Here is a 72,089-nt window from a genome sequence, read left to right on the forward strand (position 1 = left end):
CAAGGAAATGGGATAGGGCAGGGGACCAAGGCGAATAGGAATGGAGGAAATGAGGAAGGCGGAGATGAAGCGAAGGAACAGAGACAGAAGGGAAGAGGAGAGATACACGTTTTGTTCACTTGTTAGGTACAGTCTAAGATGCCAGCAGAAAAAATACTAACTGGTGAGGATGCTTAGGGAATTAACCTAGACAGCTGTGGAGTTGGAGTCATGATAGAGTAGCTAATAACAGTTGATAATACCTGGAAAGTCTCGCTTCATACTTGACTGAGAACCTCACAGTTCTGTCACTACTCAGTTCATTTTGTGGTGTGCATTGGGATAGGCTATTAAAAAATATTCTGCTTGGATTTCATGTATTCTGTTACAAATTATGAACTCACGGTGTTACACAGTGACTGGAGGGCTCTGTAAGTTGTTTAGGGAGAATAAGGGACAGAGATATGATGCTTCCTCTTTACTAAAGGCTCCAACCCCTAACCTGTTTCTTTTCTACTGTTCCCCTTGAAAACAGAGGCCCTCCTGGTGGAATGCTTTGTTCTAAAGGTGTGATCATGTAGAGATGATCACTTTAACTTAAAATTCGTTGAATTGATGGCCATAAATGTATGTCTTGTTTTCCCCCTCACATGTTAATTGTCCTGATTCACAACCAGTATTTAAAGTTACAGAATTGCTTGCTCAATGCCTCTCCTTTTGAGTTTTCACAGGCTGTAGGACTTGCCTGGTTCCTCCTCTGCTCGAATGATTTTGAATTGACTGCTTTAGAGCACAGACCTTAGCTGGGGACGCTCCTCACTGGCTTCCAGGTATGTGCTGGGAGGTGGACAAGCTATTGTTGGTAGAGATGCGTCTTGGGGCTAGTTGTCCTGGTAGTAAAGCTGTATGTGTTGCAGGTCTTCATTCTTGGGATCAGAGAGTCAGAGAGGTGCTAGTTTTTCTGCTACTTTCTTTCTTTTTTTAAAAACTTTTATTTTAGGTTTGGGAGTACATGTGCAGGTTTGTTATATAGGTAAATTGCATGCCAATGGGGTTTGATGTACAAATTACTTTGTCACCCAGGTAGTAAGCACAGTACCCAGTAGGTAGTTTTTGATTCTCATGCTTCTCCCATTCTTCACCCTCAAGTAGGCCCAGTGTCTGTTGTTCCTTCTTTGTGTCTGTACGTACTCAATGTTTGGCTCCCAGTTATTAGTGAGAACTTGTGGCATTTGTTTTTCTGTTTCTGTATGAGTTCCCTTAAAATAATGGCCTCCAGCTCCATCCGTGTCTCTGCAAAGGACATGATCTTGTTCTTTGTAACGGCTGCATAGTATTCCATACTGTGTATGTACCACATTTTCTTTATTTAGATCGTTCTGCTACTTTCTAGCATTATAATTATGAACAACTAAAGGCCTTCTCTGAGTCCTTGTTTTCTTATTCATTGTATTGAGATAATAATGTCTCTCTGACTTATCAGAACTGTTACATATTAGGTCCTCAAAAAATGTTGATTGTATCTAAATGCAGGTCATATAGTTGGACTGTAAGCCCCTACTGCATGAGGCATCATGAATGTGGGGACAATGGCAGTCCCCTTGACTAAAGGCTCTAACCCTAACCTATAGCTTTCCCACTGATCCCCTCGAAAGGAGAGATCCTCATGGTGGAATGCTTTGTTCTAAAGGAATGATAATGTAGAGATAGTCACTTTAATTTAAAATTCACTGAGTCGATGTGTACTCAATAGTGGACACTTGATAAATATAGTAGGCCCTTGATAAATAATTGTTCAACAAATGCATGTCTGGACTGTTATTTTAGTATAATACTGAAGGGTGTTAGAGTTTTGCTTGAGTTGAAGATCTAATCAAAACATACATTTTATTTATTTATTTATTTAATTGAGACAGAGTCTTGCTCTGTTGCCCAGGCTGGAGTGCAGAGACATGATCTCGGGCTCACTGCACCCTCTGCCTCCTGGGTTCAAGTGATTCTCCTGCCTCAGCCTCATGAGGCAGGGATTACAGCCTCCTGTAATCCATAAAACCTGGCTAATTTTTGTATTTTTAGTAGAGACTAGGTTTTGCCATGTTGGCCAGACTGGTCTCAAACTCCTGACCTCAAGTGATCCTCTGGCCTTGGCCTCCCAATGTACTGGGATTACAGGTGAGAGCCACTGCACCTGGCCAAAATGTACATTTTAGATTTAAGAAATTATGTTTCTTGTCAGCATATTATACTATCTATTCTATGTCAATAGAGGTTATATATCTAAGGATATAAAAACTTCATAGGTTTTGAAAACCATTGTATTTCATCATTTAAAGCAGGGATCAGCAAACTTTTCAGTAAAGGGGCAGATAGTAAATATTTGCAGCTTTGCAAGCCGTGCAATTTATTCTCCACTACCACTATTAACTCTGTCATTGTAGAGCAAACGCAGTCAGAGAAAGTAATAAGTGAATGGAGATGCTTTGTTCCAGTAAAACTTTATTTACAAAAACAGGCAGAAGGCTGATTGGCCTGCAGGCCGCAGTTTATAAGCCATGAGTTGAAGGATGAAGCCCTGATTTACAATTTTGGAAGAAATAGATATGTTATAAAGATTTGGCTAGGAAATTTAAAAAAGTTTTGTGCAGTACTAATTCTATGTAATTATATTAACAACATAAATGTAAACACATAAGAGCTTGGAAAACCATATTATTATTTTTATTTTTTTTTATGGGTGAGAAATTTGAAGTTTTCATGACGTAGCTGCCTGAGGGTTCAGGCTAGTAAGATTTAGCCCAGGGTCTGGTTCTTCTGATTGTAAGTTTACCGCTTTGTCTGTGCGATCTCTGCTGTCTCATAGCTTTGCCCGTCTTTGATCCCTGTGTCTCTGTCATATTGGGGTGAACAGATGACATATTTTCAATCCTGAACGCTTCAGTTTTGAAGCTGAAAGAACTAAGGGCTTTTATGAGAGTGGTAATTGATATATTAAGGGTGATTACAAGTTTTGAAATGAGTTTATTGTGTTTTAGTCTTTATTATTGTTGCTATTTGTTGTTTTAATAGATTTTTTCCTCTTATACAAGACTTAAATTTGGAGGTTAAAAGGTGAACATCAGGAAAACTGTCTGCTTTAGATAAATGATGCATTTTTCATTTGGTGGAAAGTGTCTATGCTGATATTTTTCCTACAAACATGTTTTGTTTTTTCAATATTGTGTTGTAAAATTAAATGTCAAAAAGCTTCTTTGTAATATTTCAAAAATACTGCCTTTATCAATAGGGGAATATTAATCATATCATTTTGCATCATAAGCTGGCAAAAACTCTGATCGTTGAATCATTCTGGCATCCTTCAATTTTTAATTCCAGGCAAAAAGCCTAATTGCTGAAAAGTTTATTGATTGGCTCATAACTCCTACTGAGTTGTAACATATCTAGGAGGAATCCTCTAATTCTGTGCTTGATGAAGTAAGCATTATTTTTACAGGCTGTTGACATAGAACTTTTTTTTCAATGGCTTGCCTTGAATAACACTGTCAGGCTAGTCGACCTCCAAAATTCTTTCAAACCCTAGTGTCATTCTCTGGCACTTGAAGTCACCGCTACTAGAGAGGCTCACTTTCTTCACTCATTCAATGATATATTATGTGTGTAAAGCACCAAACGCAGCTTGGCATTTAGTAAGTGCTCAAGAAACACTCATCCCTTTGTTAGTGATTTATCAAGCTACCTTAATGTTTAGCTACATTCAGTGTCAGATTTCATCATCACTTACTGAGCAATCGCACCACACCAATTTTTTAGGCTTGTAGAGCACAGACATCTGTGGTTAGATGTTTGTTGAATTATTTGAAAGGATAAACAGATGCAACCCTAGATTAAAGATATTCAAACAAGTTTATAATCTTCTCAGGTACCCAGAGGCCCAGTGAAATTTGAATATCAGCCCCAATAGTAAAAGAGGTGACACCTGCATCCAGGGAGCCAGGCAAAAACCCATCCTGTTCTGAAAGTAAATGGATACCCTTTTGGAAAGGCTATGATGGGCAACATGAAGTAGTGATCAATGACATAAGATATTAAATGATTCACATGTTAAAATTTCCCAACCTCTTGCAAATCATAACCAATGACTAGACTGGTTTTTAGAATTTTGTGGAAGAATTTAGGAAAAAGAATAATTATTTTCAAATGATCGTGGAGTAAAGAAAACTAACAGCACATTTCTTTTCTATGCTTACTATTGAGAATTGAGAAAAACTCTGGATGCTTAGTCACCAATTTCCACTGGTCAATATCTTATAAAGTGTTTTTTACTTGTTTTATTTACACTCTAGCTACATAAGTAGCTTATATTTTCCATAGAGGCAATCTCTCTATTTTAAAAAGTCTTCTTCTGAATTTCTCTGTGCCTAATATATTTGTAGGGTCATGGTTCAGATAATACTGTCTGATAACAAGTTAGAAAAGGAAGACAAAGGGCTCAATAGCACAACCAGGTCAGAGAGGAGTTTTCATTTTGTCCTTAAGTTATGTTGGTTTCTGGAGTTTCACTCTTCCTAGTTCTCTCTTAGTTGTTCCAAACTTTTTGCCCTGTCCACTGACCCTCATGTTTACAGTCAGTAACATAACAGGATTGCAGAGTGCTAGAACCAAAAGTAACATCAGAACATGCTTTGGCTAAATTTAAAATGTTTTGTGTTTTAAGTTGTAAAATATGTTTGTCAATAATAAAATAATTCTCATCTCTATGACACACCTGCTGCAGGAAAACAAAGACTTTGAAATAGCTTAAAACACATTTTGCAAATCCTATGTAATATCTTAGAAAATTTTAGAATAATATGAAAATTCAAATGTAAGAGATCATCCAAGACAAGGTGTATATGAAGTAAAATACATTTCTGCTTCATGTTCTTCTAGTATAGAAATTCGAATTGAAACATGTGAGCCAAGTATTGTTTTGAGGGCTCTATAAATCAGAAAGAGCAAAGAAAATATAAGCACATTAAGATAAATATTCAATTTAGCTGAAAGCATAGCATTTGTTTTAAAAAGCATACGCCACTTTTTTTCTTTTCTCTTCCCTTTAATCTATCAATGATGATTTTACTCTGGATTCCAAAATGGCATTGGAAAAATGCCATAGAGGGAGGGGCAAAGTTGATATATTTCCATTCCTGGCAGGGTGTGGATGGAAGCTTACCTGACTAGCTGTTAGCAGCAACTCTGAAGGAAAGAAGGTAAATGCTCGAATTGCCTGATAATTTTTAACAATAAACACTGCATAAAGAATAGAAACCCAAAAAAGATGTGATTAAAATAGAAGGACATAGTTTTAAAAATATTCAGTCAAATACTTAAGAAAAAGAGAGTTAGTTTTATGATTTTGGAATTTCTGCAGATGTGGCAGTCCTCACTGGGAGATATTAACATCTGTCACCTCTCTCAGCCCCAACCACCTGGTCAGATGTCTGATGTGTATGATTGAGTTTTAAAAAATGTAGATGTTTGAATAATTTTAAACTTTTGCACACTTGACACATTTATTTTATATTTTATGAATTGTTTCTGAAATATAAAATGGTATAATATTTAGAATATCTATATTTTAAACAATGTGAATTTAATTTCTTTTTTTACACCATAAGTTGGAAAACACTTTTGATGGTATCTTTCATAAATATTTCTTTGTTTTGAGATATTGGTTATTATTTAGTTTGCTATAACTTGGTTTGAATATGTATTACAGCAGAATAGCATCTATTTGTGTAAAGTTGGAATTTCATTATTGAGGTGTTAGTAGCTTTGTGGGAATTATAGAAATCATAAAACATGAAATATTTTTGGAGTATAAATATTTTTCTTCTTACTATATATAGGAAAAACGGTTTCATTCAGAATATTTTGGGTTGTTAGAACATCTATCTTGTCTAAACTTTTACATTTTTACTATAAGGGAAAATTGTAATAAATGAACTTTTTCTTATATAGTAAATGAACTTTTTCTTATATGGTAGTAAATGAACTTTTTCTTATATAGTAAAACATTAACAAAAAGCTGATTCTCTTATGCAGAATCTGTTTTAATTACAGCTGCCTGTAGAATATACAAAGTTAACATGAAAAGCTAAATAATTTTCTAGCATTTCAAATATTAGGATTATCCGCAATGAAAAATGGGTAGATTATAGCAAATCAATGCACAAATATGATGAAGTGTTCTCAAGTGCTGCCGTTGTGTTCTCTACTGATGGAATACAAGGATGAATTACAAACATTGAACCTACCTTCAAGACAGTTATACTTTGGAAGTAAAGGCAGCAGTATAAAAAAATAATTACCTTACAATGTGATAGAGGAGGTAAGGGAAACAAATGCTGTGTGGGTATTGTATACAGTGGCGACTAATTAACTCCTTAGAGGGAGAGTTTGGAGGAAAGTGGAGGGAGGTTTTACGTGAGTAATAAAGCCAGAGGGAAAGAAAACAAACAAAACAGATCATGTGTTGATGCCCCAAAAGCCATAAAAAAGGGGAAAAAAAACTTAAAAAAAATTTAAAATGTTATACATTTCAGATAATTAATATTTAAAATTATCTTCAAAGTTAACGTAAGTTAAAATCTTACAGGAAAGATTTTCTTTCTTGTAAAAAATTTAAAGTAGATGAAGTTTTAAAATTAAGTTGAAAATACATTACTTTCAAGGTTTTGAAGTGATAAAAGAGAGCACCAGAAAATATTGACAATTTTAAATAAAGAAGAGTAAAAACAATTCTATACTAACAATAATAGAAAATAAATACTTGGAAAATGTTAGAGGCAAAAATATGATAGTGTCTGTATTGATACAAAAGCGAATTTTTCTCTTTTTCTTCTAAGAACTGCTTATCATCTCCTATATAGCTATGGTCAGTAGGAGGTGACACTGGGGACAGTAAATGGGAGATACTGTAAGTCACTCCCAATTAGGCTAATGTTGTTTGCAATCTTGAAATCTCAATCTATATTTATGATACGTTTCCACAGATTTTAATGCAATTTGAGAAGGATTTTTTGAGTAAATTTTCAGTCTAGAGAAGCAACCTCCATAGAGATTGTAGGAATCTTTGGAGAGCAAACTGGAGCTTGAGATGCACCTTTCAGAGAGGGAGTTCAGGGCTGTCCTGAGATGGACTCTCAGTGCTAGGAGGTTCGTTCTACAACCTTCAGTCTTGGTAAGAGACTCAGTCAAGACACGGACCTGCTGGTGGCATCTGCATCCCATAGAGCCACATGGTGCTCACTCAGGGCATGGCCTTTGTGATCCCTAGTGCTATCTTCTCTGGAGGGTGACCTGGTATAGGAGGAAAGAGGGTGGCTTTGAAATCCGACTGAATGAACTGATTTGCATAACACCTGTGTCACATAGTAGTTGGTTGTACAATGAAGATTATTTCTAAATTACAGAATTTTTTAAAAAATAGAGACAATATTTGTGAAATGCCAGGCATATCACAAGCTCAAATTAAACAGTTGCTTTTAGCACTATAATGTCATTGTGGGTAGAGTTAGCACTAATTACTTAAGCTGAATGAATTTTTGGGGACCTTACTATTTTGAGAGATTATTTCAAGTCTGTTGGAAAATAATGATGATTGAAGCAAATTGCATACAAGTTTTTCAAGTTGTAGCTTACTACGAGGCAGCCTGTGTCAGCAATTGCCTTTAGACTCAATCAAACAGTAACTTGTTTGTATGGTGGATATTTTCCAGAGTAAACACCACGTATGGCCTGTGACTGCTTGGAAGCATTCCCTAAGTGCATCTGGAGCCAAAATTTTACTGTGAAAAATTTCTATTCAATTTTTCCATATACAGTACGCTTAGCTATTGTGTTAAACACAAACTTGCAATGACTTAAAATTAACTGCCATGTTTAGTAATACATCTACAACACATTTCAAAATTAAACTATATACATATATACCTCTACACACATATTAATACATAAGTGAGTGAGAAATAAGTGTAAGTTTAATGTGTAAACAACACTCCAATCAAGAAGGGAACCAGTACCAGCTTCCTAGAAGTCTCCTTCATGCCTAGTTTACATGGTGTCCTGGAGCCAGCTTATACCAGCTCATAAGAGCTAATTCTGCATAATGCTATGCGTCTTTTCCTAACTCTGGGTACAATGGTATTTTGTTGGCAGTTTGATCTTAGTGGGGCATTTACACCATAGAAATCAGCAAACATTATGAATCATGGATTTTTGTGTTTTGAGAGTCAGTTCACTAGTCTGCTACTGTCTCTACCTGTGGCTAACCACAGTTCTCCTCACCCATGCTCAAGGGTAGCCACTCTCTTGACTTCTAAAACCACAGATTAGTTTAGTCAGTTTTGGAACTTTATGTAAGTGGAATTATACAGCATGAAAGTTTTCATGTATGATTTCTTTTTCTTTTATTTTTGAGATGAAATTTCACTCTCGTTACCCAGGCTGGAGTGCAATGGTGCGATTTTGGCTCATTGCAACCTCTAACTCTCAGAGTCAAGTGATTTTCCTGCCTCAGCCTCCCAAGTAGCTGGGATTACAGGCATGCACCAGAATGCCCAGATAATTTTGTATTTTTAGTAGAAACAGGGTTTCACCATGTTGGTCAGTCTGCATGCATGATTTCTTTTACTCAACATTATATTATGATGTGATGTGAGATCCATGCTATTTGTTTATTCAGCTGATGATGGACATTTGTGTTGTTCCTGGGATTTGGCTATTATGAAAGTGTTGCTATGAAAATATTTGTAAACATTAAAAAAATTTCTCAAGGTGATTTTGCTATATACCTTTTGAGAAATCTCTCTTACAATTACGTTTTAGTATTACAATGTTTAGATCTCCACTTTTTCTATTTCTTGCTAAGTTGATCCTGTTTTGAATACAATGGATTTGGAATTTGTGGTTTAGTCATTACTGTTTTCAAATTAGTATCCATGTTAAAAGTGTTGCTAAAATGCCAGGGGTTTGGTCTATGTCCTGTTGCTCACTGCATGAAGAGGCAATCACTGAGACAACAAGTGTTGCCAGGGAAGAAGACTTTCATCAGATGATGTCAGCCAAAGAGATGGGAGACAAATCTCAGATCAGTCTCCCACAACTTACTAAAATTGGTGGTTTATATAGTGGGGAAGGAATGTGTATTTCCTATATATAGGAAAAAAAGAATTAGGGAGGGGAAAGAAAGCAATCAAGATGAGTGAGGGTTCTGTCATCTCTTTGCATGCTGTAATGTGAATTTCAGTTGCTTGATACTCTTGGAGAGGTCTGCAGATGGGTTTCCTGAGGAAGGAATTGAGATAAGACAAATGGAAGTTTCAAGCTTTAAGACCAAGAGGATCAATTTCTTTTTCTTTTTCTTTTTTTTCTTGAGACTGAGTCTTGCTCTGTCACAAGGCTGGAGTGCCATGGCATGATCTTAGCTCACTGCAACCTTTGCCTCTTGGGTTCAAGCAATTCTCCTGCCTCACCTCAGCCTCCCAAATAGCTGGGACTACAGGTGCGCACCACCACACCCAGCTAATTTTTATATTTTTAGTACAGACAGGGTTTCACCGTGTTGGCCATGATGGTCTTTGTCTCTTGACGTTGTGACCTCATGATCTGCCCTCCTTGGCCTCCCAAAGTGCTGGGATTACAGGAGTGAGCCACGGCACCTGGCCAGGAGATCAATTTCTATGTTTATTCATAAAGACCATAAACTCACTTCTATGGAACAATTAGGCTGGTTTCAAAGGGATTTTTGTTAAGGACAAGACAACTAACCTTAAATTTCTTTTTCTTTTTAATTGCAATAACATAACATAACATAACAACATAACATAACATAACATAATGACTTTTACTAATAGTCTGAGCTTATTTTTAATAAATGAAAAAAATGTTAAAAAGCTTAACAGTATTTTTAAAGTGCTATATTTTTAAGTTGCCTGTTTGAATCTGTGTTATTAGAATAATTACATCTTAATAAGTGCTTCCTACAAAATACCTTTCCCTTTCCTATTTCATTTTTGTAAATAAATATCTTACTCTTCTATGCTTCTTAAACTCTACTCCTGAAGCTGCAAATCCATTATCTGCTCTGTTAGGTCATAGATTCCAAAAGGCAGACTGTGTCTTGTTCAGCCCATTCTTCTATATATAGTGACTAACCCAGTGGGAGAACTTCATAATTAGGTTGGCCTCAGATTTAGGCAGTTTCTAATTAAAAAACCGATTCCCACCCTGCAAAAAACCACACAACCCCTCAGAAGGTGATTAGCAGATAACATTTTAATCAAGTCATTAAATGTTCATTATTTGCTATGTTTTAGACTTGTGTGTAAAGCCAGGAAAGATCTTCCTATTAAAAGTGCTTACATGTAGTCATACAACTTTAACAGCAACTGTCCAGCTGTTTGTTCGTTTGGTTTTTTTTTTTGGTTGTCTTCTGTTACTGTTGTTCTCTCAACTCCCTTGGAAGATGAGGCAGCATTAAAGCTGCATGCAACTGTAATGAAAGCTTAGAACCAAGTAACACTCAGAAAAGGGAATTGTTGCTGGGGGGAGAGCATCGCAGTACTCCTGGAAAGTAGTTGACAAAGCTTATAGAAGCTTGATGAAGAAATGGGCAGAGAGAGTGCTGGAGTGTTCTGCAGCCCACAGAGTAAGTGTAGTGCCAGAATTAGAATGGAATATGAAAAGCTGTGTGATCTAGGAGGAAGCAGCCCTGGGCATGAGATCTTAGCCCTGCTTTGCTTCTGGCTGGCCAGCTGCATGAGCTGCATGATTGTTGCAAGTCACTTCATCTCATCTGGCCTCAGTATTTTTATCTTGCGAAGTAGGGAGTTGGCCTGCATGAGTAGTCATGTCCTTTCTACAGCAGGAAAGACTCCGATCATTTAGTTCTGGGAGTGCTCATGCCAGAAAGAAACACCTACTACTCTGATGCCAGAAGGCGGGAGGGGTGAAGCCAAGGGATTAGCTGGAACATTTGAAGAGCCAGGCTGGGATCATTCAGTCTTTCTATCCAATCCCTTCTTTTTCTTCAATATAGTCAGGCTCTAGTCTTCTTTTAATAGTGATGGCCAAATGGCCAGAATGCCCTTTACCTTCTCCTCCTTTGACGCTAAAGATTTTGATCAAACATCAACCTAAGTTATACAACCAAGATTTAAAAAAATACTAGACTACATTTCATACAAAAGTTTATCATTAATCAAAAACCCATGAAATCCCCCCAACTCAGACCATCTTTAATTTATTGTTTTTCTTTTCTTTCTTGGTTGACTTGCTACTAGATGGGTAATGTGAGCCATATGTAGAGAAAATATGTTGGACATGAAGATGTTTACCAACATATGTAAGGGTAGCTTTCTGAGATGTGAGGCATTATTGAATTTCTGGACACATCCAGGACATCCATTACTCAAAAAACACCCACCAATTAGGGCAGAATGCTCCTGAAAAAACTCTGATGTTCTATGATTACCCTCAAATTAGTATACAAATACAAAATATGTCTCAAACCCCATTCACAGATGCAAGATGAGAACTGTGAGTCAGGTACAAACTTGGCAGAAGGAAAATGTAAGACTAAAATGGGCTATTAGCTGAGTAAGGAAGAGACATACCCACATATAGTAGGCATGTGTTTGATCACCTATAATCAGTTGAGGGGCAACTTAGAAATAATAGATACAGTAGAAAGAGTACTTCGTTTTGGGCCAAATATATGCGCTATTTGATTCTGCAGCTTTCTTTTCTGAAAAAAAGAGGAAATGATCATATTTACCTTGCAGACTTGTAGGATTAAAGGTTACATATGGAAGACACTTGGCACACATTAGACACATTTTTTAAAAAGTTACATAATGTTTTAAAAAGTTACATAATGTCCTTCCAAACCAGGACAATATTCAACCCCAGGTAATACAGAGAACACCACAAAGATATTCCTCAAGAAGAGCAACCCCAAGGCACATAATCGTTAGATTCACCAGGGTTGAAACGAAGGAGAAATTACTAAGGGCATCCAGAGAGAAAGGTCAGGTTAATTACAAAGGGAAACCTATTAGACTTACAGCAGATGTCTCAGCAGAAACTCTACAAACCAGAAGAGAGTGGGGGCCGACATTCAACATCCTTAAAGAACAGAACTTTCAGCCCAGAATTTCATATCCTGCCAAACTAAGCTTCACAATTGAAGGAAAAATAAAATATTTTATGAACAAGCAAGTACTCAGAGATTTTATTACCACTAGGCTGGCTTTACAAGAGCTTCTGAAAGAAGCATTATACTTAGAAAGGAAAAGCCAGTATTAGCCTTTCTAAAAATATACCAAAAAGTAAAGAGCATCAATATAAAGAAGAATTTACATCAACAAATGACTAAAATAGCCAGTTAACATCAAATGGCAGTAACCCTAAATTTAAGTTGACTAAATCCCTCAATCAAAAGATACAGCCAAAACCTAACGGTATGCTATATCCAGACCCATTTCACATCTAAAGATACACAAAGACTTAAAACAAAGGGATGGAGAAAGATTTACCAACCAAAGGAAGAGCAAAAATAAATAAATAAATAAAAAGCAGAAGTTACAATTCTCGCATCTGATAAAATACATTTCAAAGCAACAAAGATATAGTGGTAAAAGGATCAATGCAACAATAAGAGCTAACGATCCTAACACCCAGATACGTAAGACTCATAAAGAGATTTAGACTCAACAAGATAGAAAATTGATGAGGACAACCAGGGCTTGAACTCAGATCTGGAACCAGTAAACTTAATAAATATTTATAGAGCCCTCCACTTTAAATACACAAAATATACATTCTCCACCTTAAATACACAAAATATTGATCGGCCATTATTAATACCCATTTTTAGGATAAAGCTACATTCCCATTCTCTCTCCCTCTTTTTCTCCCTCTTTCTTCCTCTCCTTCACTCCTTTCTTTTTCTTTTTAAAAAAAGTTACATAATGTTATCTTTTTGAATTAGATTTTATAGGCAAAAAAGCCTATATTAACTGGGAAAAGTATTAAAACAAAGTACACCATTCCATTCAGTGCAGAGATATTTCTTTATGTTTACGGTGTGCTGTATCTGATGGTAAAAACACAAATAAGAGGATTTACATTTCTATGTTGGAAATACACAATATCCATAGGCAAAGAGACAAAAGAAAAGGCATTTACTTTGAGAGGAATAGGTCAATGGTGAGATCTACATACTCTCTTGATACTCTGGAATAGTTTGGGTGGGGAAGACAAGATACCTGTTCTTAGGAAAGTCACCGTCTTACTTGGTTCTATGCTGTCAAAGAGGACACTGAACCTGGTGATATGGTTTGGCTCTGTGTCCCCACTCAATTCTCCTCCCACATTGCAATCCCGTAATCCCCACATGTTGAGGGAGGGACCTGGTGGGAGGTGACTGGATCATGGGGGCAGTTTCCCCTTTCTGTTCTCATGATAGTGAGTTCTCACGAGATCTGATAGTTTTGTGAGTGTTCGGCAGTTCCTCCTTTTCTTCCTCTCTCTCCTACTGTCTGGTGAAGAAAGTACTTCCTGCTTCATCTCCTTCTGCCACAATTATAAGTTTCCTGAGATCTCCCTGGCCATGTGGAACTGTGAGCCAATTAAAACTCTTTTCTTTATAAATTGCCCAGTCTCTGGTATTTCTTTGTATAGTATGAAAATGGACTAGTATACTTGGTGACATCAAAACCCCCAGCATCATTCAAATTTACTATCTCTTGAACAATATGAATGACTGAGCAAAGTGCTTCAAGTTCTGTCGTTTGCATGTGGGATGAGTCAAACAGGGGTGAGAATGTTAACAAGGGGCCATGACCCATGGGAATTTGCTGGGCCTAACCTCAGTCACAGAGCAACAAAGGGAGAGTACAGGTAAAAGATGTAAGCAGAACCAGTCACAATCCGTGGAGAAGAACGAGATGGGATAATGTTTGCTTGGCTGCTAACTTGAGCATAAAGAGTGTTAGCCTTTGGCTCCATTTTACCTGAATACAGGCAGTTCCACTACAAAGTGTGTAGGATTGTGTCCCCTAAAAACATGGCTTGTCCTAATCACTCTACCTGTGAATATGACCTTGTTTGGAAATAGGGTCTTTGGAGATTAATCGAATTAGGAGAGGTTGTACTGGCTTAGGATGGGCCTTAAGTCAATGACTGCTGTCTTTAAAAGAAGAGGGAAACTTGGATAACACATGGAAGATAAAGACAAGAATGTGAAGATCGAGGCAGAGACTTGAGTGATTTGTCTACAAGTCAAGGAACATCAAAGTTTGCTGGCAACCACCAGAAGCTGAGAGAGAGGCATGAAACAGATTTTCCCTGAGAGTCTTGAAATGAACCACATCTGTCAACATCTTGATTTTGGAAGTCTGTCCCCTAGCATTGTGGGAAAATAAACTCCTGCTGTTTAAAACACTCAGTCTGTGGTAAGTTCTTATGGCAGCCCCAGAAAACAAATTCACACTACTACATGAAAATTGATCTCTGTCTATCACTATTAATATCAACACCAATATTTACATACAGGGATGATAAAGACTTTAGTTTTCCAGTTCTTAATAGCATACTGAATAATTACATGACTGTATTTCAGGTATATAAAACGAGAATTATTTGTTCACTTATTTTCTTTCAATCACCATATCTTTCTTCTTTTTTTTGGTTTTAGATTGTTATAAGTTTTACAATGGACTCTCTTGTTGCAGCAAACACCAAATTTTGCTTTGATCTTTTCCAAGAGATAAGCAAAGGTGATCGTCATAAAAACGTATTTTTCTCTCCCCTGAGCCTCTCAGCTGCCCTTGGTATGGTCCGCCTGGGGGCTAGAAATGACAGTGCACATCAGATTGATGAGGTACGTATCCACTAGGGTGCTACACAGGGTCCTAAACTCTGGGTCCATACTCAAAAGTCAGACACTAATCCCACTCAGGCAAGCCAAGGGGCTTGCAGCACCCTGGGCTTGGTCAGAACCCATTCCTGTCTCTGAGTCTTTATTTGTATTTCCCCCACCTTACTTCCTCTTCGATCCTACCATTCTTAAAGGCTCAGTTGAAGTTCTACCTTCTTTGGGGTGCTGCCCAACCTCACGTCTGGCAGCTTTTCTCATTTATCTCGATCTCTACCTCTGTATGCATGTCTGTCACTCTTTTACTCTATGATTACTAATGCCAATATTGCTAGCAATTTTTAGTTTGTGTATATGTCTTCTCCCTCACTCATTTCATTAAACACCATATATATATCCAGTGGCTAGAGGGCTTGGTGTCCTCCTGGACCCTTTCTTTCACTTTACACCACCTTTGTCAGAAAATCCTGTTGGCTTTTCTTTTGAAATATATCCATAATCCAGGCACTTCTCGCAGTCTCCCTGAGGTCTGAACCACCACCATCTTTTCTCACCCAGCTAGTGCAACAACCTCCTGATGGCCTTTCCTGCTCTCACTGGCAGTCTGTTCTTAGCACAGCAGCCCAAGAGCCTTTTTTAAAACCTGAGCCAGATTCTGTTTTCCATGTGTTCAAAAACCTGGATTTCTCATTTCACTCATGATAGAAGTTCAAGTTCTTACAATGGCCCACAAGGATCTTGGGAGCTGAATCCCAGATAAGCCCCATGACTCCATCTCTCACTCTTATCCCTCCTCACTGTGCTGTCACACCAGCCTCCTGGCTTCCTTGGGTAAGCCATGCCCATCCTATCTTGGGGCCTTTGCTCTGGGTCCCTTTGCCTGGTAGCTGACCTTAGCTCACTTTCTTCTTCAAGACTTTGATCAGTGTTTATCTCCTCCATGGGGTCTACTTTGACCTCCCAATCTAATGCTGCATCCTGACCTCTAACCCATAAGGGATCCTTGATACATTTTCAAGTAGCGTTTCTCACTATCTAACATACAGCATCCAGTAATTAGTTACTATGTGTCTTGATTTTTGCATGCCTCCTCCACCAAGCATATTTGATGATAGTTGCTTATCCCTAAACTTTAGGTTCTGGATACCATCAACATCAATAACCTCACGTGATCTGTGATTCCTTTCTGAGTATGCCCTAGAGGGTTATAAGTCCTAGAACAGCACCTGGCTTACAGTAGGCATCTAATAAACATTTCTAGAAAAAAAAAATGAAGCTTATAGGACAAGTCCCCAAATAAGCTACAAGTTCCCGAGGTTGGCCTATGCTTCCTTAGATGTAGCACATGGCATAGGGATTATGTACAAATCAGGCTGTTTTCCCTGACTATGGAGCAGTGGAACTTATGGATTAAGGAAAAATGTGTTTCTGGGGTAATTCTTCTTTATTCATCTACTTAGATTTGGTGTATTCTTTTCTTTTTTCCCCCCAAGTTTTATTTATTTATTTTTTATCATACTTTAGATTCTGGAGTATATGTGCAGTGTGTTATTTTGTTATTCCATTATCAAAACTTCGTTTTAGAGTATGGTTTGCATCTTGCAGGGCAGAATTCAGATGTTCTCTCTCAGGCACTTGAGGGCACCTGCTGACCAACTGGGTCTGAGCAGTGCAGGATGTGACACCTGCCTCCTACCTTTCTACCAGGCTCTGGATAGCATGTCTCTTGCTGTCCTCTCTCCCTTGATTCATGGGAAACTCTAGATCAGCACTATCCCACACAGATGTAATGAGAACCATGTAGTCATTTAAACATTTTTAATAAGAAACAGGTGAGACTAATTTTAATAATAAATTGTACTTAACCTAGCATGTGCAAAATATCCTATCTGCATATAATCAATGTAACAATTTTAGTGAGCTCTTTTATTTTTTGTTTTTTCATACTATCTTCAAGATCTGGTGTGTATTTTGCACTTACAGTCAATTCAGATTGGTCATCGACGAAATGCTCCATAGCTACATTTAGCTTGTGGATCCCTCTATATTCTTACGGTTTGGTTGTATTTATTCATAAATGCTCTCCCAGAGTAGCAGTTGGTTCTTCATCTCCATTCCACCTCCCAACCCAAGGATAGAAGCACCCAGTTTCCTTTAAACTGTTGTTGATTGCTTTGCTTGACTATGTAATCATCGTTACTGTCTCATTATGAAAATGTTTCTGCAGTTATTCAGGCTTCCCTTCGTTCGTATTGTCTGAAAGACCCCATCCCATTGTCACGCAGGTGTTACACTTCAGTGAGTTTTCCCAGAATGAAAGCAAAGAACCTGACCCCTGTCTGAAAAGCAACAAACAAAACGTGCTGGCTGACAGCTCCCTGGAGGGGCAGAAAAAAGCGGCAGAACCTCTGGATCAGCAGGTGAGCTGCCGCTGTAAACTCTCGCCCTTCGTATTTACAGACTGCTTATTGTGGCCTTAGGATATTTGGCGATAGTTGCTTATCCCCTAACATTAGGTTCTGGATGCCATCAACAGCAATAACCCCATGTGATCTGTGATTCCTTTCTGAGTACGCATCTCGGATGTCCTTGGCTATGCTAGTTTCCTAAAGAGTAGGATTTGGTATCTTCTGCTTCTGATAAAGAAATCTAGATCATTACCCTGTCACTCATCTGCTTCTACAGGCCACAGGGCCCCAACACAGAGCATGGTAGAATATGAAAGGGTAAGGGGTAGGGTCATCTGTGGAATTCTTCCTGTCTCCAGCCACCTCTGCTTGTTCCATTTTGTGCTGAAATCTGTACTGACAGACAAAACTTTTATTGGCTGCCTCATCCCAGTAGGAGGAAAGATATTCTCCAGGTATATGACCCCCTACCTTAGAATGTTTAAGAGGAGGGTGGAGCGATGATTGTCTTTTTTTTTTCCACTGAGACAAAGTCTCACTCTGTCGCCCAGGCTGGAGGGCAATGATGCAATCTTGGCTCACTGCAACCCCTGCTTGCTAGGTTTAAGCAATTCTCCTGCTTCAGCCTCCAGAGTAGCTAAGATTACAGGCATGAGCCACTGTGCCTGGCCTCTTTTGTCTTTTTAAATACAAATAAAATCAGGAGACAGGCACAGTGGCTCATGCTTGTAACCCGAGCACTTTGGGAGGCCGATCCACAGGTGGATCACGAGGTCAAGAGATTGAGACCATCCTGGCCAACATGGCGAAACCCTGTCCTTACTAAAAATATAAAAATTAGCTGGGTGTGGTGGCACATGCCTGTGGTCCCAGTTACTCAGGAGACTGAGGCGGGAGAATCGCTTGAACCTGGGAGGCAGAGGTTGCAGTAAGCTGAGATTGTGCCACTGTACTCGAGCCTGGGCGATAGAGCAAGACTCAACAAAAAGAAAGAAAGAAAGAAAGAAAAAAAAAATCAGGGTATGTCAGTATGAAATATAGTGAGTGCTGCTGAGTTCCCCAGACATTTTTTCCTGGATAATCTTGATATAGATGCAGGAGCCATAGTCTTCCACTGGGACCACTTCTCGCCCTCCATTCCTACGTTCTTTCCAGCTCACTACCCCTGCATGGTAGCACAGACAACTGACATCTCACTGAGGAGCTCTATCTTGTTTCTGTACAAAACACCCATCCATTACTGGTGTTTAGCTCTTTCAATAGACGCAGTGAAGGTCACATTTTGTTTCTTCTTTCCTTAGGATGAGTCCTTAAACAATGAGAGCGGACTGCTTAGCTGCTACTTTGGGCAGCTTCTCTCCAAATTAGATAGGATCAAGACTGATTACACCCTGAGTATTGCCAACAGGCTTTATGGAGAGCGGGAATTCCCAATCCGTCAGGTGAGTTGCACATAAATGGTGACTAAAGCTACCCTGTAGCATACTATTTAAAAATCAGGGAGTCGCTGGGTTACTCACCTGCCATCTAGAACACAAACCTCTTTAACAGGATGATGTGCTGTGGACTGGTGAGGTGTCCAGGACCACCCTCTTTCAGTCCCACACTTTTGTTCTCTTCTTCCCAGTGTTCAACATGAGCAATTTATGAGGCCCATTGTGGGTGGAATAGAGGGAGTGGAGGAGGGCTGTGTGAGTAATGGAGCCTTTGGAGCACGTGTGGGCTTGGTAATAGCACCCTCTCTTGACTGTCTTCCCAGTCAAGGTGACTGGTTGCTGCACTTCTCTCTCCCTTATCTGTTGGGTTGCCCCCAAGATGTTTCTCTAGAATCTCCTTTTGTGCCAGGATCAGGCTACCCCCACAATGCAATTGTGTTCACTGTGCTCTTTTGAGAGTCGGGTGGCAGGAGAAGATGGCATTTGGCATTTGGAGCTGAAAGCACAGGACTCGCCTCTGTGGCTAAACAGCTTTGTACCTAGAACAAACTGTGTCTCCATCTGGGCTTCAGTTTCCTCTTGAATCACTGGAAGGAGCCATGTGCTAAACAATAAATGTGGGGAATATGACCAATGGCAAAGACGTGACATGGCTGGTTAGTGCAGGACTAGCCAGGGGTCGCACGGCTTCCTTTGGCTAAAATAAGTGTGTTCCCTTGCAATGAAAATAAGACTTTTCATACTGGGGTTTTAAAAACGAGTTTTTTAATGAGATATAAATTCACATGTTAAACAATTTACCTATTAAAAGTATATAAACCAATGAGCTTGCTATATTATGTTACCGACTTTTTCAAATTATGGTAAAATACATATAAAATTTACCATTTTAACCACGTTTATGTGTACATCTCAGTGGCATTAGTTACATTCAAAATGCTGCATAACGATCACCCTATATATTTCTGGAACTTTTTTTTTCATCACTCCAAACAGAAGCTCTGCAACTATTAAGCAGGTGGTGAATTCTTATAAACAGAAGCATTTTCCAGCCAAGTCTTTCAAGTTACCTGATATTTACCTTGTGATGGCTCCACAGATGGGTTGTTCAAATAAAAGGATATCCAGTAGGAAAGGCTTGTCTGGCTGTAAGTATAGACGGTTCATGAATAGTGTTTTATATCCTCATTTGTCACCATGGAAACCGACATGTCTCTGGCTAGTGTAAGACTGGGGATGGATAGACACTGTTAGGCCTGTCCGTGCGATGTGAAGTGACCAGGCTCATCCTTCTTGGGAGGCTTCTCAGGAGGGCCTTGCTCCTAACTACAAGCATCATTGCCTGATTTTATTGCACTGTTTCCCTTTTCTTCCAATTGAACAGGAATACTTAGATAGTGTGATTAAATTTTACCACACGACGATTGAAAGTGTTGATTTCCGAAAAAACGCTGAAAAATCCAGACAAGGGATTAACTTCTGGGTCGAAAGTCAATCCCAAGGTAAGAAAGCCCGAAAGTGTGGGAGGTGGTGCTGGTTTCTGTTTAAAAGAAAATCGGTCTGCCCAGCTTTGCAGATTGCTGGTCTGTTGCGGGCCAGAGGTTCGCATATGTGGACTATGTTCAAAGCACAGTTTGCAGAATGAGATACCGTCTCACACCAGTCAGAATGACTATTATTAAAAAGTTAAAAAACAACAGATTCTGGCAAGGCTGCAGAGAAAAGGGGAACACTTCTACACTATTGGTGGGATTGTAAATTAGCCATTGTGGAAAGCGGTTTGGAAATTTCTCAAAGAAGTGAAAACAAAGCTATCATTTGACCCAGCAATCACATTACTTGGTATATATCCAAAAAACATAGAACATTCTACCAAAAATACATATGCACTCATGTTAGTCACTACGTTATTCACAAAAGCAAAGACGTGGAGTTAACCTAAGTGCCCATCAATGGTGGACTGGGTAAAGAAAATGTGGTACATACATCCCACGGAATACTGCACAATCATAAAAAAGAATGAAATCATGTCCTTTGAGGTAATATGGATGGAAACGGAGGCCATAATCCTGTGAATTAACACAGGAACAGAAAAGCAAATAGTGCGTGTTCTCACTTATAAGTGGGAGCTAAACATTGAGGACACATGGGCATAAATATGGGAAGGAACAACGGACCCTGCAGATACTACCAGGGGCAGGGAGGGAAAGAGAGGATTGGGCTGAAAAAACTACCTGTTGGGTACTGTGCCTACTCCCTGAGTGCAATATACCCACATAAGAAGCCTGCACATGTACTCCCTGTATCTAAAATAACAGTTGAAATTTTAAAGAAACAGAACAAAAAAGCATGGTCTGAAAAGCATCCAACAGTTAAACTGCTTAGATATTGCTGTTATTTAATGTTGCTATTTTGGTCTCTGGTCTTACTGGTATTGGGTGGGAAAGAAGGGAGGAGACCAGCCTCACTGGTGCTGATTTTCTAGGTGGGGCTTAGAGAATGCTCCCTTCTGCCAGTGCCTGTGTGAATCTGAAAAACAGAATAAACTCTTTCCTGAAGGCATAAAGTTAGTGACCTGAAGGGTCAGCTCAGGCTGCTGGACACAGACTAGGCCCTTTTTTGATCACAGTTGTGGAGATGGCAGAGATGTTTGCGTGCAGTGAAAAGTTTGGAGCTCATGAGAGAGCGCGGGTAGTGCACTCACTGCCTCTCCTGCCTTCAGAGCGAGACTGTGACCCCAGGCTTTTGCACAAGTTCTGAGTGACTGGAGACCGGGAAAGGATAGCTGACTTATTTTAGGCTCTCTTCGGTACCAGTGGGACACTTTCTATCCCTCTCTTCCATTTGGTGACTTTCTCTCCCTGTCTGTTTTTCTCACACTGACTTTGGGATGGGATACCCCTGTGTGGCCTTTCCTTGGAAGAAGTCTCTAAATTCCAAAATTATTGCTTCTTTCTTCTTTCACATGCCACAAAAATGACCATCCCTTCAATGCTCTACTTAGCTGTCAAAAGGAAAGCAATTCATTAAAAAAAAAGTTCATATTAAGGCCTGGATATGTACTTTCCCCTTAGTGAGTTAACTCCTCCAGAGTATTTTTAAACATAGATGATTAAACATAGAGTAGAGCTCTTCTTGACATGGAAGATCTTTTCTTCTTAAGACATCTGCAGGCATTCAAGTAACTGGAGATTTGGCAGTTTGAGTCAGAAAAGGGTATACCCTGAAGATGGGCTATTGCCTGCTAGCTTGGGGCTTTTCAAGTTGGCCTTAGGGCTGTGGAAGGAGCCCTAGAGCTGACCCCAAAGGTGGAAGGCCTGAGGACCTCCTCCCACCAGTCTTACTGCTTGGCTGTGTGACTTCAGCTCTTCCTGGATGCAATGTATTCTTCTGTGAAGAGGGTATAACGACTCCTCCTTCTCACGATTAATGTGGGATGGAATGAGAAAGGGAATGTGAAAGTACCTATAAAATAGATTTCATGTCATGGCCTAGCACATTTATGTGTATTTTTGTTTATATGTGAGCACATATCTTATGCTATGTTGAGTGCTTGAGACAGGAAGTTTATATTGCGGTTCTTTGTTCTCAAGGGAGCTTATCATATTGTCAGATGACTGAATATATAATTTCAATGATAAACCATAGTATAAGATGTGTAATGACAAGTTCCAAACACAAGCAATACAAGGAATCAAAAAAGATTCCTTCTGTTACAGTGCTGTGATTGGACTCCTACCGGGTGGAGCGAGAGGGTCTCTCCCCTGCCCCATCACCCCCTCTCTTATGTCCATCCAGGACTATGAATTAATCTTCTTAGGTTAGTTCTTGAACAAGACACTCCCCAGTCTTGGGGGTCATAAGCTGCATTGAAAAATGTTACTGGCTGGGTGTGGTGGCTCATGCCTGTAATACCAGCACTCTGGGAGGCCAAGGGGGGCGAATCACCTGAGGTCAGGAGTTTAAGACCAGCCTGGCCAACATGGTGAAACACCGTCTCTACTAAAAATAAAAAAAAAAATTGGCCAGGCATGGTGGTGAGTGCCTGTAATCCCAGCTCCTTGGGAGGCTGAGGCAGGAGAATCATTGGAACCCGGAGGGTGGAGGTTGCAGTGATCCAGGATCACACCATTGCACTCCAGCCTGGGAGACAAGAGTGAAACTCTCTCTCTCAAAAAAAAAAAAAAAAAAAAATTATCTACATGAATACTTTTGATACAATTCATTCTCAGGATATTCTCTGGGATCTCTTTTTAGGTAAAATCAAGGAACTTTTCAGCAAGGACACTATTAATGCGGACACTGTGCTGGTACTGGTGAATGCTGTTTACTTCAAGGCCAAATGGGAAAAATATTTTGACTGTGAACACACAGTGGATGCACCCTTCTGTCTAAATGCGGTACTGTTTCAGGACTTACGGTTTTCTAGCTATCCAACTCATAATTTCCACTAGGCGATATGCATACTCAAAAAGTGACAGCTTACATTTACAATAAGAACACTTTTCATTGATAAGAACCCGTACCTGAATTTCACTGAGCATTTTTTGTGCCAAGTGCGTCCAGTACTGAATATTTTTCCATTTGTTATTTCATTTGTTCCCCCAAAGAGCATTATGAGATGGGTGTTATTATGATTTTCACTTAGGATTTGAGACATAAAATGGAAAGGCTAAGTTAGTTAGCCAGATTCATGCATTAGGATTCAATCTGTGAGCATTTGCCCAGAAATCTGTGTCCTAAGCTAGTAGATTTAGAACAGGAGGAAATGGAAAGGGTCGGGTCCCACCCACCCACTTGTCAGCCGGCTAGCTTATTATTGGAGATGCATTTTTCTCTCAAGTACTGAATATCCCCATCTGCAGATTGATGACCCCTCACCCCCCACCTTGATGTTATTGTGAGATTTAAGGTGCCTGGGTTTGTACCTTCCCTCTGAAGGAGCAAGTGTTGTTCTCCCTTAACCATGGCTCCCCTTGGCGCTCTGTGGCAGTGTCATCCAGGCCAGATGGCATGGGGTGGTGTGAGACCAGCAGGCTGGACTGGGGCAGGCCCTGCAGGGGGTCAGTTGGCAGGCCGTGGTTCTGCTGACTTAGCAGTGGCCATGCTTTGATGGTAAGTCTACCAATCATCATCTTGGAAGCTGAAGAACTGATTAAAAACATGAAAAGGGCCAGGCATGGGGGCTCACACATGTAATCCCAGTATTTTGGGAGGCTGAGGAGGAAGGATCACTTGAGACCAGGAGTTTGAGGCCAGCCTGGGCAACATAGAGAGAGCCTGTCTCTACAAAAAATGAAAGAAATTAGCCAGGTATGATGGTCTGTGCTTGTAGTCCCAGCTAGTCAGGAAGCTGAGGTGGGAGGATTACCTGAGCCCAGGAAAGTGAGGCTGCAGTGAGCTGCAGTGGCACCACTGCACTCCAGCCTATGTAACAGAGCAAGACCCTGCCTCAAAAACAAGCAAACACCCCTGCCTACCCACTCCACAACAGCAACGAAAAAGACACGGAAAGACAGCGTTGGCAAAGTAAGGCCCATGGATGAATGGGCAGACTTTTGTAGGCTGGATCCCTGGGGTGGCTCAGGACTGACTACTGGAGACCCTTCTCATCTTTAGAAATCCCTGTCCTCGGTGAGACTGGGGCCATATGAATTTGGGAGCTTCCCATAGCCCTCCTGTGACTTCCTACCTTGTCTACTGCAGAATGAAAAGAAGAATGTGAAGATGATGATGCAAAAAGGCCTCTATAGAATTGGCTTCATAGAGGAGCTGAAGGCACAGATCCTGGAAATGAGGTATACCAAGGGGAAGCTCAGCATGTTCGTGCTGCTGCCGTCCCACTCCGAAGATAACTTGAAGGGTCTGGAAGAGGTAATTCTTCATTTCTACATCTCTATAAATTATTTAACAATAGATCTTTAGAGAACAACATGGTTCTACCCTCTCCCAAGGAAATGCTGCATCTCACCTGTCAGAGACATCAAATAATATATAAGAATCTGAATTAGATTAGATATGTATTCCTCATTTGTTTAGAATTAAACAAATGCCAGAAATATTGGGATTGGAGTTTCTTCTTTAATCTCATAGCTCTCTGCAACTGTTTCAGCAAGACAAGGAATCTGGGTTCTAAGTAACTTGAGAAGTTTTCAAGCTTTTCCTTTTCTATGAATATCCTGACTTCTGGCCTCTTACTCATACCATTTTTCTATAGCTCAGTTAAAGACCCGTTGGCTGAATCCTGTTTCTGGGAACATGTACCTTGACAGAAGTATAGATAGTGGCAACAGAATAGATTGTTTGTGAGGTAGGAATTAATAAAGGCTGGAGAAGCTCAGCTACATATTGCCCAAGGGGGTAAAGAGATAAAAGAAAGAGACAAAGTGAGAGAGAAATACCAATACAGCAGGTATAGTAGTTAGAATGTCAATAACAACCGTTATTCAGAATTGCCACGTGCTATCACTGTGTTAAGTACTTTATATACATGATTTTTGTTAATGTTTGCAAGAACTTAATTGTATTATCTCTATTTTATGGAAGAGGAAATTTAACTTCAGGAAATTATGACTTGGCCACAGCACCCAATTAATAGACTGAGCTTTGCTGGGCTTTGAACACTTGTCTGTCAAACACCAAAGCATGCTGGGACCTGAGTTGTCCCATATCTTCTTTTAAAGAAGAAACATATTGGCTTGAAGTTTCAAATGAAATCAGACTATGCGATCGATCCAAGATGGCCGACCACTAACAGCTCAGGATCGTAGCTCCCAGTGAAAGCTCAGAGAACGAGACGACGCCACACTTTTAGACGAATTTTCGTCACTCACCGATCAGCCGATTCCCAGTGGAGGAGCCCCACGGGTCGCCAGCGCGACTCTTGTGGCCGCTGCAGCGGTTTTGCCAGCGTCTCGGCACAGCAGCTCTTCATGCAGAGCCAACGGGACTGCTTCCCCTACTGACGGGAGTTTGGAGCTCCGGGAAGTCAGAGCCGCTTGTTGCGGACTCAAGAGGGAAGCCAGACCAGAGATTCCCGGGCAGAAGAGCACCATCAGTCTTATTGCTGCTGTTTAGGCTGCCACAGTGGGTTGCTCGGATCCCAGCACTGGGAATCAATAAGTCGGACGTTGACTCAGAAACCTAATTAGAAAGGCGGGTCATCTACACTGAAGGGAAAAAAACAGCCTAAGAAGGCCGAGTATACTCAAAATCAGAACCCATCAGCAACGGAACAAGCCCTGATGGAAAAGGACTCATCAGCAACCGAACAAGCCCTGATGGAAAAGGACTCATCAGTAACGGAACAAGCCCTAATGGAAAAGGACTGTGTTTCATTATCTGAAGTAGGCTTTAAAAGGTGGATGATAAGAAACTTCTGGGAGTTAAAGGAACTTGTTCTAACCCAATGTAAAGAAACTAAGAACTTGGAAAAAAGGTTAGATGAAATGTTGAAAAGAATAGACAATATAGAGAGGAATACAAATGAACTTATGGAGTTGAAAAATACAACACGAGAACTTAGTGAAATACGTACAAGCTTAAACAGCTGAATGGATCAAGCAGAAGAAAGGGTATCAGAGGTCGAAGACCAACTTAATGAAACAAAACGACAAGACAAGAATAGAGAAAAAAGGATAAAAAGGAATGAGCAAAGTCTCCAAGCAATATGGGACTATGTGAAAAGACCTAATATACGCTTGATTGGTGTACCTGAATGTGACGGAGAGAATGAATTCAAGCTGGAAAATACTCTCCAGGACATTATCCAGGAAAATTTTCCTAATTTAGCAAAGCAGGACACTATTCAACCCCAGGCAATACAGAGAACACCACAAAGATATTCCTCAAGAAGACCAACCCCAAGGCACATAATCGTTAGATTCACCAAGATCGAAACGAAGGAGAAAATATTAAGGGCAGCCAGAGAGAAAGATCAAGTTACCCATAAAGGTAAGCCTATTAGGCTTACAGCAGATCTCTCAACGGAAACCCTACAAGCTAGAAGAGAGTGGGGGCCAATATTCAATATACTTAATCAACAGAACTTTCAGCCCAGAATTTCATATCCTGCCAATTTAAGCTTTACATTTGAAGGAAAAATAAAATCTTTTATGAACAAGCAAGTACTCAGAGATTTTATTACCACCAGGCCTGCTTTACAAGAACTTCTAAAAGAAGCAGAAAGGAACAACCAGTATGACCCTTTCTAAAAATACTCCAAAAAGTAAAGAGCATTAACATAAAGAAGAATTTTTATCAACGAAAGGACAAAATAGCCAGTTAATATCAAATGGCAGCAACCCTAAATTTAAATCGACCTAATCTCCCAATCAAAAGATACAGACAAAATCTAACGGTATATCCAAAGATATACATAGACTCAAAATAAAGGGTTGGAAAAAAAAAACATACCAACCAAATGGAGAGCAAAAATAACTAAATACAAAGCAGGAGTTGCAATTTTCACATTTGACAAAATAGATTTCAAAGCTACAAGGATACAAGGGTAAAAGGATTAGTGTAATAATAAGAGATCTTAACACCCAGATACGTAAGACCCATAATGAGATTTAGATTCAACGAGACAGAAAATTGATAACGATATCCGGGACTGGAGCTAAGATCCAGAACAAATAAACTCAATAGAGCTCTCCATTTTAAACACACAAAATATACATTATCCACAAAATCTAACGATATATCTAAAGATATACAAAGACTCAAAACAAGGGGATGGAAAAAAACTCACCAACCAAATGGAGAGCAAAAATAAATAAATAAAAAGCAGGAGTTGCAATTCTCACACTTAATAAAATAGATTTCAAAGCTACAAGGATGCAAGGGTAAAAGGATTAATGTAACAATAAGAGATCTTAACACCCAGATACATAAGACACATAATGAGATTTAGATTCAACGAGACAACAAATTGATAACGATATCCAGGACTTGAACTCAGAGCCAGAACAAATAAACACAATAGAGGTCTCCATTTTAAACACATAAAATATGCATTAACCACTTTAAACACTCAAAATATTGATCGGCCATTATTGAAACCCATTTTAGGAGTGAAGTAATATTCCTTTTTCCCTCTTTTTCTTTTTTTCCCCTTCTTTTTCTCTTTTTCCCTCAAAAAAAAAAAAAAAGAATTCATTGAATATGTGCTTCTACGAAAAAAAAAAAAAAAAAAAGAAATCAGACTATGCTCTGGCTTAGAGAAAGGCCTTGAAATTTGTCACTGACTACTGAAGTGGACTCAGTCACTTTGAAGTAATTGGGGGATTCTTTGTGCTCTCATAATCTGATCTTAAATATTATTTCTTTCCTCTTGTAGCTTGAAAGACAAATTACCTATGAAAAAATAGCGGCCTGGAGTAGCTCAGAAAACATGTCAGAAGAATCGGTGGTCCTATCCTTCCCCCAGTTCACCCTGGAAGACAGCTATGATCTCAATTCCATTTTACAAGACATGGGCATTACGGATATCTTTGATGAAACGAGGGCTGATTTTACTGGAATCTCTCCAAGTCCCAATTTGTACTTGTCAAAAATTATGCACAAAACTTTTGTGGAGGTGGATGAAAACGGCACCCAGGCAGCTGCAGCCACAGGGGCTGCTTTCGAGGGAAGGTCCTTATCATCTTGGGTGGAGTTTAATGCCAACCACCCTTTTCTGTTTTTCATTAGACACAACAAAACCCAAACCATTCTCTTTTATGGCAGGGTCTGCTCTCCCTAAAGTGGGCATGCTGGTCTAATACATTGGAGCTGGAGGAAAATATCAATACAGTCTTCCTCTGGCGTAACATGGGCACTTAAGTTTTTGGTAATATCTAAAACATCCCCTCCATCCTCCAGCCATCAGCCTGTGCTTATCTTGATCTTTCTGTCACCCTACAGCTTATTTTCTTCTGAGTCTGTTAGTATTGAAGGGCTGTTGTTCTCTACCCTAAACTTTCAAGCATATAAATTCACCCTCTGTGACCTGAAGGTCAGCACAATTCAGAACAGTACCTACCTCCTTTTGAAGGAATCCTAAAAGTTCAGGTCATTAGATCATTTCTAAGAGATGGCAAACTCAGAAGCCACTTTAACATGGCTGGCGAGAGGACATGTGTGACTGGAATGTGTTCGGAAACTTAGCTCTGTCTCTGGGGTGGTTATAGTCGTGGTCATCACTGGGCAAGATGCACTATTCTTCTCTGACACCCACTGCATGGAAGATGTCCTGTGAGGTCTTTTCATCTAGGAGAAGGTAGGGCTTGGGTGTATTTAACTGATAGCTCAAAGATGTATGCATGCCCCAACCAGCACTCATTTTGCATAGAGCAGGGGAATGATATTTGTCCTGTGATTTTGACACTGACCCAGGAAAGTGGCCAGTGGACATCAAGGAGGTTTGTCTCAGTTTTACTTATCAAGTCCCCCAACATTGTCATCAAACACTTCCCTCTGTCTCTCCTCCCCTTTACTCCAAGAATTCCCACCTGTGGCTAGTTACTCTTATGCACCCAGCACTGTCAGCGTGGAGAGGAGTGCTACTGTGGACTGCTGGTCTCCCTGCTACCCTCTCTTTGCCTTCTGGCCACATGGACTTCTGTGTCTTTCCGGAGGTCGCATGCCAGACCACACGGTGAGACCAGGCTTAAGCCTGGGCACGATATCCATAGAAACACTTGTTGGCTGGGCATGGTAGCTCACGCCTCTAATCCCGGCACTTCTTGGGAGGCCGAGTCAGGTGGATCACTTAAGTCCAGGAATTCAAGACCAGCCTGGGCAGCATATTGAAACCATGACTCTACAAAAAATAAAAAAATTAGCTGGGAACAGTGGTGTGCACCTGTAGTCCCAGCTACTTGGGAGGTTAAGGTGGGAAGATTGTTTGAGCCCTGGAGGCAGAGGCTGCAGTGAGTTGAGATGGTACCATTGCACTCCAGCCTGGATGACAGAGCAAGACCTTGCCTCAAGAAAAGCCAAAAAGCCAAAACAAAACCTGAAACCATTGTCAAGAAGGCCATTGGCCTCATCTCAAGCTCTAGTCTACTGAAGTCCTGACCCCTGAGTGTTCCTACTCATGGACTCAGGGCCTCTGTTCCCTGGTGTGGCCAACTGAATTCTTAATTTCTGCCTTACCTGAGTGTTCTGCCATGACCACCAACATGTCTGACTCACGTCTCTTTGGAGTCAGTCTCTTTCCTATTGAGGTGGACTTCAGGTCTTGCTTGTGGCTCAGTTTCCCTGGCCTGCCTTGTGGCTGTCCTCCTTCCAGCTGCCACCATGTCATTCAGCATGGCCACAGCAGTTTTCTGGGGAGCAGGTGAATCACACCTGCTCTTGTGCCAGCCTCCTCTCCCTTTTCTCGCATGCCCAGTGATTTCTTTGTGCTTTGAGAGACAAGTTTCATGTTCTCCATATAATCTTCTCATTGTTGAAGCTCACTTACAACCTAAAACAATTTGTTGTTGGTAATGTGAGGCAGTTTGAGGCAGTGCCTTTTCCAGAATGCATGTCCCATGGGTCAAATTTATTTCAGATATCCAAAAACTTCGTGTCCCCTGTGGTTCATTTTGGGGTTAATGTTTTGGGGGCCGTATCCGTGTCTGACTTGCCATCACTGTTGACACCGAGCTGGAAACCATGACCTGTATATAGGCCTGCAGTGTCAGGTAATTGTTTTGTTCTTGTTCTATTACTTGGTAAACACATTTTTTGGTTTATATTGGGATTTCTCATATTTTGAAGCATGAGAAGGAGAATGTACCTATTTAAAATAATGAGGAAAATTAAAAATCTTCAATCTTTATGTAAGTTAGTAAACATTCTTTACTAACCTTTGATTGACTAAAAAATTTCTTCTGCATGAATAAAGCATTTTTATTAGTTAAAATATATATGATGTGTTGACAACTGATTTTTTTAGGGATATAAATTTAACTTTAAAATTTTTCATCCAAAAATATAAAAATACATAATCCATGAAACTAACAATTCATCTCAGTTACAGAAAAAATGCATCTTACCCCAGCAATAATTTATCACAACTTTCCATCATAATTACATATGAAGGCATATAAAAAGGATGAAACTCACAATGCTAAAACTGAAGAGTGATAGCCAGCTGATCATCAGAATATAAAAGAAATTTCTGCCAACTACAAGTTTTTCTTTTTCTTTTTTTCTTTAGGATGGAATCTTTGTAAACAAAGTTGCTGGGAAGTTACACACACACATATACACGCACACTCACACACACACACAAAGATTGAGTCTTGCACTGTTGCCCAGGCTGGTGTGCAGTGGTGCAGTCTTGGTTCACTGCAACTGCTGCCTCCTGGATTCAAGTGATTCTCAAGCCTCAGCCTTCTTAGTAGCAGGGATTACAGTCACCTGCCACCACGACCAGCTAATTTTTGTATTTTAAATAGAGACAGGGTTTCACCATGTTGGCCAGGCTGGCCTCAAACTCCTGGCCTCAAGTGATCTGCCTGCCTTGGCATCCCAAAGTGCTGGGTTTACAGGCGTCAGCCACAATGCCTGGCCCCTGCTGATTGCAAGTTAATGAGGCTGGGTGGTGAGGCATCATTGACAGGTCACCTGCATCCCATCGCCAGTGAGTCAGTCTGCTTGTTTCCTCCCATTGCTGCCTTCCTCTGAGTTCAGAAACACAAAGATCTCTCCCAACCTGAATTCTGGACATCTATCCCTCTACTTTATACTTGCTGCTTTCCTCCACCCTCTGTCTTTCTTATTAGTTTGTTTTTTTCTGCAGTCAGTTGAAGACTGAATGGCTCCCCAGTCATGACTTGGAAGAAGGGGAGGACAGGCATTTGTTCCTTCCATCCAAGGCAGTTTAGTTATCACAAATAAAATACTTTTGGTGAAGCCAATGGCAGGAATAGCCTTGGTGGCAGTGTTCTTGGATATTTCATCTACACCATCTGTTCAAAGTGTACCACACCCAGCCTACACAGCGAGGAGAGAATTTACCTGACTCCAGCAGAACTACACTAGATAGAAGCCTCTTAGACACTGGAAATTATGGTCCAAACAGGGAGTTCCTGACTCTTCATTTTCTTGCACCAGCAAGATTGACCCAGCAATATGGTATCCAGGGGCAGAAAGAACATGCAAGTCAATAGGCCGATATAATTGCTGGGAAACCAACCAGAGCATGATTTTAAATCACCAAGAGAATGAGCTCCTCCCTTCCTCAGTTTAAAGTTTCCTCCATATAGCAATGTTGACAGGTAAAACAGATGACGTAATGTAGATTCGGAAACAATTGTTTCACTTATGCTGACTGTAAATACTCTGGTAAGAGAACCATGGACATATAGTACTCAACAGGCTCCATGATACTTTTTAGTTCACAGAATCTATATGTTCAATTGCGTTTCAATTTAAATCCTTCGTATATATAACTTCATACGTTGTCTAGTGCATAGCCCTCAAACTCTTCTGTGGTTTTTTTCCTTGAACTGGGACAAGCCAGAACATGTGTTGCTTCATTTTGAATTGGTGTTTACTGCTTTTGCATGCTGGTGTTTTAAAAAATTACAATATCATTAACCTGAGGCAGAGGTCCAATTGGAGCAACAGGGTGAGGAAACTCGTGCAGTTGTCTTGGTGGATTTCTTTGTCCACGGTTAAATGCCAACTTCAAATGTGTTCTTCATCCACACCACTCATCTTGCATTCTTAGTTTACCAAATTCATTTTATTTTCCTTTTACTCAATTAAAATAATCCAATTTTTTTACTCAATAAAAACAGAAAATATCCCCAAATGTGCAAACTTAAGTATCGTAAGCATATTAATATACTTATTAAGCATATTAACTTTAATATTAAGCATATTAACATTAATATAGTCAGTATTTATATTAAGCATAATATACACTTAACATTTACTTTATAAATGCTCATATTTTAATACAATAAATTTCCCCTTTAAATAATGTTTTCCTTCATATGCATCAACAAAGTTTTAGCTACAGATTGGTAAAAAAGATTTAAAAAGCAATCCAGGGCACAACAGTTGGGCTGAGAAACTCACACACCCTTTGTTGACACACGTAGGTTCTGAATAGACCATTCCATATTCAAGATTAAATAAATGGGAAAAAAGTATAAGGTATGAAAGAGATAAATGCCATATAAGAAGAGACATCTATTTCTATGTTATAAATGGGAGAGAGAGAAAGGACAGAGAGAGAGAGGAGAGACTGGCTTCATAAAATGATTTACAGAAAGAATTGGAAGAAAAACGTTTGGGCATAATTAATAGGGTCTAAGAAGACACAAAATCTACAGAATTGAAGTGCATGCCATGAAGATAAACTCTAAGATGTGAAAAAGCTATATGAGACAAAAATAGACCACTAGGGGAACCAAAAAACGCAATAGATGCAATAGAAGAATTTAGTGTTTAAAGTCAATACAGAAGCAAAACTGACACACTGGAAAATTTAGTTAGTGATGAATTTAGTTAGTTAGGGTGTTTTGGAGTATGTCTGTTAGAAATGGATAGGAAATAATAAGACAGAAGTTGGCAGATATAAAGAGAGAATAAACCCCAAAATTATGGTGTTTCTCAGGAAAAAAGAAGATTAATTGGCATAAAGTTAACAATCCAAGACATGATAGAAGAAAACCACAGTCACAGGATCATACTGAATGATTCCTCCTCTCCCTGCAGAGCAAAACTAGAAATGGTAAAAAACTTTAAAAGATTGAGAAAGTAATCCTATCAGCATCGGGGCAAAAAAAGAAGTAGTTATACTGTATAAAGGATAAAAAAAATCAGAAGGGCATCAAACTTTTTTTTTGTACAAAATTTCTGAAGATAGTGAAACTTAATGTGCAGATCTGAGGGAAAATACATGATTACAGAATTTCATATCTAGGCAGGTTGGTTTGTGTGCACATGGAACAGAAAACCATTCTCAGATCGATTTTGCTGTACCTGAGTGCAGATATATTTCATCTTTAGCTCCTGGCACCATGCTATAAACATCACAGGAATTAAAACTAAATTCATGTTGTTTTGAGTGGGATCCAATGTAGTCAAAGACTTAAAAAGCTAGTGTATTAATCCATTTCATACTGCTAATAAGGACATACCCCAAATACTAGGAGGCATAAGTAAAAGAAGAAATGGAAAAATCTGCAAAATAGTAAATAACTTTAACACACCTTTTCTAGTTATCAATAATTTAAGTAGAAAAAAATTATACAGAGAAAAATTAAACTTTTATTTCACTTATTAGAAAACAGGAAATAATTAAAACGTGTAAATTGTTTTTTTTTCCTGGAAGTTTGAAAAGAGAACAACATGTTTCACAAGCACAAATAAAGGTGAAAATAATAAAGACGAACACAGAAATATAAGTGAAAGACAAAAGCTTAAAAAAAGAATTAGAGTCACAACAAAAAGAATAATGCCACTAACCAACAATTTAGGAACAAGAAAGGGATGTACACTATTTTGTATTTATGGATGTTTATCTTTAGGGTAAATTCCTAGGAATAGCAATGTCGAGCCAAAGTCCAATTGCATGTGCAATTTTTTTTAGCTATTGCTAAATTCTGGTTATAAGAGCTCTGGTTGTAGCACTCCTATTAGCTGTCATTTGTATCTGCCTATTTATTCACAACCACCCACAGAATGTCATAAAACTTTTGGGTGTCTGCCAAACCGATAGATAAATAATGCTATAGTAGTGTATATTTGATTTAAATTTCTCTTGTTTTGAGAGAATTTATGAACATGCAATCCCGTGTTCAGTCATTTGTATATCTTTCCCTGTCTTATGTCTGTTTTTTTTTTGACACTTATGTAGATGCATTTCTTCTTGATTTTTAAGAGATTTTTATGTGTTGGGAAGATTAACCCTTTGTATTAGTATTAGCATAAACCTTTTCTCATTTTGTCAGTTCTCTTTGACTTTGCTTATTAAATCTCCTTTAAAAACTTTTCATAAGATGAATATACCAATACTGCTTCTAAATTTTTAAAATCAGGCTTTCCCCACTTCCAGGTTTTAAGGTATTTACCCATTTTTTTTCTATTACTTGTATAGTTTCATTTTTAAAATTTAGATATCCTATTCAATTGAAGCTTACTTGGCATGAGATAAATATGAATACTATTTAAATCTTTTTCCAAATGGCTATTCAGTTCCTCCAATACTACTTATATAATAAGATATTTTAGTACTTATTAAAACATCTATCTTGGCTGGGCGCTGTGGCTCACGCCTGTAATCCCAGCACTTTGGGAGGCCGCGGTGGGTGGATCACGAGGTCAAGAGATCGAGACCATCCTGGTCAACATGGTGAAACCCCGTCTCTACTAAAAAAAAAATTAGCTGGGCATGGTAGTGCGTGCCTGTAATCCCAGCTACTCAGGAGGCTGAGGCAGGAGAATTGCCTGAACTCAGAAGGCGGAGGTTGCGGTGAGCCGAGATCATGCCATTGCACTCCAGCCTGGGTAACTAGAGTGAAACTCCGTCTTTAAAAAAAAAACAAACATCTATCTTGACTGTGTGCAGTGGCTCACGCCAGTAATCCCAGCATTTTTGGAAACTGAGGCAGACAGATCACCCGAGATCAGAAGTTAGAGACTAGCCTGGCCAACATGGTTAAACCCCATCTCTACTAAAAATACAAGAATTAGCTAAGCATAGTGGCAGGCGCCTGTACTCCTAGCTGCTCAGGAGGTTGAGAAAGGAGACTCACTTGAACACAGGAGGCAGAGGTTGCAGTGAACTCAGATCGTGCTGTTGTACTCCAGCCTGAGTGACATGGGTAAAACTGTGTCTCAACAACAACAACAATGACATCTAGCTTTCACTTTAAGATCTGAGTTACCACATTTATCATATACTCAATTTCCATATGTGCCTAGGTCTGTTGATGGACTTACTATATCCTCTGCCTTTGGTCGGTTTATTCATGTACCAACATCAGGGTTTTAATTGTGGAAACTGTTGTTTTCCCTTTGCAATGTTTTCCTATTTATTCTTGCTTATTTATTTTTCCATATGAACTTTAGAATCATATTGTCTTGCTATTTTACTATTTTTCCTTGTGATATTTAGGAAAGTTTGCATTTCTGTTCTAGGCATTATTTTTCTGCTCTATTATGACCTCATGGCCTAAGGTACTCTTTTATTAACTTAGGCTTTGATCATTTTTAAGTAATATCTTTTGATGCCCATCTATTGCCTGAGTCGTAATCAAGAGATTTATATTCTACTTTCTCATTTCTTTCTAGAATTTCCTCTCACTTTTTTTGTCATTGTTTTTTATTTTGGCAGCACATATAAAACCTACCTTTACATATTGCTTTCCCACCTTTATTCCCCTGTTTGCTTTAGTCTTAGAGCTATAATAAAATATATTGTGTATCAGTATATCAGTCTTTTGCTACAGTTTCTTCAATCTTTTTTTCCTTTTTGATTACTGGCTGAAGCTGATCCTCTGGTAGATTTCTCAGGAAGGGCTAACAAGCACAATATTCTCTAAGTTCTTGACTGTTTAACGCAGTGTCTTTATGGTCTTTATTCATGAAAGAGTACTTTTTGGTATAAAAAATTATTGGTTTGGATTTTGAATCTCTTTCTTGTTCCACTGGTTTGCACGTTGTTCTCAAGAAGTCTGATGTTAACTTGCTTTCTCTACTTTAGATTGACTTGATTCTTTCTCTTTCATTCTCTTTCTCTCCTCTCTTTTTTCTCTTCTCTGCAGACATTAAAGACTGTTTTCTAGACTATGTCTTAGACCTTATCATTTCAATTTTCCTAGGTACATTATAGACCACTTCAACATACAGATTCAAGATTTATTTTATTTTTGAAATGTTTTCTTGAATTATAGCTTTACATATCATTTCTACTCCACTGTGTTATTTCTGTACTTCAGAGACTACAGTTACATATGTTTAAGATTTCTTTACCTGTCTTTATTTTATTCTTTTACCCTTTTACTCTTCTTTATTTTGTTTTTATTCTCTAGACTATTTTTATTTCTCTTCTCTATGTTCTTTATTGTGCTTTCTCCTACAGGCAACTGGTTGTCTGGTCCCATTTCCAAGATGACTTTGTTATTTCTAGCATTTCCATTTAGTGCAGACATATCTCATTACAGTACTTTCTTTCTGTGGTTGTTTTGTTATTCATATATATTTTGAGTTTTAAAAATTATGACTTGCAACATTCTTCATGTTCATAGTCTCTTTCCAAATGATATTTGGTTCACAAAGTAGTGTTACACTGCAGCTCTTTCCCCCCTCATGGTTGATTTCTTGGGTAGTGTCTCCATCAGCTAGAGGTTTAATTCTCACTGCTTTCTTCATATAGTAATTTTACATATTTGTTAGGTACTTTTTATTGTTCATAATGAAATGTGTAGAAATTTTGAAAATATGTAGAAAAGGACAGGCAACTTTATGAAGGTGAGTTGGGTGCCATACTATGTTTTCTTGGTGCAAGAGTGCCCTCTTCTGTTGATACAGTTAAGTGCACTTTAAAAAATCGCTTCTATGCTTGTTGATCTGAGTTATGTTCAGAGAGATTTGAAACTCGGGTATCCTCCATTATGCTGAAGAATAGTTCCATTGGAGGAATAAATATTGGTAAAAAGAGGCCAAACCATTATTCAGAGATTTTATAATCATCTTTCTAGAAAATCAAAGTGAATAAGCTTAGAATTTATCATAGAAGAATGTTCTTCAAGATGATTTGCTAGATATCCAAAACTTTTTTGTTATACACCATTAATAACTATTCACAAATGCAATGCCTTAATCAATTCATAGCACTTAATTCTATTTGAGATTATTTTGTTTTATTTATTATTTGTATCACCCCCAAAGAGTGTGAATTTAATGAGAGAATGGACCTTTTACATCTACATCTTATTCATTGCTTTACCTCAATACCTAAAGCAAAAAGTGATCTCTCACGGTTCTTGAGAGATGCTCTTGAAAGAGTAGATGCTCTAGAAATATTTGTTGACTGACTGACCGAATGAATGGAAAACCCAAAGACTGTATTCACGAGAATATCAAACTGATAAAATACTTAGAAATAAATTGAACAAATTTATTTTTCTTGTGATTAATAACACAAATATGGAAATATTAAAAGGTATACATGTAACTCAATGAATTATCACAAAGTGAGCAACCGTGCAACCACCACCTAAGTAAAAAAAAAAATAGAATATTATTATTGCTCCAAAATCCCTCCTACATCCCTTTCTAATTATTACCTTCCTCATCTTCTTCAGTATGTGACCAACATGCTAACTTGCAGCCCTATACACTTGACTCTCAAACAACATGGGTTTGAGATGCACGGATCCACTTGCACTCAGAATTTTCTCAATAAATATATTGGAAAATATTTTGCAGATTTGTGACAATTTGAAAAAGCTTTCAGGTTTTTCAAATCACAGATTTTTAAAAACTGCTGTCTAGTCTAGAAATATCAAAAATATTAAGAAAAACGTATGTCACAAATGCATAAAGTATATGTAGGTATAGTTTATTTTATTATTTACTACCATAAGATATGTACAAATCTATTATGAAAAGTTAAAATGTATCAAAAATTATGCACACAAACACTTACAGATGGTCATACATCGTGCTATTTGCAGTTAAGAGAAACATGAACACAAGTAAAGACGCAGTGTTAAGTCATAACTGCTTAAATTAATTGTAGTGCACAGTGAATGACTATAATTATTTTGTAGCCAACTCCTGTTGCTATTACAGTGAGTTCAATCTGTATTCAAGTATCTACTTGAAACACACTGTGATGCTAATGATTTCTGCATGAGCAGTTCATCTGTCCAGTAAATTGTGTTTCACAATAAAAAGTGATCTCTCACAGTTCTTGAGTATTATTCATGTTTAGTGCAATACCATATAGCTTGAATAACATCATGGGACTTATGCAAAGTGCCACCAGTGATGCTGAAATTGTGCTCAAGAAACAGAGAAAAGTCATGACATTACAAGAAAAAGTTGAATTGCTTGATATCTACTGTAGATCGAGGTCTGCAGTTGCATTGTTTCGAGATAAATGAACCCAGCATCTGGACCACTGTAAAAAAAGAAAAAAAAAATGCTTAAAGCTGTCTCTGCAGCTACAACAGCAGATACAAAAACCTTGCACTTTTTGAGAAACACATTCTCACTTTACATTGAAAATGCAGCTTTTATATGGGGCAGAATTACTGTAAGAAAGGCATATCTATAGACTCTAATATAATTAGAGAAAAACTAAAGTCATTATATGACAACTTAAAGCAAGAGAAAGGTGCAGGATCTAAAGCTGGAGAATTTAATGCCAGTAAAGGATGGTTTGATTATTTTTGAAAAAGATTAGGCTTAAAAAATGTCAAGATAACATTCTTTACGACCAAAAGGCAGAAGACAAACTCCCAGATGCCATTAGGAAAATAATTGAGGAGAAAGGATACCTGATTGGCCATATTTTTAAAGCAGATTGAAATGCCCTATTCTGAAGGAAAGAAAGCATGCAAATGACATGTATCAGTAAGTAAGAGAAGCAGGCATTAGGATTTAAGGCAGGAAGGGATAAGCTAATGCTACTGTTTTGTACAAATACAGTTGGGTTTGTAATCAAAATTGTCTTTATGATAGCACTAACCCCCAACCCTTGAAGGGAAAAGATAAATATCAGCTGCCAGTCTTTGGATTGTACAAAAAGAAGTCCTGGAATATGAGAATCCTTTTTCTGGATTGATTCATCAATGCTTTGTCCAGGAAGTGCTTTGCCAGAAAGGGACTGACTTTTAAAATCCTTTTGCTCTTGAACACTGCCCCTGGTCACCTAGAACCCCATTAGTTCAACATTGAAGTCATCGAGGTTGTCTCCTTGCCCCAAAACACAGTATCTGTAATTCAGCCTCTAAATCAGGGGGCCATCAGGACTTTAAATGTCGTGACTTTAAAGGTACTCTATGGAAAGGATTGCCAACGCTATTGAAGAGAACCCTAGTAGAAAGAACATGGAAATCTGGAAGGATTATACCACTGACGATGCCATCATTGTTATAGAAAAAGCTGTGGCCTCTATCAAGCCTGAAAGAACAAATTCCTGCCAAGGAAACTGCGTCCAGATGTCGTGCCTGACTTCAAAGGATTTAAGACAGAACCAATCAAGGAAACTATGAGAAAGATTGTGGATATGACAAAAAAAGGGAGGAGGTGAAGGATTTCAAGATATGGATCTTGGGGAAATTCAAGAGCAAATAGATTACACACCACAGGGATTAACAGAAGACAATTTTATGGAGATGAGAGAAGACGTAAAAGAAGAAGTGCCAGAAAGCAAATTGACATTAGAGAATCTGGCAGAAGGCTTCTGATTGCTCAAGGCTGCTTTTAAATTCTTTTTGACATGGACCCTTTGACAACACAGGCACTCAAACTAAAGCAAATTATGGAAGCAGTATTGGTGCCATGTGGAAACATCTTTAGAGAAATGAAGAAGCAGGAAAAGAAAAAGTCAGAAATGATAATGTATTTCTGTAAAGTTGCACCAAGTGTCTATGTTTCTCCCACTTCCTATTCTACCTTCTTCACCTCTTCTGCCTCTGCCACTCTTGAAACAGCCAGGCCAACCGCTCCTCTTGCTCCTCTGCCTCAGCCTACCCAATGTGAAGCTGGCTCGGCAGCTACACCAGCAGATACAAAAACCTTTCTCTTTTTGAGAAACACATTTTCATTTTACACGGAAAATGTAGCTCTCATATGGGGGCAGAATTACTGTAAGAAAGGTATACCTATATACTCTAATATGATCAGAGAAAAACCAAAGTCATTGTCTGACAACTTAAAGCAAGAGGAAGGTGCAGGATCTAAAGCTGGAGAATTTAACACCAGTAAAGGAGATGGACTTTATAGATGATGCGCTTCCACTTAATGAATAGTAAATACATTTTCTCTTTTTAATTTTCTTAATAATGTTATAATTTCTCTAGCTTACTTTATTGTAAGAATATGGTATGTAATACATATACAAAATATGAGTGAATCGACTCTTATGTCATTGGTAAATTTTCTGGTCAACAGTAGGCTATCAGTAGTTACATTTTTGTGGAGTGGAAAACTATATGTTGCTAGTCTTTGTCTTTGGCTGTAAACTAGGGGTGATTTTTTTGCCCTCTATACTTCTTTTGTTTTCTACAAGTTATGTATATTATAAATATGTATTTTGTAATCAAGGACAAACATTTACTAGCTTTATTAAAATATTATTTTAAGGGTAAAAAATACACACACACAAACATACACACATATATATACACAAGCTGAGCACGGTGATGCATGCATGTAGTCCCAGCTACTCAGGAGGCTGAGGTGGAAGGATATTGCTGGAAGCCAGGTGCCCAAATCCAGAATGTAGCCTGGGCAACATAGTGAGACCCCATCTCTAAAAAGAAAATTATGAAAATAAGAAGTTATACCTGGAATGTCAACTGTGAGGGAGGTCGGCCTTGCTAACCCCTGTGTTGTTATGGGTCAACTGGAGTTTAGCTTTGCTTGCTTTTGTACTTTATATAAAAAGAATCATATAGTATGCATTCTTTTACATTTGGCTTCTGTTGTTCAATATTGTTTGAGAAGTGTATCTTTTTTTTTTGCCTGTAGCTTTACTTCATTCATTGTCATTGCTGTGTAGGATTTCACTGTGAATGCACCATTATTTACCTGTTATGCTGTTAATGTACACTTGAGTTTCCAGTACTTGGCTATTATGAATGTTGCTATGGGCACATGTTTCTGGGTGCCCATGAACAGACTGTTTATGCTGGGTAAATCTCTGGGCTGAAATTGTTAGGTCTTGGGGTATATATATATATATATATATATATATATATATCCAACTTTGATAGTGTTTTTTGGCCGGACTCAAGCCTGTAATCCCAGCACTCTGGGAGGCCGAGGCGGGAGGATCATGAGGTCAAGAGATCGAGACAATCCTGGTCAACATGGTGAAACCCCGTCTCTACTAAAAATACAAAAAATTAGCTGGACATGGTGGTGCATGCCTATAATCACAGCTACTCAGGAGGCTGAGGCAGGAGAATTGTCTGAACCCAAGAGGCAGAGGTTGCGTGCGGTGAGCCAAGATCGTGCCATTGCACTCCAGCCTGGGTAACAAGAGCAAAACTCTGTCACACACACAAAAATAGTGTTTTTTGATTATTAAAAGCTTTTAAATTTTGTGTTGTCCAGTTTTTTTATTTTTGCTATTACTGTAAATGCTTTTGTGTGTTTCAGTTAGCCTTGTGATCCATTTAAAATGGAAATCTGTATATGGTATGACATAGTAGTTAAGATTTTTAGTAGAGGCAGAGTTTCACTGTGTTGGTCAGGCTGGTCTTGAACTCCTGACCTCGTGATCCACCCACCTTGGCCTTCCAAAGTGCTGGGATTACAGGTGTGAGCCACTGTGCCCAGCCGGGGGCTGTTTTTTAAATGCCCTTATGCCAGTTGGTCATGTCTGAGTTGTGCCATGGTGGGGGGATGGAGTGGTACCTAGCTTCTCAGGTAGGTAGCTCTCCTTTAGCCATGAAAAGGGCATCTGTGAATTATAAGGCAAAGCAGCAACTGGGTAACAGGCATACTGGCAGGTTAAGGAAATCTGGTGGGAACACTGGCAGCATCCACTACAAGGTTATATGCTTGAAGAAGAAAAATATTACAAGTCAGTATCAGTAACAGACACATGGAGGTTGGAACAAAACTGAATTATGGAACAGGCTAAGGAACCTATCAATACTGTGCTTCAGGGTGTAACGATATCTTCTCCTCACTTGTCAGCATAGAAATCACTTTTTAAATGGTTCGTAATCATTGATGTATTTACCTCTGGGGCAGTTTTGATCCTAGAAAGAAGAGACAAAATAGAACAGGGAGGAGTCCTGTGATGAGAGGTTGTGAAGGTTGAAAATTAGGTTTAGAGATAATAAGGATGAGAATCTGTCACCAGATGGAGGTACTTCAGTATTAAACAAGAGCGGTTCTCGGTGTGAGTGGGCTACTATAAGAGAGGGAAGGTGTGGCAGGACGTGGTTACTCACACTTGCAATCCCGGCACTTTGGGAGGCCAAGGCCAGCAGATCATGAGGTCAGGAGTTCAAGACCAGCCTGGCCAACACAGTGAAACCCTGTCTCTACTAAAAATACAAAAATTATCTGGGCGTGGTGGCAGATGCCTGTAAACCCAGCTACTCCAGAGGCTGAGGCAGGAGAATTGCTTGAACCCAGGAGGCGGAGGTTGCAGTGAGCTGAGGTTATGCCACCGCACTCCAGCCTGGGTGACAGAGCAAGACTCCAACTCAAAAAAAAAAAAAGAAAAAGAAGAGGGGGAAGGTGAAAGTTGGAGAAGTGAGAGGCACTGGCAGCATGAATGGTGAAGGTGTACAGGGTGGCAGTAGCAGCTGGGGTGGATAGGAAGACCATGTACAGAGTCCTGGAGGGGCCAGGGTTAGGGAAAGAGCAGCGCAGTATGATGGTCTAAGTTTTCAAAGGGGAGCATTGAGGTGACTGAAGGAAGAAAGACTTGGAAGAAGTGGGAGTGCGAGGGAAAATAAGAATGGTGACTTGATGCTTTCCCAAGACATGAGTGGCTGTTCCCAGAAAAGACTGCAGGATGTCTTCAGGAAAAGCCAGGTTTCCCCATGAGTGCAGACGGTAGAGAAAAAGATGAAGCAAAAAGCAGAAGGCCTGTGGAAAGGGCTGGGCAATCGAACAGGAAGTCTAGAGGCCACAGAGAAAGCAATGAGAAGATACAAACTGTTAGGGATATTAAAACATAAGGCATTATTGGTGGCTCAGAGATTTTATGCCACTAAAAAAAACCTATCAGTTCCATTTCATCCAAGGTTAACTAAGTGTTAATTCTTTCTAAACTTCACTCAATTTGCAAGATTCTCCATGCCTATTAAAAAGCAAATCCCCAATTAAATATGGTTTTGAGTTTGCTTAAAGAGTAGAAATATTGGGAGGCCGAGGAGGGTGGATCATGAGGTCAAGAGATCGAGACCATCCTGGTCAATGTGGTGAAACCCCGTCTCTACTAAAAATACAAAAAATTAGCTGGGCATTGTGGTGCACGCCTGTAATCCCAGCTACTTGGGAGGCTGAGGCAGGAGAATTGCCTGAACCCAGGAAGCAGAGGTTTCAGTGAGCCGAGATTGCACCATTGCACTCCAGCCTGGGTAACAAGAGCGAAATTCCGTCTCAGAAAAAAAAAAGAGTAGAAATAAAAATATTTTGAAAAAAGCAAATTGTGAGTATGGAGACTGTAACATACGTGACCCGTGCCCTTCGAGCCTGCACACCTAGGGAGGTGTTCGTCTAGGCAGAAGGAAGAGCTAAGATGCCCTTCTAGGAGCTGCTGCCCAGCAATGACAGCAAATCTCCACGCCCTTCACTGAAGATTAAAGCTGAGACTAATCCAAGCACAGTTTCTTTTAGTGAACTGGTAGGGCCAGTAGAAATGCTCCAGGGTTGGCAGGAAAAGCTGGAATCTGGGGGTGTAATTTCCGCTTGAGTTTTTTTGGGTAGTTTTGTTTTCCTGACATCAGTGAGGGTATTGGGTGTTTACGAATTATTGGCATTAGGCACAACTCCTGGTACATAATAGACTTGGTAAATGTTTATTGAATGAATTAAAATGAGATATTTTTATAATGGATGGATGGAATAGAGAACACGAATAGGTGTGTGTGTGTGTGTGCGTGTGCATGCACGCATGCACATGTTCGCTTGCCTGCGGCTGCCTATCAAAACGTTCCTTGTTCCTTTTTCTTGTTCTTTTCTAGCAAGATAGTTTTCTTTCATTTTTCTTCTTTGCATTTGACACTCCTAAATAATGTGACTGCAAAAATAACTCTATTATAGAGAATGACTTGTCAGGACACAGCTCTGTCCATCTGCGGTAAGTAAAGAATGCATTTAATGTGTGTGTTCACCGGGCTGTACACCCTTGGTTCCCAGCGTTGGCTGTACATTGTAATCACCTGGGGTGATAAAAATTCTGATGCCTGGTTTCCACCCAAGAGATGCTGACTCAGTTGGTCTGGGGTGGGGCTTGGGCATAGATTCTTTTTAAAGTTCCTGAGGAGATTTTAAGGTGCACGCAAGGTGGAAAACCACTGCTGAAGCAGATTTGGAGAGCTGTAAATTTAGGGTCTCAGCCACCTAACTGACATTTGCTTCCTAGGTCCGTGCCCAGACATCTCTGTCTCTCCAAATCCTGAGGTAAGTTCTTATTTTGGCTCCAACTTAACACATCTGTATTTTGAGAACAATGACGTTTGTTGATTTGAAAGAATTGCTTTTATTGTGCATAGACTTTCTGGGAGTAGTTTTATTTAATTCAGTTCCTACAGGGCCATGACAATGTATCTTCTTTGACATAAATACTTCCTTTTATTTCTGAGTTAACCTGCCAGGGATCCCTGCGAGGAAACCTGACGTTGAAGTGGAAGCTTTGACATCAGATGTGGGATGCCTTAGCAGGGATGAGCCCTTGAGAGCAAAAGGCTGCAAAGTATACAGGCTTTAAAAAACTTTACTTTGCATTAATCTTATTCTTGTTCTAGGATTCCTCCTAAAGCCTTTACTAACTAGTTATAAAGTAGCTGATAATGAAACAAACATAAAACCCGTTCTACCTGTTTATTTTTGGCAGATACTAATTCCTCTTCAAAAATTAGTTTTGGCCGGGCACGGTGGCTCAAGCCTGTAATCCCAGCACTTTGGGAGGTGGAGGCGGGTGGATCACGAGGTCAAGAGATCGAGACAATCCTGGTCAAGATGGTGAAAACCCGTCTCTACTAAAAATACAAAAAAATTAGCTGGGCGTGGTGGTGCGTGCCTGTAATCCCAGCTACTCAGGAGGCTGAGGCAGGAGAATTGCCTGAACCCAGGAGGCAGAGGTTGCAGTGAGCCGAGATCACGCCATTGCACTCCAGCCTGGGTAACAAGAGCAAAACTCTGTCTCAAAAAAAAAAAAAAATTAGTTTTGTGAAATAACAAAAGTAATGCAAGCTCATATACAGGCCGAAAACAATACAGAAAAGTATAAAAAAAGGAAACCCTTTTACCTCCACCTAATAATCCATGATGAGATACGTGGTTGCCACTTAAGGAAAATTCAGCCCAGAGTCAAGTTTTCAGTGCAGTTAGGGAAAGGGGTTCGAGAGATTTAATCAATCCTGTCACTCTCTCAGCTGAATTTTGAGTCAATTGAGAAATAGTATCAGATAAGAATTCAAGTCTTGGCTTTACTATTGCTAAGGTTGGATGGGCGAGCACTGCTTGAACTTGAGGCCCGTGGGGATTCTTGCACCTCCCCCCACCACCTTATCATGGGCCCCACATCTAGACAAACTGGCATTGCCTGGACAAGGGCTGGGTCTATCTGGGGAAGCTTCCACGAAAAGGAGGCTGAGGGGAGGCAGAGGCAGGCAGGTTCAGACAGAGAACAAGAGAATAAAGCCATTAAAACATTAACTCTGCTCTCTGGGGAAATAAGAACTGAGTACCCTCGGATGATGGCAGATTCCAGTGGACTGATTGATGTTTCCTGACAAGAGAAGGCCGAGAAAGGATGTGAAAAGCAGGCAGCAGCGACCTTTCACCAAGAGGGTGGAAATCCCTATATTCCGGATCAATGCAAGAAGAGGAATAGTAGCAGGAAGGGTGCCCATGACACAGAGCAATTCGAATGTTCAGTTTTGATTGTTGTTCTTGCTGTTCTAGATCTCACTAAAATCATCATGGATTCATTCGGTGCCATCAGCACTCGACTTGGGTTTGATCTTTTCAAAGAGCTGAAGAAAACAAATGATGGCAACATCTTCTTTTCCCCTGTGAGCGTCTCAACTGCCATTGGCATGCTTCTCCCAGGAACCCGAGGAGCCACTGCTTCCAAGTTGCAGAAGGTTAGTGTGGTTTGAGGGGGTCTTTCTTGTTTTCTATGCACAAATTTGTTTGAGGGGTTGTTCAGCCCTCTTGCATTGTCTTGAAAATACGCTCATCTTAACCTGTGGCTCAGGAAACAAAAACTTTCAAGGCAGGGAGCAATTTCAGGTCTATCAGGAAAGGCTTCTTCCCTTTCCAAATACCATCTCTCCACCTGCTCTCAGATGCTTGAGATTCCTTTGAGTAGGGACTGGTTGAGTGACCTTGTCCAAAGCCATTGCACTCACAATAAAGACAGAGCATGAAAAGTACTTATGGAAAACGTAACATAATCCCCACTAGAGTAAAAATGACACATCCAAGATGAATACAGGAACAGATAAGCCAATACAAGCTCCTTAGGAAAAAATCAGAGGTATTCTTAGCAGAGACGGAGTTTCACCACGTTGGCCAGGCTGGTCTCGAACTCCGGACGCAGGTGATTCACCTGCCTCAGCCTCCCAAAGTGCTGGGATTACAGGTGTGAGCTTAGCTGGGCGTGGTGGTGGGCACCTATAACCCCAGCTATTGGGGAGGCTGAGGCAGGAGAATTGCTTGAATCTGGGGGGCAGAAGTTTCAGTGAGCTGAGATCATGCCTCTTCATTCCAGTCTGCGAGAAAGCAAAATTCAGTCTTAAAAAAGAAAGAAAGAAAGAAAGAAAGAAAGAAAGAAAGAAAACCAGAGGCAAACATAGACCTTTTCATGATTTTTCAAGGGGAGAATGTCACCTGTATACCTATATGTATTTCACAATCATCCACTCTCCCCTGACTCAAATATATTCACCTGTATATATTTCTCCTCTGACTGATTCTGTGTGAGGTTTTCTCTTCTCCAAGAACCACAGTAATATTTTCTGTCTCTTCCAGGTGTTTCACTCTGAAAAAGACACGAAGACCTCAAGAATAAAGGCTGAAGAAAAAGAGGTGGGGAGACGTGTTTTACAAACTTCAGCAGAGTTGCATTTTTGATGTGGGCTCTTTGGGGAAAAGGACTGAGAATGGCATGAAAGGAGTAACATTTATTTATTATTAAGCAATAATGATCACTGTAGACAAATTATGTTGTAAGGATTATACAATAAAAATAACCCCTTAGTATTAAGAAGAGATCTTAGGTGTAATGAACAATGCCACTGTGATAGAACTGGTAAAGGCTAATAGACTGAAAAATTCCCATAGCAGAGTGGATGGGTTTTGGAGTTAAACGGATTTACGTTCAAGTCCTGGCTCAGTCACTTAAGAGAGATGCTACTTCGGGCAAGTTATTTATCTTCCTTCAGCCTCTGTAAAGCGTCCAGTAGGGGCATCTGGTAACTCAGCCAGTGGTGGTGGCGGGTAGCAGGGGGTGACATTATTGCTAAACTCCACTCATATTTCTAGCCCCCTGCTGATGTTGTATGTAGAAAATCAGTACAGGCCCAATGACCTCCTGAGGTTTTTTTCCAGCTCCAGTGTTCCAGTATTCCCCACCCAAAGGAGAGTCTAGCCAAACACGGGAAAGGAATAAGCCCATTAGGTCTTCACAGCTAGCATCAGGAGATGTTAGCAGTGTCAGGTAGGGTACAGCTGCCTTGACAGTAGTCATGGTGCAATTCCAGACCCTCATAAAACCAAAGCTCAGATCACCCAGCAATATGAGCTTCTCATTTCGCAACCTCAAAGGCTAGGTTGTCTGGGTGGCTCAGTTGCGTCTATGGAGAGTCAGGCTTCCTTTCATAGTTCGCACAGCCAAGTCGGGTCATACAGGCACTGCAATGTCCCCTCAATTGAGGAGTGCAGTTGTTTTCAGAGCACATTCTTTCTCAGCCATTACAGCCCATATAGAACCTTTGTGCAAATCAGAAAAAGCTCATTCTTTCGGATAGCTGCCCTACTCCTGAGTGAAGGGCTAGATGACTGGGGTGGGAACTGAATTTCAGCTTTGTGTAAGGCACAACTTACACATACATGCTGTCTAGCAGCTTTGCCCATTCCCCAGGATTTTTCTGGGAGCCACAGAGATGTGAAGAAAATAGATTACTGACTGAAAGGATATCAGGACTGGAATACTTCTTAGAAGTCATCTACTCCAATCTCCTCATTTAAATAATTTGTTTAGAGACTGGCTTGACATGTACCCATTTGATTATTATATAAATTCAGGGTATTCTGAATCTTGCTTTTAAAAAATGCTGATAAAATCTCAAGACCTGTGCACAAAAGGTATAAGGAAAAATGCAATAAACACCGTTTAACCCCTCTTTTCGGTGTAAGAAATAAACCATCACCAAATCAACTGGTGCCCCTTAGGCTGATGTATAACACCTTTGTTGAGGGTGTATAATACACCCTCATACTCTCCTGAGAGAGGAAGTCCCACTATTGTGGATTAGGTGTTCATTATTTCCATGTATTTATTATTTCATTCATACCATATCTTTTTGTCATTATTCTTTGCAACTTGATTATTTTTGGCATAGCATTGTGTTTATAAGATTCATCTATTTTAAGTGGATACTTTTAGCCTTAGCTGATTCATTTTTATAGCTGTTTCCTCATTTATTCTGTCAATGGGGCAGGCCTGGGTTCTTTCCTTCCTTCTTTCTTTCCTTCCTTCCTTCCTTCCTTCCTTCCTTCCTTCCTTCCTTCCTTCCTTCCTTCCTTCCTTCCTTCCTTCCTTCTCTCCCTCCTTCCTCAAACAATGCAAAAATGGCCCTTTTAATACAAGCCTCCTAATTTGCCTGGGTGAAAGTTTAGCCTTAAGTTATCCAGTATGGTAGCTACTCATGTGGCTATTGAATACTTAAAATATATCTAGTTTAAATTGAGATGTGCTATCGATTTAAAATGCATATTATAGGAGGATTGCTGGCAAGACGGCTGAATAGGAACAGCTCTGGTGTGCAGCTCCCAGCGAGAGCAATGCAGAAGGCAGGTGATCTCCGTATTTCCAATGGAAGTACCTGGTTCATCCCACTGGGACTGGTTAGACAGAGGGTGTAGTCCAAGGAGGGTGAGCAGAAGTGTGTGGGGGGGCTCACCTCACCTGGGAATCACAAGGGGCTGGAGAACTTCCTCTCCCAGCCAAGGGAAGCCATTAGGGGCTTTTCCTGGCACTCTGACATTCTGACTCTGATACTGCACTTTTCCCACAATTTTCATAACCCACAGTCCAGGAGATACAATACGATTGTATGCACCCTCTGGTACAAACAATATCAGTGTCCCAGGTTTCCAGCACAAAACTAGGTGGCTGTTTCAGCTACAGTAGTTTTTTTTTCCCTTATACCCCAGTGGTGTCTGGAATGTGATCAAGACAGAACCCCTCAAACCCCTAAAAAAGGGGGCTGAAGGCAGGGAGCCAAGTGATCTGGCTCAGTGGGACCCACACCCATGAATACCAGCAGGGTAAGATCCACTGGCCTAAAATTCTTGCAACCAGCACTGCAGTCTGAGCTTGACGTGGGACATTCAAGCTCGGTGAGGAAAGGGGCATCCACCATTGCTGAAGCTCAGGTAGGTGGTTTTAACCACACTTGAGTAAACGAAGTTTCTGAGAAGTTTACACAGCAACTGGGTGGAGCCGGTTTTTTAAAAAGATCAACCAAATAGACCACTAGCCAGACTAATAGGAAAGAAAAGAGAGAAGAATCAAGTAGATGCAATAAAAAAATGATAAAGGGAATATCACCAGAACATCTAGAAGAAATGCATAAATTTCTGGACACTTACACCCTCCCAAGACTGAACCAGGAAGAAGTTGAATCCCTGGAAAGACCAATAACAAGATCTGAAGTTGAGACAGCAATTAATAGCCTACCAACCAAAAAAAGTCCAGGACCAGATGGATTCATAGCTTAATTCTACCAGATGTGTAAAAAGGAGCTGGACATTTCTTCTGAAACTATTCCAAGCAATAGAAAAAGGGAGAATCCTCCCTAATTGATTTTATGAGACCAACATCATCTTGATACCAAAACCTGGCAGAGACACCACTAAAAAAGAAAATTTCAGGTCAATATCCATGATGAACGTTGATGTGAAAATCTTCAATAAAATACTGGCAAACAGAATCCAACAGCACATCAAAAAACTTATCCATTATGATCAAGTTGGCTTTATTCCTGGAATGCAAGGCTGGTTTAACATACACAAATTAATAATCCATCACGGAAACAGAACCAAAGACAAAAACCACATGACTACCTATAGAGAAGGGCTTCAATGAAATTCAACAGCCCTTTATGTGAAAAACTCTCAATAAACTAGGTATTGATGGAACTTATCTCAAAATAGTAAGAGCTGTTTATGACAAACCCACAGCCATTATTATACTGAATGGGAAAAAACGGGAAGCATTCCCTTTGAAAACTGATACAAGACAAGGATGCCCTCTCTCACCACTCCTTTTCAACATAGCATTGGAAGTTCTGGCTAGGGCAACCAGAAAAGAAAAAGAAATAAAGAGCATTCAGTTAGGAAAAGAGGAAGTCGCATTGTCTCTATTTGCAGACAACATGATTGTATATTTAGAAGACCCCCTTGTCTCAGCCCAAAATCTCCTTAAACTGATAAGCAACTTCAGCAAAGTCTCAGGATACAAAATCAATGTGCAACAATCACAAGCATTGCTATATGCCAATAACAGACAAACAGAGAGTCAAATCATGAGTGAACTCCCATTCACAATTGCTACAGAGAGAATCAAATACCTAGGAATACAACTAATGATGGATGTGAAGGACCTCTTCAAGGAGAACTACAAACCACTGCTCAAGGAAATAAGAGAGTACACAAACAGATGGAGAAACATTCCATGCTCATGATTAGGAAGAATCAGTATCATGAAAATGGCCATACTGTCCAAAGTAATTTATAGATTCAGTGCTGTCCCCATCAAGCTACCATTGAATTTCTTCACAGAGTTGGAAAACAAACAAACAAACCAACACCTTAAATTTCATATGGAATCAAAAAAGAGCCCACATACCCAAGACAATCCTAAAAAAAAAAAAAGAAAAAGCTGGAGGCATCTGGAGGCATCATGCTACCTAACTTCAAACTATATTACAAGACTACAGTAGTCATAAAAACATGGTACTGGTACTAAAGCAGAGATACAGACCAATGGAACAGAATAGAGGCCTCAGAAGTAATGCTACACATCTACAACCATCTTATTTTTGACAAACCTGACAAAAACAAACAATGGGGAAAGTATTCCTTATTTAACAAATGGTGTTGGGAAAACTGGCTTGCCATATGCAGAAAGCTGAAACTGGATCCCTTCTTTACACCTTATACAACAATTAACTCCAGATGGATTAAAAATTTAAACATAAGGCCTAACACCATAAAAACCTTAGAAGAAAACCTAGGTAATCATTCAGGACGTAGGCATGGCAAGGACTTCATGACTAAAACACCAAAAGCAATGGCAACAAAAGCCAAAATAGACAAATGGGATCTAATGAAACTAAAGAGCTTCTGCATGCAAAAGAAACTATCACTAGAGTGAACCAGCAACCAACAGAATGGAAAAATCTTTTTGCAAGCTACCATCTGTCAAAGGGCTAATATCCAGAATCAACAAAGAACTTAAATTTACAAGAAAAAAACAAACAACCCTATCAAAAAGTGGATGAAGGGTATGAACAGACACTTCTCAAAAGAAGACATTTATGCAGCCAACAAATATATGAAAAAAGGCTCACCATCACTGGTCATTAGAGAAATGCAAATCAAAACCACATTGAGCAACCATCTCACACCAGTTAGTATGGCAATCATTAAAAAATCAGGAGACAACAGATGCTGGAGAGGATGTGGAGAAGTAGGAATGCTTTTACACTGTTGGTGAGTGTGTAAATTACTTTAACCATTGTAGAAGACAGTGTGGCAATTCCTTAAGGATCTAGAATGAGAAATACCATTTGACCCAGCAATTCCATTACTGGGTATATACCTAAAGGATTATAAATCATTCATTTATAAAGATACATGCACATATATGTTTATTGCAGCACTTTTCACAATAGCAAAGACTTGGAACCAATCCAAATGCCCATCAATGATAGACTGGATAAAGAAAATGTGGCCATATACATCATGGAATACTATGCAGCCATAAAAAGGATGAGTTCATGTCCTTTGCAGGGACATGGATAAAGCTGGAAAGCATTATTCTCAGTAAACTAACACAAGAACAGAAAACCAGCAAACTGACACAAGAACAGAAAAAGAAACAGCGCATGTTCTTGCTTATAAGTGGGTGTTGAACAATGAGAACCCATGGACATAGGGAAGGGAACATCACACACCAGGGCCTGTCGAGGGGTGGAGGGCTAGGGGAGGGATAGCAGGGGGAGGGGGCATAGGGGAAGGATAGCATTAGGAGAAATAACTAATGTATGTGATGGGGTGATCGATGCCACATACCACCATGGCACATATGTATATACATACATATGTAACAAACCTGCATGCTCTGCACATGTACCCCAGAACTTAAAGAATAATAATAAAAAATAAAATGCATATTGTATTTCAAGAACTTAGTATGAGAATACAAAATATTAATTTTAATATATTATTTTTTGATGAAATATGTATATTTATATATTAACATATAATTAAAATTTATTGTATTTATATGTTGAAATAATGATATTCTAGATATGTTGGTAAGGTAACACAGAATATGAAACCTTCAATCAGAAAACTGATGGGTCCTACATCAAATATCCAGAGAAGTTTGTTTTTTTACCCTGGTGACAAGGACAAATCTCACTTCAGTCCAACGTGTAGTGACTCAAACCATCAGGAGGCACTTTTCTTATTCACTATCTGGAAAAAATTTCCAAACTTCAGTAGATAAGAATTGTTTGGGGAAATTATTTACTTTCTTTAAGTGCTTAGAATCTTGTGGGAAGCTAAAAGCAAGCTCACTGAACATTTAGTGAGCACTTTTGTTTGAGACCAAACAAACCACAACTTGGGTTATAAAAGCAAGATCTGTGGTGTTGGGCTTGCAGAGAAGGCTTTTCTCTGGAACTGAGATTGGTCATAACTTACATCATCCTATGACTTGGGTAAAAGCCACCTGATATCCAGGGGCCGCACCAAACACAGGGACCACCCTTGAGGCTGACAGACTCAGGGAGAGACCCAGCAGCCACATCCTCATAGCAGAGAACCTAGGCTTTCTTTTGCCAAGATAACCTGTTGAGTTTTTGTTTTAACTTTCAAGATTGAGAAGACAGAAGCAATACATCAACAATTCCAAAAGTTTTTGACTGAAATAAGGAAACTCACTAATGATTATGAACTGAACATAACCAACAGGCTGTTTGGAGAACAAACATACCTCTTCCTTCAAGTAAGTTTTGCTGTGCTTACCCCATCTGCGAGTTACGTATTCTGGAGTGGCCAAATGGCACAGTCCCACCTGGGTCCTGAAGTCATGCTGCCTGAGTCGTCTGCTTGGCTCTGGCCACATCACTGCAGTGCTTTTCCATCCTGACCTAAAGACATTCAGAACTGTAGGGAGCTTCTTTTTAGTCCTGGCAATCTGAACCTGGTTTTTGCCTCGTCCCCAGAGAAGCTGCATAAAAATGTGCATGCAGGCACTCAACGTGATGTGCCCAGGGCCTTAAAATTTTCTTGCCATATTAGTCATCCTAATGTATACATAAATTTATTTAGTGATGTTGGCAATTGATAAATTGACTTTTTAACCTCTTTTTATTCTTTCTTTGTTTCTCCTAAAGAAATACTTGGATTATGTTGAAAAATATTACCATGCATCTCTGGAACCTGTTGATTTTGTAAACGCAGCAGATGAAAGTCGAAAGAAGATTAATTCCTGGGTTGAAAGCCAAACAAATGGTAGAGTATGGGTGGATCATTCATTGCACAAACAAACAAATGAACAGCACTTCTTGCCAACCTGCTGTGAATGAAGCCCTGGGCTCGACTGCGTGGGGTGTCATGCAGTCAATAAGCTTTGGGAAGGGAACTGAGACAGGTTTTGCAGGGTTGGAAGGGAGGTCGGGAGGGCACTGCAGATTTGGAGCAATTTCAGAAAGTGTGGAGAGGCCAAGGGGAGACAGCAGGGGGACCACATGAAGCCAACTGCATGGAAACGCTTGCTGGAGAGTTGTTTACACATAGCCATGGATCACAGTACCTGCCGGGGCCGGGGGGGCGGTCCTGAAAATGGGATGATGTCTGCCTTGGGTTTACATTCTTTCCTTTGTATCAGAGCCTTTCTTTCTGAGTTTTTGTCTTTCCATGTTAAGTGAGAAACACGCAGCTCTCCCATCAAGACTTGTCTTTCCCACCCACAGCTGGGGCCACCTGGGCTTCATCTTCACTTAAGCATCGTGCAGGGATGATGACAACCTACAGCCCTCCCCACAGCAGAGGATTTGACAAGTTTCTTACTCCATTATTCCTTTCTTATCCCATCGTATGAGAAATCCACAGAGAAAGGTTGATGTGGAAATTCACCTTGGGGAGCAATAGCTGATACTTTACTGTTAAGAGTTTCAGATTCAATTTTTTTTTCTTTTTCTTTTCCTTTTTTTTTTTGAGAAGGAGTTTCGCTCTTTTTACCCAGGCTGGAGTGCAATGGCACAATCTCGGCTCACTGCAACCTCCACCTCCTGGGTTCAGGCAATTCTCCTGCCTCAGCTTCCTGAGTAGCTAGGATTACAGGCATGTGCCACCGTGCCCAGCTAATTTTTTGTATTTTTAGTAGAGACGGGGTTTCACCTCGTTGACCAGGATGGTCTCGGTCTCTTGACCTCGTGATCCACCCGCCTCTGCCTCCCGAAGTGCTGGGATTACAGGCTTGAGCCACCGCACCCGACCCAGATTCAATTTTTATAACAATTATCAGAGAGACCTTTGTTATTCAGAATGTATTTTTCCCCCTCATGCTTGGTCTGAAGAAAGGACATAAAAGAAGTAGAAAATATAAGATCTTTCAAAAAGTTGGTTGAACAGTACTTTTTAGAATTTACTGTGAGATGGGCTGAACTCAGAGACAAAAATATCAACTCCTTGTCCCATATAAGTATCCCTCAGTCTCAGGTGGTAACTTATTGAATGGTAAGCATAATAATAGTGAATACAGGGTGCTTATTTCGTGAGAGATGGTGTTCCAAATGCTTTACGTGTGTTAAATCATTCGCTCCTTTCAACAACCCTATGAGGCAGATTTTAAATATATATATATATATATATTTTATTGCCCTTTGGGTTCTGGGGTATATGTGCAGAACATGCAGGATTGTTTATGAGGCAGATTTTATTCCTATTTTACAGATGTGGAAACCGAGGCACAGACAGTCTAAATAACTCACGCAAGGGTCCTTAGCTGATAAGAGGCAAAACTGGATGCTAACAGAGGCATCTGACCCCAGAGTCCAGACTCTTAACCATGAACCTTAATTTATTCAGTGGTATAAATGGGCAAAATGAGAACCTCCCTGCTGATTCAGCCAGGGAACCCTTTGTCAGCAAGGCACTCAGGTGCTGACCTGGCTGGGTTTTTAATGATCAGTTAAGTCCATCTGCGTCATATCTGTCATACATATTCCTTGTCCTTTGGAAGATGGGCCAACCTTTTTCTGTTTCTTCATTTTCAGAAAAAATCAAGGACTTGCTCCCAGATGGCTCTATTAGTAGCTCTACCAAGCTGGTGCTGGTGAACACAGTTTATTTTAAAGGGCAATGGGACAGGGAGTTTAAGAAAGAAAATACCAAGGAAGAGAAATTTTGGATGAATAAGGTATGGTCTTTTATTTTTGTGATGTCCTTACACATGGGATGTAACATCTAAAGTCATGTGGTGGTATATGCCTGTAGTCCCAGCTACTTGGGAGACTGAGGCAGGAGAATTGCTTGAACCTGGGAGGCAGAGGTTGCAGTGAGATGAGATCATGCCACTGCACTCCAGCCTGGTGACAGAGCAAGACCCCTTCTTAAAAAAAAAATCTAAAGTCATGTTTGAGCAAATGCACCCTGGTAGGTAGCAAATTCTCATTCTGAGACTCTGATATTCAGCTTTATTTAGATTGAGCTAATTATTTTGATGAGCTAGCTTGGTTGCCTTAATGCCTTTGGTCTCATGTACTTTAATATTGTGTGCTCTGTTAATTTGTTGCAGAACACAAGTAAATCTGTGCAGATGATGACACAGAGCCATTCCTTTAGCTTCACTTTCCTGGAGGACTTGCAGGCCAAAATTCTAGGGATTCCATATAAAAACAATGATCTAAGCATGTTTGTGCTTCTGCCCAATGACATCGATGGTCTGGAAAAGGTAAACGCTTGCATCTCCTTATTCTTGCTTTCATCTCCTGAGGCTTTGTGTCCCAGGGCTTCTGAATAGAAGCTGGTGGCCAGCAGCGTCAAATAGAAAGTGTTTCTCACTGTGCAGCAGCTGCAGATGGATGTCAACAGGGGAGCACTAAATAGTACAGGTCAGGTTTCTTGAGAACAACCAAATCCTAGAATTTTTGGGATGAACTAAAATGAAAATTTAAGATAATAATTTGGGATGAACTAAAGATCACCCACCATTCTGAGAAATGGTTGTTATCTATGGACCCCTTTTCTGAAAAATAAAATCATATATGCATATATATGACCAATTCTGCACACTGTTCAGTAGGCTCTTGGAGCTTGTGAATTTCTTTCTTACATCCTTACACCATTGATTTAGTGTCACTCATTTTATGGTTAAAAAATGTATGTGATTACTGCCCTGCATTTTGAAAGTCAGGAGAGCTTTGTTTCGAATCCCTCTTTCTTTAGTGGCTTTCTGACCCTTGCAGCTTCTCAACTTCCTTGAACTTCAGTACTTCCCCATCTCTAAAGAGGAGTCCATGGTGCTTAATGTGTAGTGCTGTCATAATGCTTAGAGAAACGTAGCCTTTGAGGAGTCTAGGACATAGAAAGCAGTCAACAACGATAGCTGCTGTCTTCTTATAATACTAGTAGCATTTTAAGTTGGAAAATATTTTTGGACAGCAAAATGCCAATATGTCTGAGAGCTTTAAGAGTATTTATTTCTGATTCAAAACCCCAGCTGTGAGAATTACCCTAAAGAAATAACGTAGAAGAAACAATTGCCTTTCTGAGTCAAATCAGTTATTTCAGTGTTAGATACACTGCAATGCCTAGTTTGAAATTCATAGTGATTATTATTTTTGTATCCTTAGTAACAATCAAAACTATCATAATACCTCATATAGACTAAATGTCTGTAAAGTGAATTAATAGCTAAATATTGGGAAGAATTTATCAACATAATGAGAATATTATCTAGCAGTTTGAAGATAGCAGAGATATGCAACAGTGAAAAATTTTACTTCATTTTATTTGAATGTTCAAATAAAATGAAGCAAAAGTTTTAAATTATTGTGATTGCAACTATACAAATATGTATGCATTCAAAGACTAGGAAAGGTAGTTAAAATGAAGTATATATTAGGTTGATAAAGTAAATGACTTATTTTTAATCTTTAAAAATTTATTTAATGCTATTGGATTTCCACACATACACAGATAATTTAAGTGGAAAAATATAAGACAACTGGGTCTGTTCGGGGGGAATAGGGGAGTGGCAGTGGGGGATAGGGAGGGATAACATGGGGAGAAATGCCGGATATAGGCGACGTGGGGATGGAGGCAGCAAACCACATTGCCATGTACGTACCTATGCAACATGGCATGTACCCCAGAACCTAAAGTGCAATAAAATATATGTATTTTAAAAAAAGAAAGAAACAATGCTCAGCAACAGGGTGTTGGTTAAGTAAGTTTGTATACCAACATATAGCTTGCTATTTTGTACCAATGAAAATAAAATTATGGAATATTTACTGATGTAAAAAAACGAGAAATATAAGACAACCACCTGCTGTATAAAAACAACAATCTAGTAAAACAAAATTTCCACTTTTAACTATTACTAAAGTTAATAACTTCTGACTGATACAAATCAGTGTTACACTGTTTTAGATTTTTACCAATAATCATACCATTCTACTCTTCTGTTTTTTGAAAATAGATAATAGATAAAATAAGTCCTGAGAAGTTGGTGGAGTGGACTAGTCCAGGGCATATGGAAGAAAGAAGGGTGAATTTGCACTTGCCCCGGTTTGAGGTGGAGGACAGTTATGATCTTGAGGCCGTCCTGGTCGCCATGGGAATGGGTGATGCCTTCAGTGAGCACAAAGCTGACTACTCAGGAATGTCCTCACACTCCGGGTTGTACGCCCAGAAGTTCCTGCACAGTTCCTTCGTGGCGGTCACTGAGGAAGGCACCGAGGCTGCAGCTGCCACCGGCCTAGGCTTTACTGTTGCATCAGCCCCGGGTCATGAAAATGTTCACTGCAATCATCCCTTCCTATTCTTCATCAGGCACAATGAATCCAATAGCATCCTCTTCTTTGGCAGATTTTCTTCTCCTTGAGATGATTGTTGTCATGGCATTGCTGCTTTTAGAAAAAACCGCAAGTGTTATTCATATGATTATGAAAATCATCCATTCTTTTTTTTTTAATTTTTTTTTTAGACAGAGTCTTGCTCTGTCGCCAGGCTGGAGAGCAGTGGGTGATCTCAGCTTACTGTAACCTCTCTGTTTCAAGTCACCTCACTGACTCCCTGTTTCAAGCGATTCTACTGCTTCAGCCTCCCAAGTAGCTGGGATTATAGGCACTCCCCACCACGCCCAGCTAATTTTTTTGTGTGTGTTTTTTTTAGTAGAGACAGGATTTCACCATGTCGGCCAGGATGGTCACGATCTCCTGACCTCATGATCAGCATTCTTTTAAATGTTGTCTTGCTTGCATTCCCAGTCTTGGCCATCAAATCAATGATTTAATGACTCCAGTAGTGTCTGTGTTTATAACCATCCTTGAAAGTGAACTATCCTTTCCTTTGTTCCATGTATAAGGTGAGTCAAACCAAACCTCATTGATAATGCCCCTTGGTTTCTTTTGAAAGTAAATCAGTATTTTGTAGTTTTGTGCACTAAAGGAGAGAAACAGTCTCTCCAGTAAAGAGTATGGACTAGTAATTTTGGGGGTATCTCTAATTCTAATATTTTAGCATGTTGTAATTCACAAGTAAATAAAACAATAATTTACTCAGCTCATGTTGCTGTTCCCCAACAGATATTGTGGCAAATCGCACATAGGAAAGATCATTTGGGAATACGGTAGCAAAACATAAAACTCAAATGGCAGAACAATATACCAGATGGAGAGGATGCTGGTATTTTCATCTTCCATTCTAACATTGTCCACTGTTAGGTGCATACGCATTTTGATATTGTGTAATAAATGTGGTATTTAAGAAGATACATGATGTAGTTGATCAGTATTTCTCCTCTATCACCTCTTTAGACTTTATAAGGTAAGTATTTGGAAAAACTTTTAGAAGGCTTTCCTTTCTTTTTCCCCATTGATATTTTTCTGGTTACTTTTTGAGTGAGGTATGAGTATTACCAAATGATATTTTCTGAAGATGCTTTTTGAAAAGCTCTGAATCTATTGCTGCTCTTAATAGATTCAGCCTCCTGTTTTGTAGGCTTGTTTCATTTTCCCACCCAGTTTTTAACAAGATCACATAATTGGCTTATTTTTTAACAGCTTTGTCAAACTACAATTTACACGCCATAAAATGTACACACTGTAAGTTTATAATTCTTTGACTTTTAGTAAATTTCTAGAGTTGTGCATCACAACAATCCAGTTTTAGAATATTTCCATGACCCGGGCTGGGCATGGTGGCTCATGCCTGTAATCCAAGCACTTTGGAGGCCAAGGTGGGTGGATCACCTGAGATTGGGAGTTCAAGAATATATCCATGACTCTAAAAAGTTTCCTCATGCCTATTAATATTCTCAATCCTAGGTACCACTGAGTTGTTTTCTGCCTTTATAAATTTTTCTTTTCTACATCTTATATAAATGGAATCATACTACATGCAGTATTTTGTGTCTGGTGTCTTGCAGTTAGCATGATGCTCTTGAGGTTCATCTGTTGTAATATGTATTGATACTTAATTTTTTTCATTGCCGAATAGTATTCAATTGCATAGGAAAGACCTATTTTATTTATAGGTTCATCACTTGATGGACATTTGGATTGTCCTCACTTCTTGGCTGTTAGGAATAATGTTGCTCTGAACATAAAAATAAGATCCTTGTGTTCACATATGTTTTCATTTCTGTTGGGTAGATTTCCAGGAGAGAAATTGCTGGGCCATATGACAAGTAAATACTTAGCTTTGTAAGAAACTGTCCAACTGTTTTCCACTGTGGCTGTATTATTTCACATTACCACCAGCAGTGTTTAAAACTAGTGTCTTCGAATTCTCACCAACATCCAGTATCAGGTCTTTATAGCCACTTTTGTAGGTACAAAGTGGTATCTCTGTGGTTTTCATGTACATTTCCCTTACATTTAATTCTCACCAACATCCAGTATCAGGTCTTTATAGCCACTTTTGTAGGTACAAAGCGGTATCTCATTGTGGTTTTCATGTACATTTCCCTTACATTTAATTAGGCTGAGCAGTTTTTAAATGTGTTTATTGACCATTTGTTTGACTCTGTTTGAAGAAATGTATACAAGTCATTTGCTCATTTTTCAATTGGATTGTCTGTCTTGGCCTCTAATTTTATTGAGTTAAAAGAGTTCTTTATAAACTCTGGCTTACAGGCCCTTAATTTCATCTAAAATCGTACCTATATTTCTAAACTTCCTATTCATTTGTTGGGTTTTCCCCAGGCTTTTCTTACAGTTTTTATTCTAAAGACTTATAATTAATATTACAGAACTTTCCAACAATGAATTGATTCTATAAGCAAAGATTGTATGCATGCATGTGGCCATTGTTCATTTTTGTAATTTATTTGGTTATCAGTTTGTTTGTTTTTTTATATCTCCATCTCTTCTTTGAAAGGGCTAAAGGTGGCAAAATGTTTAAATTTACCTTTTTTAAGAGAACATGTAAACATTATTTTCTACTTGATATCATTCAATTTTTTAACGTAAAATGATTGTGAGTTATCACTGTTGATGTTCAGAAAAGGAAATTCTTCAGAGCTTCCTCCCATTGAGGATAGTACAAATTCTATGCTATGGCTCTAAGAAAATACCCCAAGAAGTTCCCAAACCCTTTTGAATAATAAAACTAACTTGAAGCCATCAGTTCTCATTTCTCATGTTCTAACTGAGTAGTCTTGTTAAAATCTCAGAGGGCAATAGAGGGAGACTGGAAGGTAGGGGAAGATACTTTATTCTTTCTTTATTTATTCTTTTTGAGACAGGGTCTTGCTCTGTTAGGCTGGAGTGCAGTGGCATGATCTTGGCTCACTGTGGCCTCGACCTCCTAGGCTTAAGTTATCCTCCTGTCTCAGCCTCTTGAGAAGCTGGGTCTATAAGTGTGTGCCACCATGCCTGGTTAATTTTTGTATTTTTTGTATAGACGAGGTCTCACTATGTCACCCAGGCTGGTCTCAAAGTTCTGGGCTCAAGTGATCTGCCCACCTCAGCCTCCCAAAATGCTGGGATCAGAGGCATGAGCCACTGTGCCCAGCCATATTCTCTCTGTTTTCTTCCTGCTCTTGTCTTTATCTCTAACCTCACTCCAGCAAGGGTTCTCTCCAGGAAGTGTAGGTAGTTATAATTTCTAGCTTGGTTTTAGTCCCCCTAACCTTATCATGATCTTTTAGATACATAAGCATTAACTATGCAGTGCCCTCTCCAAAATCTGAGTTCCAGATCTATAGAGATCCTCTACCAAATTTCTAGGCTCTGATATTTCCAACATTACACTTTGTTTCCTCATGGTTAGGGTGGTCATTCTTGTCTGCAGTTACTTGTTACGTTGCCTCAGCGTTCCCTAACACTTGTTTAATGAATTCCTCAAGTTAAATTCATTCTGTTGCAATACCTGGTGTGAGTCCTTGAGTCCTTTTTTCCTGCTGAATCCTTAATTAATGCACATATATTATTTATAATATTTTAGCATAATGAAAATTGCTCTTCTCAGTTCTGTGTGACATTGCACAACATCAGCTTCTTGAATATTAGTTTTGGAATATTTTTTTTTCTTTTAACTTTGGGGCGCCTAGATATTTTTTTTTTAATTTTTTATTGGATTATAGGTTTTGGGGTACATGAGCAGAGCATGCAAGACAGTTGCGTAGGTACACACATGGCAGTGTGCTTTGCTTTTCTTCTCCCCTTCACCCACATTTGGCATTTCTCCCCAGGCTATCCCTCCCCACCTCCCCCTCCCACTGGCCCTCCCCTTTTCCCCCCAATAGACCCCACTGTTTAGTACTCCCCTTTCTGTGTCCATGTGTTCTCATTTTTCATCACCCACCTATGAGTGAGAATATGCAGTGTTTCATTTTCTGTTCTTGTGTCAGTTTGCTGAGGATGATGTTTTCCAGATTCATCCATGTCCCTACAAACGACACGAACTCATCATTTCTGATTGCTGCATAATATTCCATGGTGTATATGTGCCACATTTTTCCAATCCAGTCTATTATCAATGGGCATTTGGGTTGATTCCAGGTCTTTGCTATTGTAAACAGTGCTGCAATGAACATTCGTGTACATGTGTCCTTACAGTAGAACGATTTATAGTCTTTTGGATATATACCCGGTAATGGGATTGCTGGGTCAAATGGAATTTCTATTTCTAAGGCCTTGAGGAATCGCCACACTGTCTTCCACAATGGTTGAACTAATTTACACTCCCACCAACAGTGTAAAAGTGTTCCTTTTTCTCCACATCCTCTCCAGCATCTGTTGTCTCCAGATTTTTTAATGATTGCCATTCTAACTGGCATGAGATGGTATCTCAATGTGGTTTTGATTTGCATCTCTCTGATGACCAGTGACGATGAGCATTTTTTCATATGATTGTTGGCCTCATATATGTCTTCTTTCGTAAACTATCTGTTCATATCCTTTGCCCACTTTTGAATGGGCTTGTTTGTTTTTTTCCTGTAAATCTGTTTGAGTTCTTTGTAAATTCTGGATATCAGCCCTTTGTCAGATGGGTAGACTGAGAAAATTTTTTCCCATTCTATTGGTTGCCAATCCACTCTAGTGACTGTTTCTTTTGCCGTGCAGAAGCTGTGGAGTTTCATTAGGTCCCATTTGTCTATTTTGGCTTTTGTTGCCAATGCTTTTGGTGTTCTGTTCATGAAGTCCTTGCCTACTCCTATGTCCTGGATGGTTTTGCCTAGATTTCCTTCTAGGGTTTTTAAGGTGCCAGGTCTTATGTTTAAGTCTTTAATCCATCTGGAGTTAATTTTAGTGTAAGGTGTCAGGAAGGGGTCCAGTTTCTGCTTTCTGCACATGGCTAGCCAGTTTTCCCAACACCATTTGTTAAACATGGAATCCTTTCCCCATTGCTTGTTTTTGTCAGGTTTATCAGAGGTTGTATAGTTTATGTATGTTGTGTTGCCTCCGGTGCCTCTGTTTTGTTCCATTGGTCTATATCTCTGTTTTGGTACCAGTACCATGCTGTTTTGATTACTGTAGCCTTGTAGTATAGTTTGAAATCCGGTAGTGTGATGCCCCCCGCTGTGTTCTTTTTGCTTAGAATTGACTTGGCTATGCGGGCTCTCTTTTGGTTCCATATGAAGTTCATGGTGGTTTTTTCCAGTTCTGTGAAGAAAGTCAATGGTAGCTTGATGGGGATAGCATTGATTCTGTAAATTACTTTGGGCAGTATAGCCATTTTCACGATGTTAATTCTTCCTAACCATGAACATGGAATATTTCTCCATCTGTTTGTGTCCTCTCTGATTTCGTTGAGCAGTGGTTTGTAGTTCTCCTTGAAGAGGTCCCTTACGTTCCTTGTGAGTTGTATTCCAAGGTATTTTATTCTTTTTGTAGCAATTGCGAATGGCAGTTCGCTCTTGATTTGGCTTTCTTTAAGTCTGTTATTGGTGTAGACGAATGCTTGTGATTTTTGCACATTGATTTTATATCCTGAGACTTTGCTGAAGTTGTTTATCAGTTTCAGGAGTTTTTGGGCTGAGGCAATGGGGTCTTCTAGGTATACTATCATGTCGTCTGCAAATAGAGACAGTTTGGCTTCCACCTTTCCTATTTGAATACCCTTTATTTCTTTTTCTTGCCTGATTGCTCTGGCTAGAACTTCCAGTACTATATTGAATAGGAGTGGTGAGAGAGGGCATCCTTGTCTAGTGCCAGATTTTAAAGGGAATGCTTCCAGTTTTTGCCCATTCAGTATGATATTGGCTGTTGGTTTGTCATAAATAGCTTTTATTACTTTGAGATACGTTCCATCAATACCGAGTTTATTGAGGGTTTTTAGCATAAAGGGCTGCTGAATTTTGTCAAATGCCTTCTCTGTGTCAATTGAGATAATCATGTGGTTTTTGTTTTTGGTTCTGTTTATGTGGTGAATTACGTTGATAGACTTGCATATGTTGAACCAACCTTGCATCCCTGGGATGAATCCTACTTGATCATGATGAATAAGTTTTTTGATTTGCTGTTGCAATCGGCTTGCCAATATTTTATTGAAGATTTTTGCATCTATGTTCATCATGGATATTGGCCTGAAGTTTTCTTTTCTCGTTGGGTCTCTGCCGGGTTTTGGTATCAGGATGATGTTGGTCTCATAAAATGATTTGGGAAGGATTCCCTCTTTTTGGATTGTTTGAAGTAGTTTTAGAAGGAATGGTACCAGCTCCTCCTTGTGTGTCTGGTAGAATTCGGCTGTGAACCCATCTGGACCTGGGCTTTTTTTGTGTGGTAGGCTCTTAATTGCTGCCTCAACTCCAGACCTTGTTATTGGTCTATTCATAGTTTCAGCTTCCTCCTGGTTTAGGCTTGGGAGGACACAGGAGTCCAGGAATTTATCCGTTTCTTCCAGGTTTACTAGTTTATGCGCATAGAGTTGTTTGTAATATTCTCTGATGATGGTTTGAATTTCTGTGGAATCTGTGGTGATTTCCCCTTTATCATTTTTTATTGCATCTATTTGGTTGTTCTCTCTTTTCTTTTTAATCAATCTGGCTAGTGGTCTGTCTATTTTGTTGATCTTTTCAAAAAACCAGCTCTTGGATTTATTGATTTTTTGAAGGGGTTTTCATGTCTCAATCTCCTTCAGCTCAGCTCTGATCTTAGTTATTTCTTGTCTTCTGCTGGGTTTTGAGTTTTGTTGATCTTGCTCCTCTAGCTCTTTCAATTTTGACGATAGGGTGTCAATTTTGGATCTCTCCATTCTCCTCATATGGGCACTTATTGCTATATACTTTCCTCTAGAGGCTGCTTTAAATGTGTCCCAGAGGTTCTGGCACGTTGTGTCTTCGTTCTCATTGGTTTCGAAGAACTTATTTATTTCTGCCTTCATTTTGTTGTTTACCCAGTCAACATTCAAGAGCCAGTTGTTCAGTTTCCATGAAGCTGTGCGGTTCTGGGTTGGTTTCTGAATTCTGAGTTCTAACTTGATTGCACTATGGTCTGAGAGGCTGTTTGTTATGATTTCAGTTGTTTTGCATTTGTTGAGCAGTGCTTTACTTCCAACTATGTGGTCAATTTTAGAGTAGGTGTGATGTGGTGCTGAGAAGAATGTGTATTCTGTGGATTTGGGGTGGAGAGTTCTGTAAATGTCTATCAGGTTTGCTTGCTCCAGGTCTGAGTTCAAGCCCTGGATATCCTTGTTGATTTTCTGTCTGGTTGATCTGTCTAGTATTGACAGTGGAGTGTTAAAGTCTCCCACTATTATTGTGTGGGAGTCTAAGTCCTTTTGTAAGTAATTAAGAACTTGCCTTATGTATCTGGGTGCTCCTGCATTGGGTCCATACATGTTTAGGATCGTTAGCTCTTCTTGTTGTATCGATCCTTTTACCATTATGTAATGGCCTTCTTTGTCTCTTTTGATCTTTGTTGCTTTAAAGTCTATTTTATCAGAGATGAGAATTGCAACTCCTGCTTTTTTTTGCTTTCCATTAGCTTGGTAAATCTTCCTCCATCCCTTTATTTTGAGCCTTTGTGTATCCTTGCATGTGAGATGGGTTTCCTGGATACAGCACACTGATGGGTTTTGGATTTTTATCCAATTTGCCAGTCTGTGTCTTTTGATTGGTGCATTTAGTCCATTTACATTTAGGGTTAATATTGTTATGTGTGAATTTGATACTGCCATTTTGATGCTAAGTGGCTGTTTTGCCTGTTAGTTGTTGTAGATTCTTCATTATGTTGAAGCTCTTTAGCATTCAGTGTGATTTTGGAATGGCTGGTACTGGTTGATCCTTTCTATGTGTAGTGCCTCTTTTAGGAGCTTTTGTAAAGCAGGCCTGGTGGTGACAAAATCTCTGAGTACTTGCTTGTTCGCAAAGGATTTTATTTTTCCTTCACTTCTGAAGCTCAGTTTGGCTGGATATGAAATTCTGGGTTGAAAGTTCCTTTCTATAAGAATGTTGAATATTGGCCCCCACTCTCTTCTGGCTTTTAGTGTTTCTGCTGAGAGAACTGCTGTGAGTCTGATGGGCTTCCCTTTCTGGGTGACCTGACCTTTCTCTCTGGCTGCCCTTAGTTATCTCTCCTTTATTTCAACCCTGTTGAATCTGACGATTATGTGCCTTGGGGTTGCTCTTCTTGCGGAATATCTTTGTGGTGTTCTCTGTATTTCCTGCAATTGAGTGTTGGCCTGTCTTGCTAGGTGGGGGAAATTTTCCTGGAAGATGTCCTGAAGAGTATTTTCCAGCTTGGATTCATTCTCTTCGTCCCCTTCTGGTACACCTATCAAACGTAGGTTAGGTCTTTTCACATAGTCCCACATTTCTTGGAGACTTTGTTCATTCCTTTTTGAGCTTTTTTCTCTGGTCTTGGTTTCTCGTTTTATTTCATTGAGTTGGTCTTCGACTTCAGATATTCTTTCTTCTGCTTGGTCAATTCGGCTATTGAAACTTGTGTTTGCTTCGCGAAGTTCTCGTATTGTGTTTTTCAGCTCCTTTAATTCATTCATATTCCTCTCTAAGTTATCCATTCTTGTTATCATTTCCTCAAAATGATAGTTGCTGACTTTTCGATTGGGTCTCTGAGTGGACACCCGGAATGTTGATGATGAAGTATTTCTGTTGCTTGGTTTTCCTTCTACCAGTCTAGCCCCTTTGCTGTAAGACTGCTGAGGTCCGCTCCAGACCCTGCTTGTCTGTGGTGCACCTCTAGCAGCTGTTGCACAGCGAGGGATGCTACCAGTTTCTTTTTCTGCTATCTTTGTCCCAGGATGATGCCTGCCTAATGTCAGTCTTTTGGATATAGAGGGGTCAGGGAGCTGCTTGAGGAGACAGTTTGTACTTTATATGGGCTTAATTGCTGAGCTGTGCGCTCTGTTGTTCATTCAGGGCTGTTAGGCTGCTATGTTTGATTCTGCTGCAACAGAGCTCATTAAAAAACCATTTTTCTTTTTCTCAAATGCTCTGTGTTGAGGGGTTTGGGCTTTATTTTTGGATGTTCGATGAGGTGTCCTGCCCAGCTAGAAGGCAGACTAGCCACTGTTTGGCTGCCGAGGCTCCGCCCTGCTGTTGTGTGATTCGCCCTGTTCCTGCAGGCTCTGCTGTGGTCTCCGCCCGGCCCTGCGGCGGAGTCTCTTCGTTGTAGCGTGTTGCCTCAGCAACAGCAGGCTGCGTCAGCAGTGGGCGTGTATCTCAGTAAGGACGGGTTGCCTCGATAACGGCTGGCTGCGTCAGCAGTGGGCATGTATCTCAGTTGCGGCGGGTTGCCTCGGTAGTGGTGGACGCCCCTCCCCCACAGAGCGTCTCAGACCGTCTGCTTGGGATAGTTTGAAATCGCGGTTTTGTTCGTCCCACTGGGTATCCCAATCCCTGCAATCCCCTGGGCTGGGCTACTGTCCAAGTCTCATTCAGTCTCAAGTCCAGCCCTCTCAAGTCTCAGGTTGCCGGTTCAACAGGGCACCCGGACACACGCGCCCTGTGGGGATTGCTGGGTAGGGCCGGCCGCCACCACCCCGGCTGCCAGCTTCGCCAGGCAGACCTACTGCCTGGTGTCCCGTGTCTTTTTATACTTGGGAGTTTCCCCGTTCTATGGGCAACAAAGATCAGTCTGTAAATGCAGCTCTGACTCACCGTTTGCAGATTCAACGCGAGCTCCAATCCTGGGTTGTTCTCACAGCGCCATCTTGAGTCCTCCACTCTGGAATATTTTTATATGCTATGTATTTAAAACATTTTCTTATGCCTGGCAACAATTAGGAATCATTTTTAGCTACAAATATTTCAGACAAGGAGAAAAAATGCAGCCATAAAAAAAGATGAGTTAATGTCCTTTGTAGGGACATGGATGAAACTGGAAACCATCATTCTCAGCAAACTGACCCAAGAACAGAAAACCAAACATTGCATGTTCTTACTCATAAGTGGGTGTTGAACAATGAGAACACATGGACACAGGGAGGGGAAAATCACACACTGGGGCCTGGAGGGTGGGGGCTACAGGGGGAATAGCAGCGGGTGGGGAGATTGGAGAGGGATAGGATTAGGAGAAGTACCTTATGTAGATGACAGGGTGATGGATGCAGAAAACCACTATCATGGCACATGTATACCTATGTAACAAAGCTGTACAATTTGCACATGTACTCCAGAACTTAAAGTATAGTAAATAAATGAATAAAAATATATAACTAGCAGATTCTACAAATAATTACATTTTGAACATTTGCTTCAATTTCTCTTTTCAAAGACAGGAAATGTTACATATACAGCTAAACTCAATCCTACACTTTTTCTATTCATTAGGTTAATTACTGTTCTAAAGGTAGTGTTTGTAACAGCAGTCATGCTTCATACTTCTGAGTATGAAGGTGTATTTGTCCATTCTATGAGGAAATGAAGGTCCATTCTGTGAGGAAATGTAAGAGAAAGTTACCACCCTTCTGAGGCAGGAGGCCAGACATGACTCAGTAGGCAAGACTTAACTTGGGGGGTGGGGCTCAGACATCAGACCAGATTGAGGACTAAAACAGGGAAGTGTTGGAAGTACCTCTCCATAAGACATGCCCACCAGTGTGCCATGTCAGTTTATCCTTGCCATGACTACACACAGAAGTTATCACCTCTTTCCATAGCAATGACCTGACAACCCAGAAGTTACCACCCTTTTTCTAGAAACTTCTGCATAATCCACCTGTTAATCTGTATATAACTAAAAGTGGGTATAAAATGACTACAGAACCTCCTCTGAGCTGCTACTCTGGGTATACTGCTGATGGGGTAGCCTTGCTCCACAAGAAGCAGTTTGTCTGCTGCTGCTGTACACTGCCACTTCAAGAACATTTGCTGACACTACTGGCTCATTCTTGAAGTCCTTCCTGGATGAAGCCAAGAACCCCCCCGGGCTAAGCCCTAATTTTGGTGCTTGCCTGCCCTGCATTACTTCTACTACGTATCTACATGTACCTATAGAAAAGATATAATTTTGTGTTTTTAAATTTTATATGTATCTTTTCTTCTGCATTTTGCCTAAGTCATTTGAATCTTTATTTTAGATTTTACCACATTGACAAATGGAAATTTAGATTTTTTTTTTTTTTTTTTTTTGGAGACGGAGTTTTGCCCTTGTTACCCAGGCTAGAGTGCAATGGCATGATTTCAGCTCATGGCAACCTCCACCTCCTGGGTTCAGGCAATTCCCCTGCCTCATCCTCCCGAGTAGCTGGGATTACAGGCATGCACCACCATGCCCAGCTAATTTTTTGTATTTTTAGTAGAGATGGGGTTTCACCATGTTGACCAGGATGGTCTCGATCTCCTGACCTCGGGATCCACCCGCCTCAGCCTCCCAAAGTGCTGCGATTACAGGTGTGAGCTACCGCGCCCGGCCGGAAATTTAGTTTAATTGTTATATGGCATTTCCTCATAGAATGGACAGATAAACCTACAAGTACCTTAATGTGTTTCTTGTAGTGTGATGTAAAATAGGTCTATCTTTTGAATCATGAAAAGTTAACTGAAGAATGAATTGCATATTATGGTTAATTCCATCACTTTGTTGATCATTTTTATTATTAAGCTCTTAGTTGCTTGTGGGCTAAACATTTATAATATACTAAAACCTGTTTGCAAGGCAAGTCCTGAGAGCCTTCTCCAGGTCTGTTACTAGCACAATCACTAAAGACCACAGCAGCATCATTTATGATTTCCAGCACCTAGAGTTTAGTCTCACACCGTGTTATTCACTAAAAGTAATGATAATTTTTTTTGGAAGATAGGTTTTCCATGTATAGGGCAGGAAAAATTTAGAAGGGATTTGTAATCTGATGTTGTTGTAAGAAAAACAGGTGCTGTTAAAAGGATAAGGGAGCCAGGTTAGTAGGCTCTCATGGCCAAGTTGTGACCATTTGGGCATGCTTAATTTTGGCAAAATATCTACAGTTAATTGAAACTGGTTGCATCTTTAGAGATTGCATATTTATTACTGGTGTGAATGTAGACTGGTGCAGTCATTGTGGAAAAGAGTATGAAGGTTCCCTAAATAAAAATAGTACTACCATGAGATCCAGCAACCCCTTTCAGGGTAAATATCCAAAGGAAATGAAATTTCCACCTTGTAAAGATATCTGCACTTCCATGTTCTTTGTAGCATTATTCACAATAGCCAAGATATGGGCACAACTGAAGTGTTCATCTATGGATGAGTAAGGATATAATATCTATCTATCTATCTATCTATCTATGAATGAAAGGTCTCCTTTTGTTTGGCTGCCATTAATAAGGAAGGAGTTTCTGCCATTTGCCACAACATGCAGCAAGGATGGGCTTGAGGACATTATGCTAAGTGAAATGTCATACACAAAAAGAAAAGTACTACACGATCTCATTTGCATGTGTAATTTAAAAAAGTCAAATACATAGAGAAAGAGAATAAAATGGCAGGGAGAGGGTGAGAAAATGGAGAGACATAGTCAAAGGTTCCAAAGTTGAAGATAGGTAGGATGAACAAGTCTAGAGCTCTAACGTACAAGACAAGGATGATGGTTAATAATAACATATTATATACAAGATTTTTGAGAAAAATAGTAGATTTGAGATGATCTTGCCACACATACAGAAAGAGTGACTATGTGAGATGATGGATAGAAGCTAATTTACTTGACGGGCACAACCATTTCACAATGTACATGTATATCGAAACATCAGGTTGTATTGTATATATACAGATATAGACAATAAAATAGTTAAAAAATTGTGTGTTTACAATGATACTCAAAAGAAGACATTTAAACAAAAAGGAGTTAAAA

The 72,089-nt window shown here is 39.7% G+C and overlaps 2 protein-coding genes across 2 annotated transcripts; both read left to right on the forward strand.

Annotated features, from left to right (window-relative positions):
• The first annotated feature begins 5,183 nt into the window (after positions 1 to 5,183).
• On the forward strand, positions 5,184 to 30,609 carry SERPINB12 (serpin family B member 12). The gene is made up of 8 exons (XM_008979932.6): positions 5,184 to 5,225; positions 14,717 to 14,902; positions 17,182 to 17,316; positions 18,606 to 18,746; positions 20,125 to 20,242; positions 22,998 to 23,140; positions 24,447 to 24,614; positions 28,081 to 30,609. Exons 2-8 carry the CDS (start codon positions 14,735 to 14,737, stop codon positions 28,483 to 28,485), a joined length of 1,278 nt encoding a protein of 425 aa, XP_008978180.1. The 5' UTR covers positions 5,184 to 5,225; positions 14,717 to 14,734; the 3' UTR covers positions 28,486 to 30,609.
• Positions 30,610 to 44,930: 14,321 nt separating this feature from the next.
• On the forward strand, positions 44,931 to 61,333 carry SERPINB13 (serpin family B member 13). Its single transcript, XM_035269803.3, has 8 exons — positions 44,931 to 45,056; positions 46,563 to 46,744; positions 47,634 to 47,690; positions 53,995 to 54,123; positions 54,515 to 54,632; positions 56,399 to 56,541; positions 56,920 to 57,075; positions 58,828 to 61,333. The coding sequence occupies exons 2-8, from the start codon at positions 46,580 to 46,582 to the stop codon at positions 59,230 to 59,232; spliced, it is 1,173 nt and encodes a 390-aa protein (XP_035125694.1). The 5' UTR covers positions 44,931 to 45,056; positions 46,563 to 46,579; the 3' UTR covers positions 59,233 to 61,333.
• Positions 61,334 to 72,089: the final 10,756 nt, after the last annotated feature.

This window comes from Callithrix jacchus, chromosome 13 (assembly GCF_049354715.1).
Source record: "Callithrix jacchus isolate 240 chromosome 13, calJac240_pri, whole genome shotgun sequence".
Lineage (NCBI taxonomy): Eukaryota > Metazoa > Chordata > Mammalia > Primates > Cebidae > Callithrix > Callithrix jacchus.

Coding starts and splice junctions, on each gene's coding strand:
- SERPINB12 (XM_008979932.6), top strand. CDS start 14,735: ATGGACTCTCTTGTTGCAGCAAACACCAAATTTTGCTTTGATCTTTTC. Junction 17,317..18,605: donor CAGAACCTCTGGATCAGCAG/GTGAGCTGCCGC, acceptor TTCTTTCCTTAG/GATGAGTCCTTAAACAATGA. Junction 23,141..24,446: donor CACCCTTCTGTCTAAATGCG/GTACTGTTTCAG, acceptor TGTCTACTGCAG/AATGAAAAGAAGAATGTGAA.
- SERPINB13 (XM_035269803.3), top strand. CDS start 46,580: ATGGATTCATTCGGTGCCATCAGCACTCGACTTGGGTTTGATCTTTTC. Junction 47,691..53,994: donor TAAAGGCTGAAGAAAAAGAG/GTGGGGAGACGT, acceptor TTAACTTTCAAG/ATTGAGAAGACAGAAGCAAT. Junction 56,542..56,919: donor AGAAATTTTGGATGAATAAG/GTATGGTCTTTT, acceptor AATTTGTTGCAG/AACACAAGTAAATCTGTGCA.